The 55906-nt window shown below is 43.8% G+C and overlaps 3 protein-coding genes across 7 annotated transcripts; 1 reads left to right on the forward strand and 2 right to left on the reverse strand.

Moving 5' to 3' along the window:
* The first annotated feature begins 10266 nt into the window (after window positions 1-10266).
* Window positions 10267-13800, forward strand: MYOCOS (myocilin opposite strand). Its single transcript, XM_038758583.1, has 3 exons — window positions 10267-10423; window positions 12842-12975; window positions 13348-13800. Exons 1-3 carry the CDS (start codon window positions 10349-10351, stop codon window positions 13541-13543), a joined length of 405 nt encoding a protein of 134 aa, XP_038614511.1. The 5' UTR covers window positions 10267-10348; the 3' UTR covers window positions 13544-13800.
* Window positions 13801-17149: 3349 nt separating this feature from the next.
* On the reverse strand, window positions 17150-22137 carry MYOC (myocilin). The gene is given in 4 exon segments (XM_038758585.1): window positions 17150-17889; window positions 17892-17933; window positions 18498-18623; window positions 21591-22137. Coding segments are annotated over 4 exon segments (1455 nt in total).
* Window positions 22138-31344: 9207 nt separating this feature from the next.
* Window positions 31345-52079, reverse strand: VAMP4 (vesicle associated membrane protein 4). 5 transcript variants are annotated; one of them, XM_038758165.1, is made up of 8 exons: window positions 52016-52079; window positions 46292-46415; window positions 44100-44146; window positions 42866-42913; window positions 37990-38090; window positions 37061-37140; window positions 33976-34027; window positions 31345-33223 (listed from the first exon to the last, which is right to left on the reverse strand). In XM_038758165.1, the coding sequence occupies exons 2-8, from the start codon at window positions 46355-46357 to the stop codon at window positions 33195-33197; spliced, it is 423 nt and encodes a 140-aa protein (XP_038614093.1). In that variant the 5' UTR covers window positions 46358-46415; window positions 52016-52079; the 3' UTR covers window positions 31345-33194. The 5 variants fall into 5 exon arrangements, with proteins under 5 accessions (XP_038614093.1, XP_038614092.1, XP_038614096.1 ...); XM_038758164.1 differs by having other exon boundaries at window positions 42866-42916; window positions 52016-52074; XM_038758168.1 differs by lacking the exon at window positions 52016-52079 and having other exon boundaries at window positions 37061-37136; window positions 42866-42916.
* Between the last annotated feature and the right edge of the window lie 3827 nt (window positions 52080-55906).

The raw sequence follows: 55906 nt of genomic DNA on the forward strand, positions 1-55906 counted from the left end.
AAACATCTATATAGCTGTAGAATAATAATAATAATAATGATGGCATTTATTAAGCACTTACTATGTGCAAAGCACTGTAGAATGGCCAAGAGGGTGTAGTTCTTATCGTGCGGGTGGTGTTTGAATTTTGTTTTGATTTTTTTGGTTTCATTTTGTTTTTAGGGCTTTTGGTGGCCCAGTTGTCTTCCTAATTGAAGCTAGGGCTAGGATGGCTCTGGGGCAAGGTAGGGGAAGAGTGAGTTGCCTCGAGGTGATGGTTGGTTACAGGGCTAGCGGTTAGTAGGTTGGTAGGGTCCCTCAAGGGTAAAGAACCTGGCACAAGTCGAGTAGTTTGACTCTGGAGCCCTTTGGTTTGAAATTCCTTTACCTAGTTTTAAAAAAAAAAAAAATGAATGGAAATAGCCCTAGTTGGATTGTGAGGGAAATACAAACCGGTCAAGAGTAAACTGAATGATGACACTGGAGTTTACACTAATCCACCCCGGGTGTGTGAGCTCCTTTGAGCTGGGTATGTATAGAATTCACCTTGGAGTCAAGTCTTCTGAAGCCGTCAGCCATCTCTTTGCCAGCCGGAGTTCCTGAAGAGTGATTGTCAGGTATACCACACAATGCAGTTGGTTTACATTCCTGAATTCCAGATATATCTTGCAGTGTCTTTCCACAGACTGCTCCAGAATTAGTCCTTTCCCCTCTCTTGTTCCTGGCAATTCTCCTGCCTTCCCTTGGTTATCCCAGACTCGGTTCCTTCCCTTGTCTTGCTGTGCTGCCAAGACCAAGCCAGCAGAGCATGTCCCTCAGAGCGAGAGGTCCGGAATCACCGGAGTGGGTGGGTTCTCACAGGCCAACAGAGCTTCACCCCAGGGGCGTGTGTTGACATGGTATCCAACCAGTGAACCTCTCCGACCTTTCACAGTGGTAACAAATCTGTCCTTGCTATTCTTTCCTCTCCCATCCTGGCCCTGGGGCCCAGAATGAAGGAAGCTTCCCTTCTCCCAAGCTTGGCCAGAGCAGCTGGTAGCCTTTGGGTCTGAGGAAGAGCTGAGAAGAGATTCGATTCGGGTGCCAGACTTGGGTGGCTTTTATGCTTCTGGGCCTGTTGGTGTGGAACCGCAAGTCAAGGCCGGTATCAAGCCCCGGGGCTGACCACCTTGGAATTGGTCTGGGAACTATCCTGACACTCCCCATAATCCTCCCGTCTGCTCTGGACCCCTTTTCAGAGACTTCACAGTTTTCCCGGATCCCTCCTGTGATTCCCGTTGACGAGTGGTCCCAAGTGCTCAATTGTGCTGCTGCTTCTCCTCCCTTCCTTTCCCCTGAGGCTTGGGGGAATGAGCTCATTTTCCTCTGGGATCCTGAAGATACAATGTGGCCTAGTGGGAAGAGGTTATGCCTGGGAGTCATAAGACTAGGATCCTAATCCAGGATCCTCCATTTACCTCCTGTTAAACTATGGGCAGATTACTTAGTTGTACCTCAGATTCCTCATCTGTAAAATGAGGGTTCAGTACTTGTCCCTCCCCTATAGACCGTGAGCCCTAAGTGGGACAAGGGCTAGGTCCAACCCTGGTACCTTGCAGCTATCCCAGGATGTAGTGTTTAGCCCAAAGTAAGTGCTTAACATTTATTACTTTTAGTCCCAGCCCTGCGACTGGACTGCATGCCCTTGGACAAGTCACTTTAACCCCTCTTTCCTTCAGTTTTCTTATCAATAAAATGGATAAAATGCCTGTTTCCTCTCCCTCTTAGACTGAGCAGCTGGTGGCACAGGCACTGTGATTTGGTAATCGTATCAAATCTCGGTATAGTGTTTGTTCCACATAGTGCTTACTGAATGTCATCATTTATGCTTTTCATCAGCGTAAGAGGATAAGCAAGTGTCTATAAGCCGCCAGAATAGAGACGAATAGTTATGCCTCCAAACTCAGCGTTATGAAGTTGGCCTGGAAATCTGGTTTGTAGTCAGTTTTAAGCCACTGAAGCCTCCAATGTGAAGTCCAGTTTGATGTCCTTGGATAATTTAGCAGTGTTTAAAGCATTGGAGAAGGTGCACCAGCCGAGTGGATTGGTGGAGCAGAAAACAGGAGGCCTATCTTGCAGATAAAGCACTGCCCACTGAAAGGCCAACCCATGTCCGAGCCATAAGCGGGATGTGGCAGTGATCTGGTCCATGCATATTTTGCCCCCGGGATGCCTTGGGTCTGGTCCTCAGCGTGAAGCGACGACAACGGATGTCTGTTCACCCTGAATATTGCTCAGGGCAGAGACAAACAGCTCTCACCCAGGACAAATCATGGCCCTCTCGAGAGGAAAAGGGTGATTGAGATGGTTACCTCCTTTGAGGGCAGGGGTCTTGCCTACCCACTCTGTTGTACTGTACTTTTCCAAGCACTTAGTGCAGTGCTCTTTGCATGGTAAGCACTCAGATATCATTGACTGATTGAATCCCCTGGTTTAGAAAAGTAGAGGAAGAAGGGAAATACTGTAGACAGAAGACCTGGAACTGCACACTATTTTCTGAGAATTTAGTCTTACACTGCTGCAACCTTCTGGAGGCCTAGGACGTGCCCATCTCGTCACTTCATGAGGTTGGTTTAGAGCATAACATCTTCCCCTTACTATTCCCCAATTACCTTAAGCCATCGGTAGCCAGTGGCAGATAGGGAAGCAGTGTGGCTTAGTGGAAAGAGCACGGTCTTGGGAGTCAGAGGACGTGGGTTCTAATTCTGACTCATCCACTTGTCTGCTGTGTGACCTTGGGCCAGTCACTTCTCTGAGCTTGTTACCTCATCTGTAAAATGGGGATCGACTGAGCCTCACATGGGACAACCTGATAACCTTGTGTCTACCCCAGCTCTTAGAACAGTGCCTGGTACATAGTAAGTGCTTAACAAATAACCATCATTATTATTACTATCCTGTTGAAACACCAGACTCTTCTACCCCAATTCTCGAAGTATCAGAGTTTTAGCAAATTGAAGCCCAGAACTGAGGCAGAGAATTTTAAGGGAGAGATCATGGGTGGGGCAGCGAGCTCTAGGCCTCACCCTGCCGCTGATTGAGGCACTTTGGGCAAGTCTCTTGGGCCTCCGTGTTCCCAATCGTAGAATGGGGCTAAGGGGTATTGTGAAGACCAACAAAGTGCTTTAGAGAAATGAGCTTTCAAGTAGTGTAAATAAGAGTAGTTTTGCTTAAACTGGAGTGGGGTGAGCATTATCCCAAGATTTACGAACTTGAGTTGTGTAGCTGAGAAGGGAGGAGCCAAGCTGCTTTGTAGAGGTGTCCCTGACTCTCCACCCCCCCCCAAATCTCAATCAATCAATCGTATTTATTGAGCACTTACTGTGTGCAGAGCACTGTACTAAGCGCTTGGGAAGTACAAGGTGGCAACATATAGAGACAGTCCCTACCCAACAGTGGGCTCACAGTCTAGAAATGGTATCAGACCAGTGCTTAGAACAGTGCTGGGCACATAGTAAGTGCTTAACAAATGCCATTATTATAAGGAGGTTGGAGAAGTGCGTACTTCATCAGGATTTTGGAGGTGAAGAATATATATGTTAGAGGACTTGCTTTCTGAATAACCCTTTCGACTTCACTCCTCTCTGAAGAGTTCACCTGTTTTAGAGATATCTTATAGGTGCTCTGCAAATAAAAGTGTTTATCTCCAGAAGTCCACCACTGTACCATGCGTATACACTGAAGGAAGTTTATCAGATGGGGAGTCTGAGGCAGAGGCACATACGAAGTCACCAGGAGCATTGTGACAAGGGCTTAGTTCAGCAATATAATGATAATGGCATTTATTAAGTGCTTACTATGTGCAAAGCACTGTTCTAAGCACTGGGGAGGTTACAAGGTGATGAGGTTGTCCCACGGGGGGCTCACAGTCTTCATCCCCATTTTACAGATGAGGTAACAGGCACAGAGAAGTTGTGACTTACCCAAAGTCACACAGCTGACAACGGGCAGAGCTGGGATTTGAACCCATGACCTGTGACTCCAAAGCATATGTGTTTCAGGCTGTGTCCCGCTGTGGCCATGTTCATTCTACCTGACATTTTGATGTTGTCCCCTGCACCCCTAACTAGAGTCAGGCTTCCCCCTCATAGTCTGGTCACTCCCACATGCCATGTCTGCTTTGTAGCTTGGGCCAACCTGGGAATCAAGAATTCCTCCTGGACTCAGTAAATGGGAATGCAGACACCATGATGCCTTTAGTTTTGTGTTTTTTTTCCCCACAGAGGGGGGCAATCCAGTGGCTGGGCTGTGGGACTGAACTGTCCTTGTGCATCTTGGGAGGAGCTGATTGATCTGACCGGCCCGGGGGCATCCCCACTAACTCCTCCAACCAACCCCAGTTTTCAGGACCCCTTTGGAAGGGTCTCAGCTCAGCTAAGACCCTTTTTTCCAGGGGACTAGGGGACCGAAGAGGTGACTGCGTGTTGGGGAGAGAGGAAGGAACTGGTTCTCTTCCAGGGGGTGAGGAAGAGGGGGACTGCAGGATACTGGGGAGATGAAGTGGAGGAGAGGTCCAAACGACTACACGGTGGCCCCCGGACCAGGCAGCTTGGACTTTCCTCCCATATCCCCCCTGCACTGCCCCACTGGGGATGCAGTATCAGTGATGTAGAATATGTAGAAAAGAAGGAAATTTGGCCTCTACTCTTGCTTGCTTGCTTGCTATTCTACCTCAAATGGTTTATCTAACCCACAGATTCCCCCCCCACCCCCCAACTTACACCATTCCAGTCAACAGATCCCAGCAGTCAGTGACACTCCCAACTGAAGCCAACCGCCACTGTCTCCTTGTGTTCTGGCCCGACTGGTTCCTCTCCTACTCCCCGCAGCGCCAGAATCCGTCCAGTTCAACAGTCTGGTCGACGAGCCCACAAAACATCCTCTTTGACCAGTGAATCGTGCTTTGGCTTGCCCGTGGGAGCGGCTGAAGATATTTCCTCGACATCTCACTGCCCAGATCTCACTGGGGTCGCCGACATTTGGCCTGAGGTTCGTTCAGGGCTTTCTATGTGCAAGGACTAAGCCTTGGGGTAGGTAGGATATAACTGGACTCTGCCAGGAGTTACTTGCTAGCCGCTTTCTGGGCCTCATTTATAAGTGGAGTTCAGCCCCCTTGCCCACGTGACTCAGATCCTCTTAATGACGAATTTATAATAATAATAATGGCATTTGTTAAGCGCTTACTATGTGCAGAGCACTGTTCTAAGCGCTGGGGGGGATACAAGGTGATCAAGTTGTCCCACGTGGGGCTCACAGTCTTAATCCCCATTTTACAGATGAGGGAACTGAGGCTCAGAGAAGTTAATCAATCAATCAATCAATCAATCGTATTTATTGAGCGCTTACTATGTGCAGAGCACTGTACTAAGCGCTTGGGAAGTACAAATTGGCATCACATAGAGACAGTCCCTACCCAACAGTGGGCTCACAGTCTAAAAGGGGGAGACAGAGAACTGAACCAAACATACCAACAAAATAAAATAAGTAGGATAGAAATGTACAAGTAAAATAAATAAATAAATAAATAAATGGAGTAATAAATATGTACAACCATATATACATATATACAGGTGCTGTGGGGAAGGGAAGGAGGTAAGACGGGGGGATGGAGAGGGGGACGAGGGGGAGAGGAAAGAAGGGGCAAGTTAAGTGACTTGCCCAAGGTCACACAGCAGACATGTGGCGGATTGGGATTCGAACCCATGACCTCTGACTCCAAAGCCCGTGCTCTTTCCAATGAGCCACGCTGCTTCTCATTTATGCCTGTAGTAGAGTCCAGCCTCCCATCCCCTAACTCCTCTCAATTCAGTGGGCATCTGCCATCATTCTTGCTTGCTCAAGGCTGCTGCCATTAAACCTGAGCAAGCCAGACCTCTCTGCCCCACTACAGAGGTACAGAGTTCTGAGTAATGAATTTATTGATTCCCTCAAGGTGAGCTGAAGAACAAGAGAAGTGCGTGAGTTTTGAGATATGTAACATTTACAGGGTAAAGAGGGTAGCCTCGATCGTTCTCCATCTCTCTTTGACGGAGACTGTATTATGTGGTACTTGGAAGGCAAGCTCTGAATAGTATTGAACTCCTCGGGCTGACAGGATTTGACAAGCTCAGATCAGCCTTCAATTACATCACTGTGATGACTGTGAGCCCACTGTTGGGTAGGGACTGTCTCTATATTGCCAACTTGTACTTCCCAAGTGATTAGTACAGTGCTCTGCACACAGTAAGCGCTCAATAAATACTGATTGATTGATTGATGACCTTGCATCTGCATGCTTGTCTGGAGACATCAATTGTATTTAACAGCGCTTAGAACAGTGCTTTGCACATAGTAAGCGCTTAACAAATGCCATCATCATTATTATTATTATGTGCAGAGCACTGTTCTAAGCACTGGGGAGAGTACGATATAACTGAGTTGGTAGACCCATTCCCTGCCCATTACAAGCACAGTCTACAAGCTTATCCATGCTGTTGTGTATTTTCCAAATTTGACCCCTCTTGCCTATCCCTGGAAACTGGGAAAAGGAGATTAGGAATAGTTGAAATCCTCAGCGAAAGACCTCTTCCCTACTAATGGCTTCCAAAATCATATAGCATACCTTGGTTTTTACTTCTCTCTCCTGTGCCTTTGTATCACTGGTCAGGAGTCAACTACAGCCTTCTCTTCTTCTACGGTTCAGCCTGCACACTCTGCTCCCCTGCCACTAACCTCCTCAATGTGCCTCCCTCCACACATCCGCCAAACTAGCTCTCTTCCCCCCTTCAAAGCCTTACTGAGAGCTCACCTCCTCCAGGAGGCCTTCCCACACTGAGCCCCCTCCTTTTCCTCTGCTCCTCCTCCCCTCCCCATTGCCCCCACTCCCTCCCTCTGCCCTATCCCCTTCCCCTCCCCACAGCATTTGTGTATATTTGTACATATTTGTTACTCTTATTAATGATGTGTATATAGCTATAATTCTATTTACTGTGACGGTATTGGTAGATATTTTCCCTGCCCATAAAGAGCTTGCAGACAACCGATGGAGCAAGCAATCATTCTCTCCAGTCTTTATTAGTAAGCGCTTAATAAATGCCATCATTATTATTATATATGTTTGTACAGATTTATCACTCTATTTTACTTGTACACATTTACTATTCCATTTATTTTGTTAATGATGTGCATCTAGCTTTAATTCTATTTGTTCTGACGATTTTGACACCCGTCTACATGTTTTGTCTGTCTCCCCCTTCTAGACTGGAAGCCCGCTGTTGGGCTATGTGTTGCCGACTTGTTCTTCCCAAGCGCTTAGTACAATGCTCTGCACACAGTGAGCACTCAATAAATACAATTGAATGAATGAATATTTGTTTTGTTTTGTTGTCTGTCTCCCCCTTCTAGACTGTGAGCCCATTGTTGGGTAGGGGCCATCTCTATAAGTTGCCGACTTGTACTTTCCAAGCACTTAGCACAGTGCTCTGCACACAGAAAGCACTCAATACAATTGAATGAATAAATGAACTAACCATAGTACTTCTTATTAGGCTCTTCCTCTGAGCCAAGCACTGTGCTAAATGCTGGGGCAGATAAATCAATCAATCAATCGTATTTATTGAGCGCTTACTGTGTGCAGACCACTGTACTAAGTGCTTGGGAAGTACAAGTTGTCAACATTATAGAGACAATCAATCAATCAATCAATCGTATTTATTGAGCACTTACTATGTGCAGAGCACTGTACTAAGCGCTTGGGAAGTACAAATTGGCAACACATAGAGACAGTCCCTACCCAACAGTGGGCTCACAGTCTAAAAGGGGAAGACAGAGAACAGAACCAAACATACCAACAAAATGAAATAGGATAGAAATGTACAAGTAAAATAAATAAATAAATAAATAGAGTAATAAATATGTACAACCATATATACATATATACAGGTGCTATGGGGAAGGGAAGGAGGTAAGATGGGGGGATGGAGAGGGGGACGAGGGGGAGAGGAAGGAAGGGGCTCAGTCTGGGAAGGCCTCCTCGAGGAGGTGAATCAATCAATCGTATTTATTGAGCGCTCCCTACCCAACAGTCCCTACCCAGCAGTGGGCTCACAGTCTAGAAGGGGGGATCAGATAAAATCAATCAATCAATCGTATTTATTGAGGGCTTACTGTGTGCAGAGCACTGTACTAAGCGCTTGGGAAGTACAAGTTGGCAACATATAGAGACGGTCCCTACCCAACAGTGGGCTCACAGTCTAAAAGGGGGAGACAGAGAACAAAACCAAACATACTAACAAAATAAAATAAATAGAATAGATATGTACAAGTAAAATAGAGTAATAAATATGTACAAACATATATACAGGTAAAAGGTTAGATCAGACCCAGCCCCAATCTGAGGAAAGGCAAGCAGGTGTCCTTCCCATTTCACAGGTGAGGGAATGGAGGCCCAGAGCCTTTAAGTGACTTCCCCAAGGTCTTTCACCTGGGACTAGAAGCAGGGCCTCTTAGACTTACAGCTGTAGGCTTTTTGCCCCTTTAGTTCCCTGCTGCATCATCTTGAAGTAAAAGGCACAGGTAGAGTGATCTGCAACATGGCTCATTAATGTCTGAACAACTGTGCTCTATTGGCTTCCAAGCTGTCCATCCCCTCACCCCCTCCTACCTCACCTCCCTTCTCTCCTTGTCCAGCCCAGCCCGCACCCTCCGCTCCTCTGCCGCCACTAACCTCCTCACTGTACCTCTTTCTTGCCTATCCCGCCGTCGACCCCTGGCCCACGTCCTACCCCTGGCCTTTAATGCCCTCCCTCCACACATCCTCCAGGCTTGCTCCCTTCCTTCAAAGCCCTACTGAGAGTTCACCTCCTCCAAGAGGCCTTCCCAGATTGAGCCTCCCCATCACCCCCATTCCCTCCCTCCTTCCCCTCCCCACAGCACTTGTGTATATTTGTACATATTTATTACTCTATTAATCAATCAATCATATTTATTGAGCACTTACTGTGTGCAGAGCACTGTACTAAGCGCTTGGGAAGTACAAATTGGCAACATATAGAGACAGTCCCTACCCAACAGTGGGCTCACAGTCTAAAAGAGTGGGCTCACAGTCTAAAATATATATATCCATAATTCTATTTATTTTGATGGTATTGACACCTGTCTCTTTGTTCTGTTTTGCTGTCTCCCCCTTCTCGACTGTGAGCCCATTGTTGGGTAGGGACTGTATATGTTACTGAATTGTACTTTCCAAGCACTTAGTACAGTGCTCTGCACACAATCAATCAATCGTATTGAGCGCTCACTGTGCGCAGAGCACTGGACTAAGCGCTTGGGAAGTACAAGTTGGCAACATATAGAGACAGTTCCTACCCAACAGTGGGCTCACAGTCTAGAAGGGGGAGACAGAGAACAAAACCAAACATATTAACAAAATAAAATAAATAGAATAGATATGTACGAGTAAAATAGAGTAATAAATATGTACAAACATATATACACAGTAATCATTCAATAAATACACTTGAATGAATGAATGCTAGGAGCCCACATTCTGAGTTCCTGCAGTTTTCAGAACTGTGGAATATTTTCTAAACTGACAGCCATCACTTCAGTAGCTTGCTGGGAATGGATAAGATGGTGGGGCACGGGGGGGAAGAAGCATGGCTCAGTGGAAAGAGCCCGGGCTTTGGAGTCAGAGGTCATGAGTTCGAATCTCAGCTCTGCCAATTGTCAGCTGGGTGACTTTGAGCGAATCACTTAACTTCCCTGGGCCTCAGTCACTTTATCTGTAAAATGGGGATGAAGACTGGGAGCCCCCTGTGAGACAACCTGATCACCTTATAATCTCTCCAGTGCTTAGCACACAGTAAGCGCTAAACAAATGCCATTATTATTATTATTACTGCTACAGAAGGGGAAACTTGGGGGTGGGGAACAAAGCCTGAAACCAACGTTAATTCTGCATGTCTTAACCCAGGTGTGTGACTCTGTGGCCGGGAGGCTGGTGATGTGATCCGTTCCTGAAACTTCCTTAACGGTTGTGAGCAATCCAGCAGCAGGTGAATATATATATATATATATATATATATATATATATATATATGTGTGTGTGTGTGTGTGCGTGTGTGTTTGGAGGGCGGGGTCCTGAAATGGGGAAGAAGGCAGCAGTTGGGGCCTCTCGACCCGGTTTAAATGGTAGAGATGCCCCCCATTCCACTCACCCGAGCCCTCTTCTCACGGCCCCCGTTGGCTATTGATTAGAGCAGCTGACTTGGCTTGTTTCCATGGAAACGAAAACGAGCCCAACGGCCACTTTTCATTAGGGAAAGGAGCTCACCTGGTCTCGGCCTTTGAAATGCGAAGGGGGGAGAAATGCTTTATCTACAGGCAACCGTTGAAGAAGGCAGCGAAGGCTTCTCCCCTCGCTCTGGTGGGTGAAATGGCCAAACCGTTTAATGTTAATCGGTTATTCACCTGCAAACTAAAGTCAGTTGCTTAGCAAACAGGGGTTTTCCGGGCTTGGTTGTTTCAGGTTGGTCTGTAGAGCTTTTTATCTGCCAGGGGAGAGAAGGAGAGGCAGTGGGGGAAGAGGAGGGGTGGGCCGGGTTCGTACTGAGCCTCCTGAGTCTTGCCCCTTGGGGTAGGTAAGTGCCCCCCCTTTCCTCCTTTCACGAGGTCCTGAAAATAGAAGCAGTGTGGTCTAGTGGAAAGAGTAAGGGATGGGGAATCAGAAGACCTGGGTTTTCATCGCGGACTTGCTAACTTCTTGTTGTATGACCTTGAGGAAGTCACTTAACTTTGGCCTTAGCCGCCTCATCTGGAAAATGAGAATTCAATACCTGTTTTTTTAATTTTTTTTTATAATGGCATTTATTAAGCGGTTACTGTGTGCAAAGCACTGGGGAGGTTACAAGTTGATCAGGTTGTTTCACGGGGGACTCACGGTCTTAATCCCCATTTTCCAGATGAGAGAAATGAAGTGACTTGCCCAAAGTCACACACCTGACAATTGGTGGAGTCTGGATTTGAACCCATGACCTCTGACTCCAAAGCCCGTGCTCTTTTCACTGAACCATGCTGCTTCTCTGTTCTCCCTCCTACTTGGAGTCCCACGTGGGTCAGGGACTCCATCCCACCTGATTGAATTGAGAACAGTGCTTGAGGTATGGTAAGCACTTAAATAGCAGGGAAAAAAAAGGAGTTCTGGCCTGGGAATCAGGAGACCCGGATTCTGATCCCAGTTCCACCACTTGCCTTTTGTGGGACCTTGGGCGAGTCCCTTCTCTGGGGCTCAGCAGCTTCAATTGTAAAATGGAGATTCAATAACTGTTCTCCCACCCCTTCTGACTGAATGAGCACAGGACTGACCGTCAGGAGAGCTGGTTTCTGATCCTGGTTTCACCACTTGCTTGTTGGGGTACCTTAGGCCAGTCACTGAACTTCTCTGTGCCTCAGTTTCCTTATCTGCACAATAGGAATTGTTCTCCCTCCCCCTTAGACAGTGAGCTCCATGGGGGACGGGAACTTTGTCTGACCTGGATATCTTGTATCTATCCTAGTGCTTAACATGGTACCTGGCACATAGTAAGTGCTTTATGAGTAACCATAATTATTATTGTAAACAGCGTGGCCTACCCGATAGAGCCCAGGCCTGAGGGGTGACCTTTTCTGGCCCTCAGTTCCCTCATTTGTAAAGTGGAGATTAAGACTGTCAGCCTGATGTGGGACAGGGACTGTGTCCAACCTGATTAACATGTCTACCCCAGGGCTTAGAACATAGTAAGTGCTTAACAAATACCATTATTATGATTAATAGCAATTACAATATTATCATAATAATAGTAATTAATAATGTAATTATAGTGTTGTGATTAATAATTGTTATATTAACAATAATATAATTATGGTATTTGTTAAGTGCTTACTATGCTCTAAGCCCTGGGGTAGATAAATGCTAGTCAGTTTGGACACAGTCCCTGTCCCACATAGTAATCATAATCATAATAATAATCATAATAATGGTATTTAAGTGCTTACTTTGTGCCAAGCACTGTTCTAAATACTTGGGTAAATACAAGGTAATCAGCCTGTCCCATGTGGGGCTCACAGCTTTAATCACCATTTTACAGATGAGGTAACTGAGGCACAGAGAAGTCAATCAATCAATCGTATTTATTGAGCGCTTACTGTGTGCAGAGCACTGTACTAAGTGCTTGGGAAGTACAAGTTGGCAACATATAGAGACAGTCCCTACCCAACAGTGGGCTCACAGTCTAAAAAGGGGAGACAGAAAACAAAACCAAACATACTAACAAAATAAAATAGAATAGATATGTACAAGTAAAATAAATAGAGTAATAAATATGTACAAACATATACATATATACAGGTGCTGTGGGGAAGAGAAGGAGGTAAGATGGGGGGGATGGAGAGGGGGAGAGGAAGGAAGGGGCTTGCCCAGTCAAGTTACTTGCCCAAAGTCACATAGCTGATCAGTGGCAGAGCAGGATTAGAACCCACAACCTCTGACTCCCAAACCTGTGCTCTTTCCACTAAGCCACACTGCTTCAAACTAAACCTCTCTGAGCTAACCCTCCCCATTATGGGCCCTGCCTCTCAGAGGACATGAAGTGATTAATCTCTGTATATCCCAGGACTTGGCATACAATTATTACAGTCACCTTGCTGTCCAATGCCTCATCAGCCTGGCAATGGTTACTCTCCCTGCTTTTTCCCCCCCACCTCTTAGACCGTGGGCATTTTGGGCTGAAAAGTTGGCTGTACGCAATCACCTTAAAGCTTTTAGGGGTATGAGAGGCTCATGTCTTTGTCCCTGCTTGTTTTTCAGAGTTCCTCAACCATGAGCAAGGCCCTGGAGTTAATGACAGTGGCCCCCGAGGCCACAGTGATCAATGGTATTACCCTCCCACCCCAGGACTTCGCCTTGGAGGTGTTCAGGCGCAGATCCATCATGAGCCAGAGGTACTTTAAGGAAAGTTTCCTTGTTTGCCAATGCTTCACATCTGGGGAGAACAAGTGCAAGGCTTCCTCGGGCACTGGTGGCGGGGTGAACTATCCAAGATGGCTTGAATAAGTAGTCCACCTCCTAGAGAGGGCCGCGCAAACTGTCATTTTAGGAAATTATTGTTCTCCTCCTGGTGGGTTAACTGGGTGAAGGTCTCTTGCTGGTTCGGGGTGGTCTTGGGCTGTTGAAGGGAACTTGTGCCACCTGTGATCTCTGACGCTCCCGAGGCAACGAGGAGGCAAAGATTCCACTGGAACATCGTCAGGGTCAGTAGGGGAACCGAGGCAAGTTTCCCCAGTGACCATTGACCTGTTTGCGTTTCCTGGTAGGATACTGAACTGGAATGAGAATGGAGGTGAAGCTGGAAGGACCCCCTGCCACTTGGGGGACACCCCTCTCCGTGGAAAGATCTCCCCGATCTTCACGGTCCCCCCACCCCCTCCCCCATCTCCTTCTGAAGACGCCGCAGGGGCCAATCCTACTGTGTGTGTGAAGGACCAGCAGTCTGAGGGAAAAGGGAACTAGCTAAAGGAAAATACTTTAGTCACTCCCCATGCTTCTCTCATCCTGCTTTTGCTCAGAGAAACACGGGCCGTTTCAGCTTGTCCTTGGCCTCTCATACCCTTCTAATATAGAGTGGCTCCTTGCCCGCCCACCCCCCGCCCCAAAAAGACTGTCACCCGACAGGGAGGTTCTTGTTATTGTTCATGTACATATTTTTCATAAATGACTTTTAATTGATGATATTTTGTACTGTTCTGTGTCTGGAAGCAATAAAGTCTTAAGAGTAGAAGAACTTGAGGCTGTACCTTGCTACTAATCTGAGGGAGGAGAAAGCCATTTGGACTTGGGAGGGAGTTCCAGGTGCCTTGATTAGCAAAACTAACCCCGTGGAAAAGAGTCCAGAGGATTTTTTTTTTTAATGGTACTTGTTAAACTCTATGTGCCAGGCACTGAATTAAGCACTGGGTAATTAATTAATGATGGCATTCATTAAGCGCTTACTATGTGCAAAGTGCTGTTCTAAGTGCTGGGGAGGTTACAAGGTGATCAGTTTGTCCCACGGGGGGCTCACAGTCCCCATTTGACAGATGAGGTAACTGAAGCACAGAGAAGTTGTGACTTGCCCAAAGTCACACAGCTGACAATTGGAAGAGCAGGGATTTGAACCCGTGACCTCTGACTCCAAAGCCCGGGCTGGGTAGGTACAAGAAAATCAGGTTCATTCATTCAATCATATTGAGTGCTTACTGTGTGCAGAGCACCGTACTAAGCGCTTGGGAAGTACAAGTCAGAAACGTAGAGACGGTCCCTACCCAACAATGGGCTTACAGTCTACAAGGGGGAGACAGACAACAAAGCAAGTGGACAGGTGTCAAGGTGTGAGTGCTTAAATGCCATAACAAAAAAAAAATTAAAGTTTTCATTGGGTGATGCCTGAGTGTTAATGACTTACCACTTTGGTGATTGGAATATGTTGATGTGTGTAGAGAGGCCAATAAGAAGGCTTTTACAGGAATCCAGTGGTCAAAGTAGAGACTAGGGCTGTGCCAGAGAATGGAGGGGTAACAAAATAGTCACACTGGCGAATGAATGAATTAGTCATATTTATTGAGCACTTAACTGTGTGCAGGATATTATAATCAATCAATCAATCGTATTTATTGAGTGCTTACTGTGTGCAGAGCGCTGTACTAAGCACTTGGGAAGTAAAAGTCGGCAACACATAGAGACAGTCCCTACCCAACAGCGGGCTCACAGTCTAGAAGGGGGAGACAGAGAACAAAACCAAACATACTAACAAAATATTATAAGCAATACAGTAATGCATGCCCATCTGTAACAGGTATTTACAGCTTAGAAGCTTTCTGGCAAAGAAGGGAATCTGTTCCTTGGCCTGTTCAACTGCAGCAGTCTCTTCTAACACACTCAAATGAGAAGTGGATGGGTCATGAGTTCCTTCATTGGGCTGAATCACCCGCATCTGTGTGTCTTGGTGTCAAAACTAAGTGCGCTACTCCTCCCAAAATGCAAGGAGACCTCCCACCCCCGTCCAGTGATGCAGAGTTCTCCAAGTTAAGCATTTTACTGACCTGAGGTCACTCGCACTCATTTTAATTTCTTTCAAAGAGGTACCGTGTCCCTGAAGACATCCCCCGTGGTTTAGAGGGGGAGAATCTATGTTGAAGTTTTTCCACCTAGGAACAGGGTGGCCAGCCCCTTAATAATAATTGCGGCATTTGAGTTCTAACTTTATGCTAAGCACTGGGGTAGATACAAGGTAATCAGGTCCCACATGAGGCTCAAAGTCTAAGTAAGAGGGAGAACAGGTATTGAATCCCCATCTTGCGCAGAAGGGAACTGTAGCGCAGAGATGTTAAGTGACTTGCCCATGGTCACACAGCAGACAAGTGGCAGAGCCAGGATTAGAACTAGGCCACAGTGCTTCCCATGGTCGCAGCATTGAATTTCACTGGAATGCTTTGTTGTCACAGTTCACTCATCCCAAATGAAAGCGGTGTCACTGCTTCCCTAGCGCTCAATAAATACGATTGATTGATTCCCTCCCACCCTGCCTCCTGTCAGACAATTTACCCAGGCCTGCCTTTCCCAGCACTTCAGATTTGGTCCTGGAAGAGAGAGCCTCTAATTCATTCATTCAGTAGCATTTATTGAGCACTTTATTTGCAGAGCACTGTACTAAGCACTTGGAAAAGTACAATACAATAAATAGACACGTTCCCCGCCCACAACGTTCCCTGTTGTTTGTGGTCTACAGTTCCAATATGAGGCCCAGCAACACTTGGCAATAATAATCTTTAGAGGCCTGTATGGAAGGGTCTGAAATACGGGCTCACAGTGCCAGTCGCTAGGATCCGGGATATTCTTTACCCTTCCTTCGGGTCATGATCGGAGGTAGTAACTTTCAAATTCCTGTCCTGTACTTAAGTCTCTTCTGGCGGGCCAGGCCTTTCATACCTGTCTTGCATGATGAAGTGGCAGACGGATGAGCCAAGAAAACCTGAATCCTGGTTTCAGAAAACCTTGATATCAGCATGCCCACCTAGCACTTTGACTTTCTGTCTTTAAAAAAAAAAAAAAATCCTTCCCCATCTCTTGTCTTCACTAGTTTGTAAGTTCCCTGAGAGCTGGGATCCTGTCTACCAACTATTGTATTGTACTCTTTCAAGCACTTAATACACCTAATACTGTGCTCTGTGCAGTAAGCACTTTGAATGCCACTGATTAATCTTCCCCACTTTGTTACTCCCCTGGATGGCCCCAAGGCAGTGCAGAGGCCAGGCAGGTTAAGTTTAGGGGTAGGAGAGGGATTCAGAGATGTAATTGGAACAGGAGATCTTACAGCAAAAGGCGGTCCCTCAACCACTTCAACCCAGCCAGCCCAAGTGTCAGCAAGCTGAATCGGATATTTCTGGAAGTGTCAACGGCTTGCCCCTCTTCAAGTATAATTCTTGGGTCCTCTTCAACTTAAACCCCAGAACTCCCACCTCTGGTGCCCAATTGCTACAGACAATAAGCCAGCTCTCACAAGTTGAACAGTTTGCAGGGTGTATTTATTTGGGCAAAATGCTATCCAGCTGGTTACTCAGGTAACAGTAGTCAATTGAAGTGAGTCCATCTCTGCCCCCTGCCCAGTGCGGGCTGCAGTAGCTGCTGCTCTTTCCTCGGCATCATAGCTTTGCAGATTCTGAATCAGAATAGCTGTACAGCAGGCAGGCTGGCTTTCCCCCACCTACTTCCATGCCCAGTCCCGAGAGGGTTCCCATCCTTCCTGACACCTCAGGACTTCCAACTCGACCAGGCCCCCAAGACTGTGTCTCCAATTTGTGCCACCGATCGCTATTTAAAGGCGTCTTAGTCTTTGACTTATCTTTACGTGGAGACTCCCATTCTTGTGATGAGTCCAATAATCTCCTCTCCCCTCTTGCCTGGCTATTACTTCAGAGTGAGGCGTGTTATGCGTGTGAATTGCGCAGGTTGGACAAAGCTGGGAAAGCATAGAAAAGCGTGCCTGTGGGACGGCCCGTTCCCGCTGCTTCTTTCTCGGCCCTGGAGTTCCTGGCTAACCCAGATCGTCAAGTCCTTGCACAGGGCCGCCTCAGCGATCCCTCACACTTTGGAGAGCCTGATGTCATATGTGACCATGTGAAAGTTGTCCCAAGCGAAGATCTTCTTTTCAGCGGGATTGTAGTCAACCATACTGCAGTATCTGTACTGGTTCTTGAATGGGATGGCCAGGGCCTTGCTGCTGTTGGTGCCCGTGTCGTAGGCAAAGTTGATGGTGGCATTAAAAGCAGAGTAGCTACTGATGGTGTACAGAGTGCCGCAAATCAGGAAAGAGTTAGCGACAGATTGCTTGCGAATGTTGGTCTCCCAGGTTTGCCCCGTCTCCAGAGTGTCCGGGTCCAGCCTGGACAGGACGATGGCTCCCCTGGCCCGCTCGGTGCTGTAGGTGACCCAGAGCCCGAGTTCGTCCACTGCCAGGTCGATGTCGGTGTAGCCCCCCAAAGAATAAGGGAAGCGCCCGTGGTAGCCCGCGGCGGGAACCTCCCTCTGAACCTTCACAGTTTCCGTCTTCAGTTCGTATCTGGTCAGGGTCCTGGACTTCTGCCTCTGGAAGTAGAGGCCGCCACGGTAGACCACGGCCCCCGTGCTCTCCATGGGCCCGGGCAGGACGTGGACCTTGGAAGGGAGGCCTTTGGAGAACTGGCTGACGGTGGCATACTCGGCCACCCGGCGAACATTCGTCCCGATGGCGTCGACCTTCCAGGTGGTCTTCCTGCTGTGCGGGGGGACGGGCTCGGGGTCTCTCATCCAGACACCATACTTGCCAGCGATGGTCTCCGCCTCTGCAAGGTGACCAGATCGCCGACCCAGACCAGTTGACCGCACCCTGGGAAGAGAGGCGAGATGCTGTGCTGACCTATAGGGGATGGTGGACGCAAAGGTCACCAGTATCTAGGGATGGAGGGGGGGGTCAATCTCTTTCTAGGTTTCATTCAATCATTCATTCAATCATATTGAGTGCTTACTGTGTGCAGAGCACTATACTAAGCGCTGGGAGAGTACAATTTAACAATAAACAGACACATTCCCTGCCCACAACGCACTTAGTTACATGTTGAGGGTTCTCTCGCCCTCCTGTTCACCCTAAAATCAAAAACATTAGACTTTATTCAGCTCATCGGGAGAAAGGTAACTGCTTTGACCCACATTTCTCTTCCCCTTCCCTCCAATGCCTCAAATCATGTTTTGGTCATTTGTCATTAAGGAGAGATGAAAAGCAGCCAGATATGTGATTAGGCTGAGTTAATGGTATTATAAGTGAGGGGTCGTTTGGAAGCAGAGGATGCTATCACAATTGTGGGAAATACAGAGAAGGGAAAAGCCAGTGGCATACAAATCAAATTGAAATAAAGAGAAAGAGGCCAGATGAAGAAAGAAGTATAGTGTACACCAGTGTCTGAGTCTCCTGTGCCAGCTTGGCTGGAAGGACTCTCTTGGGTGAGACTGGGAGCAGCAATCTCTGTTAAGTCAGACTTCAGCTCCTGGAAGGCTGTGTTCTCTAAGCCCCACTTTGAAACTGAAATGAGAGATTGAAACATGTTGTGACCCACGGCCACCCACTAAACCCAATTTCCCTATCACTTTGCTCATTTTGCCTGATTCGAATCTCTTTCATCATGGACCTCTCATTCACCTCCTCCTTGCAAGTCTGGAACTCCTTCCCCTTTTTACATTCAGCAGATCACTGCTCTCCACAACTTCCAAGCCCTTCTGAAATCTCATCTCCTCCAGGTGGTCTTCCCTGATAAACCTCTCATTTCCCCACCCTGTTTTGCCCCTCCTTCATCCCCCCACTGCCGCTTTAGCACTTGGCCACCCAACCACTGTTTTCTTAGCACTTAATACATATCTTTAAATCGTAAACTACAGCAGAAATTCCAAGAACAGCTTCAGATTTTGACACACAGTATTTGTTCCAAGTCACCCACCAAGATCCTAGCACAAGGCTGTTTTTCCTAAAAATTGCAATCAGATCTTAACCAAGGATCTTCAAGGTCTTTTCCTTGGACACAACATGAAAATAAACCTGAATTCCCTCCCAGGGCCAAAGTATCCTGCTGCCTGTTCCTCTGGAACAGGGCTCGATTGGATCAGCACTTGATCAGACCCCTGGGCTTACCTGAGGCTGAGCCTGTCTTTCTTGACAATAGTGGTTCTGAAGCAATCAGTCAATTTATTAAGCGCTTATTGTGTGGAGAGCACTGTACTAAGCACTTAGGAGAGTGCAACAGAGTTGGTAGACATGATTCCTGCCCACAGTGAGTTTATGGTCTAGAGGGGAGAGCAGACTAATCCCTCACAGTGTAGGGAGAGGTTGCCCTGAAGGAAGGCCTTGGTGAGCTGCTGCAGAAATATTGCAGCCAGAAGTACTGAGTAGGTTCACTCTTCATTGCCATTTCTCAGTGTGTTTTTATTTACTTTTTAAATGATATTTGTTAAGCGCTATGTGTCAAACACTGTACTAAGTGCTGGGGTAGGTATAAACTAGTCAGGACCCAGTCCATGTCCACATGGGGCTCACAGTCTTAATCTCCATTTTACAGATGAGGTAACAGTTTCTATTTGCTCACTTGGCAGCCAGTTTTCCTCAAACCTGGGAGTGGAATTAAACAAGAAGCTGGAAAATGGTAGCAATGAGAGACCACCACTCTCTCCACCTTCAAAGCATTGCTAAGGTCACATCTCCAAGAGACCTTCCCCAATTAAGGCCCCTTTTCTCCCCGCTCAATCTCCCTTCTGCATCCTCTATACACCTCAATCCGTGACCTTTGGACACTTGATATTCTCCCCACTCCCAGCCCCACAGCACTTTGGTACGTATCTTTAAATGATATAGTATAAATATGTATTCATATTAATGTCTGTCTCCCCCTCTAGACTGTAATCTCGTTTTGGGCAGGGACTGTGTCTGCTAATTCTGTTGTCTTGTACTCTCCCAACATTTAGTACCATGCTCTGCATATAGTAAATGCTCCATAAATACGATTGGTTGTTTGATTCATAAAGGGCCCCAAGAATGGGGCAGGTTAGGGACCCCCTGGAACAATTTCAGGGGGTTAGAGTAGCCTCAGCCTTCCTTCTCCTGGTCATAGGCATGGGTGGGGTGTGGCGGGGCATCCAAACTAGGTCAGGGTGGCCCTCAGGGAGAGCTTTTGGTGGGCTCCAGGCGGGAAATGAGGAAGGCTATTTATGGTGGGGATGTCTAGGATCTCCTAATTTTAAAAGCTGTGCTGTACCCCTCCTCCATGGGAAGCAAGCAGGTGAGCCTCATCCTTTTTACAAAACTTTATGAAGACTAGCAAATGGTATAACGATAACTTGTGTTCTTTTGCATAACAGGTCTGGGAAGAACGCTTCTTTGCCTAAACAATGAGGTTGTAACAGGGAAAGGAGAGTCAGGAAGTTGTCAAAAGGCTAGAACTAAGAACCTGCCGTGTTGAGCACGGCCATCCAAAATTTATCCTCTCCTTAAAATGGGGGTGGAAGTACAGTTTAGAGGGAGAGGAGGAAGAAAGACCAAAAAGAAGTACAAGTTACTGAAGTTCTCTTAACCACGGACATTGAAGAAAATATAAGGGCATTTTTTATCCTTTTTTTGGAATCCCTAAATCATGCTTACATTAGAAATAGGCATTTTCATTCACAAAGCTGTGCAGAAAGATTGGGTTTGCTTGCCAGAAGGGAGATTAGTTTAAGAGGCAGTGTTGCTGTAGTGGAAAGAGCATGAGCCTGGGAGTGAAGTGACCTGGATTTTAATCTCACCTCTGACTATAAAATGGTAAAGTACTGGTTTTCCCTTTCTTTAGATAGTGGTCCCCAAGTGGGACAGGGGACTGACTCTGATCTGCTCTGTTTCACCTCTTCCCCAGCACCTAAGACAGTGCTTGGTACATAGCAAACACTTAATGAATACCACTTTGTTCATATGTGCTTGCATGGAAATGAGTCTCATGGCCAGTGAAGGATTCTGTCACAGGAAAAGCACTTTGATGGGTACTTGATCTATTTAAACTCAGGCTTCTCTGAGGTTCCTCTCCCCTATACCCTGAGACAGGTACACAGAAAATCCACCCGTTCCCCTACGATGGGAGCCCATACGAGTGGACTGAAGACTAAAGCGTGAGGTGATAGAGTGTGGTAAAAAGTAGATCTGTCAATAACATTTAGTGAGTGCCTACTCTGTGCAGAGCACTTTATGAAGTGCTTCGGAGACCACCATCCCTGCCCTCAAGGAGTTTTCAACCTGGCTGGGGGACACCTGTTGTACTCTCCCAAGCGCTTAATACAGGAAGTGCTCAGTAAATGCGACTGATTGACCAGAAGCATCTCTTACTCACTGAACCTCCGGTGATGGATCCCCTTGGCCGTTTGCCTCTCCGGAAGCACCACGCCTGAGAGGAGGAAGGATAGACTGACCGACCCCTGGCCGAATCATGAGGTAACCTTGTGAGGTGAGTTGGAAAGGAGGGCCGGACGCCCTAACCCTTTTGCCGCTGCAGCCTTACCTTCCTCGGCCCCCCGGCGGGGTCTCTGCCTGGGGTTGCCGTGCCTTGGCCACACCGGCTCTGGCTGCTGCTGCTTTCCAGGTTCTTCCTTAGGTCCGCGTTCTCCCGCTCCAGACGCCGTCTCTCCTCCTCCACAGATGACCTCTCCCCTAGGGGGGTTCTGTAGGCAGCCTCCGGGGTGGCGGCCTGGGCATCTCGCTGAGCCTTCTCCTCTCTCAGGAGCTCCAGTTCCTTCCGAAGTTCCTCGACCCCCTGAGGCTCGAGGCCCGGAGTTGGGCTCCCCCGTGGGCGACCGACGAGGGCCTCGAGAGCACCCAGTCTGTGTTTGGCAGCCTCTAGCTCTGACCTCTGGAGGTCGAGGAAGGCCGCCCTGTCCTGGTCCCCATCCGAACAGCTTGACTGGACGGGGCTGGGCACGCTGAACGAGTAGATGCATCTCCCGTTCTTATCGTTGGCCTTTGTGAGGTTGCCCCTCTTTTCCAGGGCCTCGGCCACCAAACACAGCAGCAGCTGACCGGCTGACATCTTTAGCTCTGGTGCCCCTGCCACTACCACCGCCCCCTCCGAGGCCTGGCCACAGTCCTGTCCGGTAGTGGCCCTCGGAGAGATTCTCCTAGACCTTCCCACCGCCCTGGGAGTTGTATGAATGAGGGATCCAGCTTGCTTTCCAGTCTTGAGCTCCGGGGAGGCTTCCTATTTAAGCTGGGAGCCAAGAAGAGAGGGAGAGGCCGAGTTGGGTGGCATTTCCCTCTGCCAGGAGGATAACTGTGCAGGAATCTCCCAGTCCCAGAGGCTGAATCTCTTAAACCAAGAGTGTTCCATTTCCCCACCCGTTCTTGTTGGGTGCCGGTTACAGCCAGCATGACTGTTTGCTTTCTGCTTTCAGCCAAGGTCCCTCTGCCATTTCTTGCACGAGACACAGGACGAGGAGAGAAAGAGAGAGAAATATCCAGATCAGCGATGAGTCCTTGAGCCAAGCTGTCGAGAAGTCAGATCCTCCAAGATTCCAAAAGCAGCTTTTTGGCTTCCAGAAGTGCTTAATACAGTGTTCTGCACACAGTAAGTGCTCAGTAAACACAATTGAATGATTTATTTAAAGAGTTCCAGAATAGGAGGGGGCGGGGTGTGAACAAGGTGGTAAGAGAGGTGAGAATGAGGCATGATGTACTTCCCAAGCGCTTAGTCCAGTGCTTTGCACACAGTAAGCGCTCAGTAAATACGATCAGTATTACTATTAGTGAATAGTAATAATAGACTGTATGCTCATCCTTCTAGACTGTAATCTGGTGTGGGCAGGGAATGTGTTATACTGTACTCTCCTAACGCTTTGTACAGTGCTCTACACACGGTAAGCGCTCAGTAAATATGATTAGTATTACTACTAGTGAATAGTAATAATAGACTGTATGCTCATCCTTCTAGACTGTAATCTGGTGTGGGCAGGGAATGTGTTATACTGTACTCTCCTAACGCTTTGTACAGTGCTCTGCACACAGTAAGTGCTCAATAAATACAATTGACTAATAGTAATGGCATGTTTACTTTATGGCATTGTGGTCTCAGTACATTCATGAGAGGTGGGGAGAGGCAGGTGGCATTTTCATCACAGATAAAGAAACTGAGACCTGGAGAGGTTAAGTGGCTTGCCTGAGATCACACGGAAGACCAATTCCCTTTCCACTAGACCTAATTGCTTCTGAAGCCAAACTAGCACACACCCCCTGCGTTTTTAAAAAGCTAATTTTTATGAAGCTCCTTGCTTCCATGAACTAACCTTTCACAAGCAGGAAAAAAAGCTGAAACCACAGGAAGGACCGAGAAACCTCTAACACCATTAGCAGCAAAAGCCAGCTGACCGCAAACCCTCCTGTCCCTTTAACCTTCTGGTTCCCTGTCCCCCACCCCACCCCCTTGTAGTGCCTATTTTTGTATGCCAGATCGCTGTCCTGGGGTAAATCAAGAGTTCCAGGTTCAAAAGTGGTTTTCTTAGACTTAGGGACCCCGATTTTCTGTATTGGTCTTCAGAATTTTTATTTTCCTCCAAATGATAGTTGTTTTCATCAGCCTCTAATCCACTGGAATTTCCTCAGGATTTACTGTCCCCCGGACAGTCATCTTTATTTACTTTTATAACTCTTCTCCAGTGTGCTGACTGGAAATACCCTCTATGAATTGCAGCCCCTGCATAGGCTGCCATTGGGTATAAATGAACAAACGAACACTCGATCCTTCCGTAGTCTTTGAGGCGGCACAGGCCCACCAGTGAAGAGCGTGATTGCTTTTCAGATGTTTCCTCCCTTGGCAAGGTTCCATTACTATGGCTAGGCTGAGGAGAAGGAAGTGGACTACTCACTCTTTGAAGGAGAATCGCCTCTTGGAGCTCAGTTAGGCGATAACTATTTCCAAATTAAATGCATCTTTTAAAAATGAACAATTAATCCGATCTCACCCTTGAATAACAGCCTAAACATTTACTGAGCACATACGGTTACACTATATTGGTTATATAGAGAGAGTATACCTAGCAATACATCCATGCTATGTTCTTTCTTTTTCTCTCTCTCCCCCCTTCCCCTCTCTCCCTCCCTTCCTCCCTCTCCCCCCTGCATCCTTCCCTCCCTTCCTATGTGTGTGTATATATAGGGAGGCAGTAAGCCTTAGTGGAAACAGTATGCAACTGGGAATTGGAAAGCCAGGCTTGAAGGCCAGCTCTTCCACTGGTCTTTGGTGTGACCTTAGACTAGTCACTTAATCTCTTTGGGCCTCAGTTTCCTCATCTGTAAGACAGGGATAAACTATCAATTAGGCGATAACTATTTCCAGATTGAATGCATCTTTTAAAAATGAACAATTAATCCGATCTCACCCTTGAATAACAGCCTAAACATTTACTGAGCACATACGGTTACACTATATTGGTTATATATAGAGAGTATACCTAGCAATACATCCATGCAATGTTCTTTCTTTTTCTCTCTCTCCCCCCTTCCCCTTTCTCCCTCCCTTCCTCTCTCTCCCCCCGCATCCCTCCCTCCCTTCCTGTGTGTGTGTATATAGGGAGGCAGTAAGCCTTAGTGGAAAGAGTATGCAACTGGGAATTGGAAAGCCAGGCTTGAAGGCCAGCTCTTCCACTGGTCTTCGGTGTGACCTTAGACTAGTCACTTAACCTCTTTGGGCCTCAGTTTCCTCGTCTGTAAGACAGGGATAAACTAGATAGTGAGCCCCAAACAGGACAGAGACTGTGTCTAATCACATAGCCTTGTATCTACCTCAGCACTTAGCACATAGAAAGTGCTTAATAAATGCTGTAATTATAATGAGAAAAGACACATATTAGAGAGTTAAGAGGATGTGGTTTTAGACGTGCCAGAGAGAATGAAAGGGTCAAACTGGAGAGGTTCAGTCAAGGTTAATCCCCCAAGGGGCCCTGTTGAAAATCAGTTTCAAATGGCATCATTTTTATTCGCACAAAAACGTTACCACATATGCAAGAACTCCAAACAAGATGTCACTACAGCCTATATTAGCTAGCCAGTCAAGTCTGCCTTGTGGTCTCTCGATCTTCCTGAAGTCTCTGCTCGATAATAATTGTAATATTTGTTAAGCGCTTACTATGTGACGACCTCTGAACTAAGCACTGGGGTCGAAAAAAAGATAATCTGGGCAGACACAGTCTCTCTGTCATATGGGGTACAGAGTCATAGAACACGCATTTAATTTGCATTTCACAGATGAGGCAATTGAGGCACAGAGAAGTGATTTGAGTCGCCCCAAGCCACACAGCAGCTGAGTGGTAGAGCCAGGATTAGAACCAACGTGCTCTGGCCCCCAGGCCTGTGCTCTTTCCACTAGCTGTGCTGCCCACCCTGATTTCCCCTACACCAGAGCGGGTGGTCCACTGCCATTGTCTTGTGTATGTAGGCAGATTCTCTTGGCACCATTCCCGGTTTACCGTAAAAGTTGTAGCTGAGATTGCTCACTCCATTAAGACTGGGGAGAAAGCCTCTGAGCTCTTGGAAGGAACCTTTGTTCTCAAGGAACACAACACTGGTATTCACTTTTCAGTAGGGCCGCTGTGCTGCCATATGCTTTTGGAGCCCCTTCATCAATGGTCAATCCACACGTGGCACCTCACATGGCTACAGCATGGCTTAGTGGAAAGAGCACGGGTTTAGAAGTCAGAGGTCGTGGGCAGCTCTGCCACTTGTCAGCTGTGTGACTTTGGGCAAGTCACTGAACTTCTCTGTGCCTCAGTTACCTCATCCGCAAAATGGGGATTAAGACTGTGAGCCCCACGTGACATCTATGAACAATCTATAGAAAAGTATAACGTATGCCCAGGTAACAGCTCTCTGGTAAGACTTAGTCTAGTATTTACCTTAGTCTTCAGTCACAGGGACCATCTTGTGGGTGTGATTGAATAGTAAATAGTATTTATTGAATGTTTATGTGCAGAGCCCTGTACTAAGGACTCAGGAAAGCTCAATGCAACAGAGTTGGTGACATGTTCCCTGCTCACAAGGTGCTTACAGTCTAGAGGAGGAGATGGATACTAAAGTAAGTTACAGATATGTATTTAGGTGTTGTAGGGCTGAGGGTGGGATGAATAGCAGGGAATGTATCTGTTTATTGTTGTACTGTACTCTCCCAAGCGCTCACTACAGTGCTCTGCATACAGTAAGTGCTCAATAAATACTTTTGAATGAATGAATCAAGTAATTAAAAGGTATCAATCCAAGTGCAAAGAAGATGCAAAAGGGAGGGAGTAGGGGACATGAGGGCTTAGTTAGGGGAGGACTCTTGGAGGAGCTGTGACTTTAATAAGGATTTGAAGGTGGGGAGAGTGGTGGTCTGTCATATATGAAGGGGGAGGGAGTTTCAGGCCAGAGGGAGGGTGTGGATGAGGGGTTGACAGTGAGATAGACGAGTTTGAAGTACACTGAATAGGCTGCTATTAGAAGAGTGAAGTGGGTAGGTTGGGTTATAGCAGGAAAATAGGTAAAATGGGATGGGGTGAGCTGATTGAGTGTTTTAAAGCCAATGGTAAGGAGTTTCTGTTTGATATAGAAGTGGGTGGGCAACTACTGGAAGTTCTTGAGGAGTCTCTGCCTGGATTCTTCTATAGAAAGCACAGCCTGACAGGATTTTTTATTTTTAAATTTATTAGATCCATAACCACTGCAACATACTAGAATACTGCTTATGGGGAACATGTAGTCTGGTGAGTTTAGGGTTAAGATTTTTTTTCTCTTCCCTTTACATTCTGCCGCATGACTTCCACTTGGGTGACAGATCTGTTCTTTTCTGTGTCATCCTCCTGAATGATAAGGCGACATTAACTAATACTTCAGTCTTAAACCTATTATGGGGAGGGGATTTTTGTTACTGGAATGTTTTAATCTAGTTATTTCCTCTCAATAGATATATCCCAGAGGGAATAGAGAAACTCCTTCCAGCACAGCCCGTTAAATCCATGTAGACAAGAACATGACTCAAGCCTGTGAAGATTTTAATTAAAAAAGCTTCACTTTAAAAACATCAGAGTGCAATCTCCCGCGAACAAAATGAAGGAGAGACAGACAATTGCTCCTGCAAGGAGCCAAAGGCTTGGCTTTTCTAAAGAACAGCCTGTGCTCAAAAACCAGAGTTGCCGTTCAGCTCAATTCATAGAAAACAATCACTCCCTGAAGAAATAACCACCTTCCTTTTGCTTCCTGATAATTCTAGCATGCGTTTGTGTGTGTTTTCTCTCTGGGAATTATCTCCCCAAGTAATTTAGATGAGGAGAGCTTTCCCTTTCAGCTAAATTCCTCTTGAAAGAGAAATATTTCAGGGAACAGGAGCTAAGGATCTGCAGATGTTTTTACCCATCATTCAAAGGTTTAATACGTTTGTTTTAGGCCGGAAAATCTGCCTTTGTCCATTTCTTTAGGCTTTGGAGAATAATTGAATTTGAAAGAAAAATGATTTGGGCTATTCTTTACTTGGGAAACCCATTTTTAACCAGTGGTTTCACCCGTGTTCCCTTCCAAACCCTTTTCCAGTGCTGCTAACAATAATTTTTTATTCAACTCATTTTAATAAACATCACAATAGCAAGGTTTCCATTTCAAAAAATCTGCTTGTAGATTGCTAAAATGAGCCCATTTTACGAGTTTCGAATCTTACAAATGCAGAGCTTGGATCCCCTGACTTTCATTTAAATGAGCTTACTGTAGGAGGGATTTCATCTCCTTTTATTTCCCTCCTTTACCTTCTGGGGAAAGTCCTAATGAGTAATGAAAACGCCTGAAATGCAGAGAGCCCAGAAGAGGAGGTGACAGGGATAATTCACAAATTGGTTATACTGGTTGGCTATATAGCCCAATTAGCATTTTTAGCCAAGGTCAGGAAGCAGTGGTATGGAGCCTGTCTCTATATGTTGCCAACTTGTACTTCCCAAGCGCTTAGTACAGTGCTCTGCACACAGTAAGCGCTCAATAAATACGATTGATTGATTGATTGATTCTTCCCTCCCCCCGGCATCAGATACTATGACATAATTTCAGTTTCTCTCCCGATCAGCCATCTGATGGGCAGTTGGACTGTCATGATCCCAAACTAGGAAGAGCCGATGGAGAAACCTGCGATCTGGTTCTTCCGGCTTCCAATTCAACCAACCACATGTCTTTCAACCTCAAACTCGTTACCCATTTAGGACTACATAACCCAAACTGGCCCCCGTGGCAGAAATAAGTTCTAGCCTGTAAGATTAACACCTTTCTGTAAGACTAGACTAACATCTCCAGTCTATAAAATCAGAGTGGGCAGGGAATGGGTCGCCCAGCTCTTGATATACTGTATTCTCTCAAGCGATTAGTACAGTGCTTGGCACCCAGTAAGTGCTCAATAAATACGATTGACCGATGTGGGAATAGTAGTCATCTTCTGGACTCGGGCACTGCCGAGAGCCAATCATCAGGTGCGGATATGATTATACAGTGAGCAGTCAGTCCCTTCCCTTCACCACACATGAAAACTGTGTGTGTGTATTAAACCAAGATAAATCCTGCCCTCAAGGAGCTCACTCTCAGAGGAGAAGGAACTCATATAAATCAACATCAGTATGTACTAACTGATGGAAATGATTACAAGCATGAGTTGGAAAAATGGTTAAGTCTTTCGGGCATCACTTAAGCCCCCACCTCCACTTCCAAATTACTTTGATTGGATAATACAGTCTACTAGTCTGGGTCCCTTATGACTTTTCAATCTGTTTCCTGAATTCTTGCAGATGGTGTGCCAAGGCACAGCGGGGAAATCCACTGTAATGGATTGCTATATCTGAACATTTTCAGAGAATTATAACAGAGAAAAAGAGAGAGCCACACGTTCACAGTAGATCCCATCCATGGGGTTAGACAAATGGGGAAACAGGTTAAGCAATTGATTTTACAGGTCATTTTCAAAATAGAATTACTGTTACATTATGTAAATTACCCATCTTTGCTTCATGAGGCATGTGGAAATATACAAAATCCACAGACCCCAATTATTGTTTAAAGAAGTCACTTTCAAAAATCAGTCTAGGTTCACATCTGTTCTCAAAGGTAATGATCAATATTTACCCAAAAACTCTTCCCCATATGTGTTCAGATGTCTACTAATTCTCTTCCTTTATATCTGTATTTTTTTCCAGCAAGGATCAGCTACAATCATTTAATATTTGGATTTTTCTACAAGATCAAGAAGGTCCATTTTCCTGGAGAATTTTCAGAATGGGCTGGTTTAGCTTATCTTCCTGATGGCAGAGTGAAGTATAACTTCAAGGTTCTTGTCAGGTGTCCAAGTCTTTTTATTCATTTACCCTCCATAATGTGAGCAGTAGTACTAATGTGATAAATGAAGAGTTGTGCAGGATCATTAGTTAAATTTTATGACTAAAGGTGTTTTTTTTCTGGAGCAATAACCTATACACTTCCTTCTTAGAAGCTTTTAGTGTTTTGTAGGAAAAAGTGCTTTCTGTTTTGGTATGTCAACATGCCATTTGGGTAAAATTGGGTAAGACATTTTGAACACTTTAATCCCCAATTCTTTAACTTGTATCTCCACTATTTCTTTGAAAAGGTCGTGTTTCTAACTCTAAAGTTAAATGCACATATCCTGGTGTTAATTAGAATCTGGGGAGGTGTGTAAATCAGCAGGAACAAATGATTTTTCTTTACTCCAGGGAATGAACATTTTGGATCTGAGGGGTACTGACCTAAAGACTCTATTAGACTCCCACTCGGAGGCATGAAGTCAGCCTCTGGTGTTACTGACTCAGTGTGGAAAATCAATTTCTAGCGGGTTAAAGGCTGCAGTGACTCAATTTGGGAAAGGGATTCTGCTGGAGCACTTAAAAATGGTTAGTGATGGACTTTTTTAAACCTTGTGTGTTCCCCTCATTTCTATACAAATGTAACCCTGTCCCAACTGTTGCTAATCATTAAACACTTTAGCATTTAATACCCTTGAGAGCAGGATCTATAAAGATATGACTACAAACAGTTGAGTTGTGAGGACAGATATGCAGAAAGTAAACCGGAAACTGGGGTGGGGTTTTGTGGGGTTCCTGGGTTTGAACTGGGAGAGACATTTGATTTTGGCAGAGATTGTTAGTAGTGACTGGATTTGGGATAAATGCAGTGGGGAGGATCTTTGGTCCAGACCCTGGTTACTGGGATGGAGAAAAAGCCACATGCCTTTGGGGTGTTGTGGAGGAAAGAAGTGTTAAGATTGTGTGAAATGGGAAGATCCAAGTTTCAGGTGATAAGTGGTTTCTCTATAAGGGAATAGGAGAGTGTCTGGAGGGGCAGAAACACTCCGCTCAGGTTGAGACAGTGATGTGACAAGTAGCAATGTCGGCCTGACAGCCAAAGAAACAAATCTAGGGAGGAAGAATGAAAAATCAATCAATCAATCGTATTTATTGAGCGCTTACTGTGTGCAGAGCACTGTACTAATTTTGAGTGCACATTGCATAAAAATACAGCCGAAGGAGGCAGGTGGCCATGTATATACAAGCTACAGGGAGGAATGTCAGAATTTGGACTGTAAGAGGGGATAAAATGGGCCTACAAGATTATATATGTTGCTTTTTCCAGACTTTCAGCTGCATCACAAGTTGCAGAAAAATATAGATCATTCCAAAACAACATCCCTCGGTTTGCTGCTCGGCCAGTCTTTCTGGAAAGGACCCACAAGGTAAAGAGGCAGCCTGCAGAGTCACAGAGAACGGCAAGTCTGGCCTAGGGCTAGTGCTCGGAGCATAGTTTTGGTGTTCTTCAGCTAGCTCTCACCTGTCAGGTATTTATAGCTCAGTGAGCCAGGCCCGGCCCTCTTCTCTCAATGGTATTTATTTAGTGCTTATGGACTGTACCTTAAAGTGCTGTGGGGTGAATATCAAGTACTGGAAGCCTATAGATCCAGGCAACACAGAAGGGAGAGGGAGTAAGGGAAATGGAGAGAATTACTGGAGGGGAGGGATAACGATAGCAAATTTGCCCTAGTGTGTCCTAATGAGGGATATTGCCCTTTAGGTCATGATCGTAACCACAGCCATCACCCTAGACCTTGCCAGCCACTTTGCTTTACATGAAATCGAGTCAACCACTCCAGTGTTAAACGACCTCAGCATCGGTATTGCTGAGATGGGGATGATTGGCCGCCAACACTTTCACATACAAAGGATGCCGGAGATACAAACATAAATCATATAAACATTTCCTTTATTTCATTCAGTAACATTTATTTTAAAAAGTAATAACACTTTCCCCATGAATGTAACACTATAGCAAACAATCCAATAGGGAATCTTCACTTTCACTAATGAGTGTCCTGGATGGCCCCGATTGCTCTAGGATCCGGTGAAAAATTCACTACTGGCCCCTGGCTCAATCCATGGGATGCTTCCAGAGGACAGCTCCACAACGTGAACTTGTACAGAAGGGAAACCCAAATGAGTACACATCCATCCACTCTAGCTGATGCACAGGGCTGACCCAATTAGCCACTGAAATATGGAAAATGAACTACTGTCTGCATCTGATCATTTCAGTCACGTGTTTACACAGCTTGAGGACTGCTCATCCAAAGCTTCCACAATACTGCTCAAACCTGGAAAAGACCTCAGTTGCTTTTAGCCACAGCAAACATAGCTAATGTACTTATGATTTGCAGTTGCTTTTAATGACCTAAAATTGATTCTACTTCAGATTTCTCTCATTCTAACTGCTCAGCCCCTAAGACTGGGCCTATACAATACAGATTCTGTAGTCCATAATTTAATTGCCACTCAATACCTTTTAAATGAATAATTTACACACTTGTTTCCATCCTATATCCTAGTTTAGCTTTACAATCTGAGATCATTGCACTCTCCCGTGGGTTAAGTACAGTGCTCTGCCCCAGTAGGCACTCAATAAATACTACTAAATAATCTGTCCCTAGTGTTTGTCAACATACTCAGCGCATTTTGCTTGATGTAGAGTGGAAACATTTGAACGAGAGCTTGATAAAGAATAGCAGCCGTTTATAACCTGTCTTTTTTCATATTAAACACAGCATGAGGACTATTGAACCCCTAAGAGGGCTGCCAGTTCTTATTATTAAGGGATTTTCCAGGTCCTGCCTTTTGGTCAGTTCACTGGACATTAGCACTTCTACCACAGGATGATCAAGAAAAGACAAGTTGCAAATCTTAAATTTATGGAGTTGAGACTGGTGCCTAGCACTGAGATTTTTTGGGGGGTGGGGGAGTGGGGGCCATCTGAATTTACTCCTGCTCTCTTCTTCACTAGGGTAAAAAGTTAGGAGTTGAGCAGAGTGGGCAGCAAACTTTGCAGGCCTTCCCTGGTCAAACACTCCTTAGGACCTTCTCCACTAGTCCATCCACTGGCATGATGGATCCACATCACTCACACCCTGTCCAACTATTCTTCCTCATTAACCCTCCTACTCAAAAATGTGCCATGAATGCCCGGCATCCTATTAAAAATAGGTTACTGGAATGTCTTGTCATAAATGTAAGAAGCAATAGTGAAAACATTTAACTCCACATACCCTCAATTTATTGGCAAAACCTAACTTTAAACATGAAATGACACGCCCGCAATTATTTACTAAATGGTCAATGTCCTCTTTAACGTACTGATTCAGCTATTTCCAGCGGCTGCTTCTCTCCCACTCCCACCTTAATGAAACAATTTAATTTGCTTCCTTTACACAAGTAGGAAACTTGTTACAATATAAATAACATTAATGCTTAAACTATATATACAGATAAATGAATTAGCAAGTATCTAGCTGCAAACAATCTTAGGAGAATGGCACAGTGGTAAAGGAATTCTGTTTTCATGACTGATAGCATATTTTGTTGGGTTAGGAACAGTAGGTAATCTGGGAGGTTGCAATGTTCTGCTTTGGCCCAGATCCTTGCCTCTTTTACCCTTCTTGAAAAATGATCTCTGAAAGTTATATACAGAGGTTTCATTTACATTATGCAGCAATTTTTGTGTGTGTATTGTCCTGGGATTGCTTTAATGGAGGTCTCTGGTCACAAATCAAGTACGATATTTCAGGACTAGGGGAACTGTAAAAAAAAAAGGAAAAAGAAAGGAAGTTAGAATTGAATCTCCTAGCAGTGGCATGAGGCTGCCACCTCTGGGAAACTAGGGAGGAAGAAACCAAGGCAGCGGCTTCTCCGACCTTAACCGCTGTTGGTGAAGCTCCCTTTTCTAAGGAAATGGACTATGGCAAAAGTTTTCGTTCACTGGGACACGATCACTTTGCCACTACTCGGAGCTGCCGTGGAGAAAAAGGGTACATTTTCCCATTTCAACCCACTTGAAGATTCTTTACGTCACTGGCTAGGGACTCCAAACAAGTGATTCATATAAGAGTACTTCTAACTAAAACTCTTCAGTACCCTTTCTAATTCATCTTCTGAGCAACTTGAAAAACTGATGTGGATTCTGGGAAAGCAAAGTCACTTTAGGTGACTACATATACTTACAGATTAACAATTAAAAATAACAAATCAGCACCAAGATGGCAATAAGAACCTGATAAGATTGCTGATCCACGCTCTCATTATGAGTGATCCCTATCACGAACATTTTATTAAACCCTCAGCTGCTAATGGGACATCCTTCATTTGAAATAGATTATAAAGGACAAGCAGGAGATGGTAATTGATCAATTCTTCCATCCCAACTGTGCTTCTGAGTCACTGTGGACCAATCATGATTTTTCAATGAACAGTAAACTTAACTGCAAAACTGCTATGACTCTGGAAAAAGAGAAATCTCCCTCTCCCCCTAGAATAGCGCAGTCAATACTCACTGATGATCACTAGCAAAAGGATAATCACAACCAATGCCATGATAGCCTTCATCTGAAACACACATAAAGAAACAGCCATTGATATTTGATTTTGATAGATGAGGTTGGGTTAAATGGAAATCTTCTGACATTGCTTCCCCACAAGTAAATTTGGAAGTTATACAAATATTTCTCCTAACAGTCATGAGGGAGTAGGAACACATGTGACCTGGGAATTCAAACTTGCAAATAGAACATTCTAAAGGAATATTGCTTCAATAATTAATCATTATCAACTTATTTACTGATTCCTTCCTATGTGTGAAGCACCGTACTACACACTTGGGAGAGTATAAAACAAAAGAGTTGGTAGACAATTTCCCTGTCCATGAGAATACAGTCTAGGGGGGAGACATTTAATATAAATAATTTATAATATGTATATGTACCTTACAGATGTATTTGTAAATGCTGTGGGGCTAAGGGTGTGAAGAATACCAAGGGCCAGAGGCCAATAGCATATTTTTAAGGGGCTTTTTACAATTTTAATAATTTCACAAATCTCTTCAGGTGCTTTGACTCCCTGCCATGCACCCCTCCCGCACTTTAGGAGAGGTTCTAAACGGATCCTTGACAAAGAATCAAAATTTGGCAATGGTCAAGTAATTTGTCTTAGGGATGGTGAGGGTGACATTTGCGAGATTTGGGGTAGGAATTGTTTCTGATCCAAATATCATGCAACTACCCTAGGGTTCAGCAAAATGCTGGGCATATTGTACGCACTTGAATACCATAATCATCATTCTTATTCTAGGTCATGAGTGAGGCTAAACAGATCTTGACACCACCTAAATTAGTCAGAATCATGGGCTGCAGTCAGGCAGACCTCTTTCTCGGTACGATCCCCGTTTTAGCCTTTGTTTCTTGATTTAGCCCTTAAAACTAGTTATATGCTAAATGAAGGGTCTGAAGATGCACCAAGTACTTCACCAAATCGAGGAACTCTCTCCAGTTTTTCCCGGGAAATCTTTTTCATCAACCTTCAAATTAAGAAGTTCCTTTTGACAAAGTTTGCTGCAAGATATTGAATACAGGGAATCCAGCCTGCCCAAAATAGTCAGAGCTCAAACAGATTATTCAGATTGGTGACTTGTGAGAATAGCCCTTTCTTTAAAAAGGCTAGTGAAGTTTTTCTGACTTGATGCTCACATTAAGTGGAATTTACAATAACCAAAAAAAAAAAAATGGATTGGAGTATGTACTGAACTTTAGGACTTAGGCCACAGTGCCTACTACGATGGATGATCACAACATCAGAAAGGCTAAAATGCTCTGTGACAGCCTGACCAAAAAGCAACAACTGCCCAAAATACTCATCTAACAAACTGATGGGCTTGGAATTTTGTTATCCTCCTGAAAACTTTTTTTTCCCCAAATTGCTTGGGAAAGTTATTTAACTAGTAGTTTTACAACCTCACCAAAAAGGAACACAAGGTCTTTGGTCAATTAGCATTAAACTCGACATTTAGAGGACAGGAAAGGAAATGCTTACATAACTCTTAAGTGTTTCAATGAAAAACATTTCCTGCTGCCAGGGGATGCTTAAGTCCAATAACTGTTATATTATACTACTGTGTGAGAAACAGTGCAAGTGGCCAATTTACACGATCAGAGCTGAGGGGTGGGAAGGTATAGAACTAATTTTTTATCACAAATTGAGGCTTTGTAAAATGGCTTTAGTTCGAGGCAGTTAGCCCTTTTGGAGAGAAAGGGTTGCTTTTATTTTATGGCATTAAGAGTTTACTATACCAAGCACTATACTAAGCACTGGGTTAGACACATGTTAATCAGGTTGGACACAGTCCATGTCCCCACCTGGGGCTCATAATCTTAATCCCCATTTTCCATGTGAGGGAACTGAGGCTCAGAGAAGTGAAGTGACTTGTTCAAGGTCACACAGCAGACAAGTAGCACAGTCAGAATTAGAACCCAGGCCCTTCTGACTCCCACATTCATGATCTACTTACTAGGCCATGCTGCTTCTTGGAAAGGCCGTCACCAGTTCAGTGTACTATTTAATTTAGCTGGCAAACTATGATGCAGATCTCACCAAATGCTTCTCCTTATTCTGGAATTCTGGGACCTGGGTACATGTATGTTCAGGGAACTTCTGTTTTCATTTAGCCATCTTTAAAGCATTTAAACTCAGAAGTAGTGGAGGTTACCAAAAAGGCACTGGAAAAACCTCTCTCCCTTTGACGGGAAGTACCGAATCTGTTTATAACTAGATCTAGAATGAGTTCGGTAAGCCAGCCCCCTACTCTGAACACTTAGCTTGCAGATAGAGCAGATGGATGAGAAAGTAAACCAAAGATACAGTCCCTCTTGGACTGGCCTAGCCCAATCATTCAAAATCTTTTAAAAAGGGAAGATCTCAGCCAAGAAAATATTCCTCCAGGATGGGTGCAAAAGGATATTGAACTGGAAAAAAATTCTAGGCAAAGCCAAGAATGGCAAGCAGTTGAAAGGAAAGAGATTTGCTAAATATTTCCTCTCTAACCACCAGTTAGTTGAAAGAGTAAAAATGGTTCAAATGAAATTTCATAGAGGGATTTCTTGGACTACCTATATCCTAATTTCCAGATTCTATTTTCCCCTCAAATATTTTTACTCCAAGTTTGAAGTTGCTGAGATTCAAGCAGAACTTAAACTGGCATTACTGTGAACAAAGAAACAGCATCATTTATAGATCTCCTCACCAGAGAGTTCTTTAACAAATGAGCCATTGTTTCCTGAATGACATTCACTTCTTTTCAATCCTATTGATCCTGAAGTCCTTCAGTAGTCCAGAAATTCACTGGGGCATCCTTCAGGGAGACAGACACTAGGGAGAGAGTGAGGCATCTGCAGGACATGGATTTGGTTTTTTTTGTTTTTTTTTTTTTGAGAGCAACAGGTTGAGAATTTCTTCCCATTTTACAACTATTTTCTTCCCATGAAAGAAGCCCCCATTTCAATATGAATTGGTGCATGTTTTTTATGTTACTTGAGTGTCAGAATATAGCCAGCCTGTTCCCTACCTTGTCTTGCCTTCCCTTTTACTTACTTTGCAGCCACGCCACCACATTTGTCTTCGAAGCTGTTTGGCTCTACTGCTAAAAGCTGACGCGTTATCCGACAAACTATCTACATTACACAGAGAATAGAGAGAAAAATTAAAAGATACATCAGCTTCCTTACATCTAATTGCATAAAATCTACTGAACAATAATCTGTACATTCTCTGTGTTTTGCTTCATCTCTAAAAAGGCCTGGTACAACCAAATAGTGTTTAGGGTTATTTTCCCCAAAAATTTCAAGAAAAAAAAATCCTTCAGATAAGTACAGGTCAACTAATTCTATCTATGCAGACTAGATAAAAGAAAATCATTTCCACTTATTGATTTTAAATGAAGATATTGAATTTGGTAATGAAACATTTTATAAAATTGGGGCTACCACAGCATGATGAGTGGTGGCCAAGCTAAGGAAGTATAAGGAAATTCTTGAGTTGAAACTCTTAATTTTTAGCTTTCATTAAGAATCTCATTTAAAGCACTAAAGTCCATATTAGGTGGCAAATTTGGGAGTAATTCAGTTACAAAACCTGGAGTTCTGAAATACACCTGAACAAAGACTAAAAAAATATATCAAGAGAGGTTTACAAGAGCTATTAGGCTATGGAATAATCTTTAAAGCTTTCTGAAGACTGAACAAAAAATCCCAACAAATGTATCCACAAAGACTATTTTTCCACTTATTTTCTTCGAGATCATTCACTAAGTTAAAGAAATAAATCTTATACTAAGCAGTTATAATTATTCTGAAAAATAAAACAATGATTCCTTAACATTAGGATTTTGTTGGTAAGTGTGGGTATAAATATATTATACTGCCTCAAATCTGTATAAAACAGGGAAGAAGTTGGGGGGAGAAATGTGTAACATATCAAAAACAAGATAATAGTACTAAGAATACAAAAAGAAATGTTTTCACCTGACTTGTCTTGTAGCTCATCCAATCTCTCTCCTCTTTCAATCACCTTGGTAATGTTTTCTTGCATGACGTCAATGACTTCATCCACTTGGTTCTGGACACTAAGAAATTAAATAACATTATCAGCCTAAGGATATAAAATAGGTGTAACAAATCTTCAGTGTTAATTTAAAATTAAATTTTAAGGCTTTGCTATAATGGAAAGGTTTGGCGTGCACTTTTGCCTAATAACCACAATTATGTAATTATGGGATTTGTTAAGCACTTTTAATCCATAGTGTGTGGGCAATTCGGTGAATCTCTCTGTGCCTCAGATTCTCCATGAAGTGCACATCATGCCCATGTGTGAATTTTCTGGTGTATCAGAAATTTGGAAAAACATCCTAAAGGAAATGAAGAGACTTGGCTTCACATGAGTCTGCTGACAGGCAGCACCAATTCACATTTCCCTTGGCTATTTAGCTATTCATCTACCCTCCTGAATGATGGAGAGCTTTTTCTGTTGTAAAGTAGGAGAACTGATGAAACACTGAACCAAAATTCAGGTCCACACCAAAGACAGCACACTGAGGAATTTTTTTTTAGTCTCTTCACATTATAAAAAAAAATCACTAACAATCTTTTGACTTCCTCTTTTGACTTACGGACTCTTCCTAGAAGAGCTTCAGACCCCTCAATGCACAAAGATTTAATCTAAAAATACCAATTCAATTCCATGCTTCAGCTACTTAATCTCTCAGGAATATTTCCCTAGTACAAAATGATGGAAGTGCCACAATACATTAGAAAATACTTAACGTTTTCCTCCCTTTTGGAAATCAAACTGAGAATTGAATTTTGAAAAATTCTTACAAAAACAGCTATCAGATTCAGATGATGACCCTACAGTGCTGGAAATTATATAAGGAAGGGCTCATTTAGGGCTTACTTAATCACCCAGGTGCTGTGAGTGAAGTTTAACAGTGGCTAAATCTTCTGGGTGATGTTTTGGATGGATGGCTCAGGATCAGGCTCAGTATTAATGCTGTTCAGTGCATGGCTATGAATATAATGCAAGGTCCTCTATGTAAAACACCCACAGCTATCAATCTTTGAAGCTGATTATTAAATATTATATTAAGATGAGGTCATCTTTGACCAAGAAATCTTACGATATGTAATAGTATATTTTTGACTTTACTAAAATATTGGAAATAAAATCTCTGAAGTTAATGCAGCCCTTGAAAACTGATCAGGCAATGATTAAGTGTTACTGCTGTTGTACAAACAAAATATACCAGCTTAAGAAAAACCGTATTTAGACTGACCACTGCTTCAAAAAGTGCTAATGTTAGCTTCCAGATAAACAAGTTGTGATTATTATATTTGGTTTGTGGGTTCTCTTGTTGGGTTTTTTTTTTTGGGGGGGGGGGGGGCGGGCTGGTGAGGACGGCAGTATAAAGGGGAGAGACTTGGCCTGGCAGAAGCTGGTTATAGGTGCGATGTAAGGAATTTTCCCTTCATAGAGAAAAAGTCTTAAGCCTCTTAGTATGATTGCCCAATTCATTAGCAGAGTATCTGTAATTTTACCATTGCAAAGGAAAATTCCCCAACGGATCTTACACTCTGTAGGCAAACCCTCTAGACTGTAAGCTTATTATGGGCAGGGAGCATGTTTACCATCTCCCAAACACACTCTGTACAGTGCTTTGCACACAGTAAGTGGTCAGATACGATTGATTGATTGCAGGGATGTGAGTAGTAAAGAGACCTCAGATGTAAAGAAGTCTCTCGTTCCCATACTCAGCAGGATCTAGCATTATTTAGATAGGAGCTTTTCAAATTATCATTACTGAATCATCAACTGATCAGACAAGTTAACCAGTAAAATACGCCATTAAACATGAAATAGTGCTTTTGTTTTACTAAGATCTTAAATTTAAGAAAATGGAAAAGGATTTCATATGTCTTCTGATTGTAGCTGAGTGCAAGCTGCCTCACTCCTTTTAAACCATAGCCTGTCCAACAAACGATTCCTGTAATTTCCTTCCTTTAAAGCTTAGACACTGTTACTTTTGTGGGATCTCTGCCAGAAGAAATGATGGGTGAATGTCACATTACAATCTTGACACTATGGTGTTATGTGTGTTCTTTCTCTTTCAACTTTTGAGCAAATAAGTAATTCTTGCTAGTTTGTACAGCAATATGTACATACCACATAGGAAACAGGGCAGTCCTAGGGTTAAGTTTACCTTTTCTACCCTACAAGAGAGACTTCCCCTCTTCAACAAAATCAAATACAAAAATGTTAAATATACTTTGATGTTTCTAATGAAATTTTAAATCTTCCTAGTAGTAGAAAATTAGATCACTAATTTTATTCACCCACTTGTTTTTGAATTTTTTTAAAAATTTCTTTTGCCTTGCTCCTCAAAAGGAGGTGCTTCCAAAAATTCACTTTCAAATCACCCATGCTGCCACAGGGAGTATTTTAATAATCAACGCTTTGGTTTTTCAGACGATGATTTACTGAAAATTAACTTGGTAAAGAGACTGAAATAAGGACATCAGAAGTACATTCTTTGGTTTCCTCGAATAGCAATTTTCCCCCAGGGTATCAGTCAGAGAAGCGGCTTTAGCTGAGCTAATGCATGCTTGCAAGTTTGCCTAACACTGCTGATAAAGCAGATCTATTGTGAATGTTCAGAAGGAGAATTTCAAATGTACTGTTGGGATTCTGAGGGTATTTCAGGATCATAAATCTCAGAGCACAGCAATCATTTATCTGAAACAAAGGGAAAAATATGAGGGCTGTTTGCTTGGCATACAAGAAGAAGAAAATGATTTTCCTTTAGAAGCTAGACCTGCTTGATCACAAGCTTCTGACTTGGTTCAGTAGATGATGCCAGGGCTGTTAGTTTATTCATGAAACCACTGAAGAATAAAGGGTAAGCCAAACTATACCAGAAGTCCACCATATGGTAGACATATATAACATGGAAAAATTGAGAAGCAGCATGGCTTAGTGGAAAGAGCATCATTCTGGGAGTCAGCGGACCTGGGTTCTAATTCTGGTCCCACCATTTGTCTGCTGTGTGACTTTAGTAGGGTTGCTTCATTTCTCTGTTCCTCATTTACTTCATCTGTAAAATGGGGGTTAAGATTGTGAGCCCCATGTGGGTTAGAGAGTGAAGCCAATTATCTTTTACCTACTGCAGTGTTTAGTGGTGCCGGACGCATAGTATTAATTCAGTCAATCAAATTTACTGAGCACTTACTGTGTGTATAGCACTGTACTAAGGACTTGAGAGAGTACAATATAACAATAAACACAACAAGCTTACAGTCTAGAGGGGGGAGATAGATATTAATATAAATAAATATATTACAGATAGGTACATAAGTGCTGTGAGGCTGGGAGGAGGAAATGAATGAAGTGAGCAAGTCAGGGCGATGCAGAAGGAAGAGGGAGAAGAGGGAAGTAGGGCTTAGGGGAAGGTCTTCTAGAGGAGAATCTCCTTCGATTAGGTAAGCACTTAAGACATACCATTAAAAAAAAAATCCCATCACTGACATATCTAGGGTCGGATTACAAACACTGCAGGCTAATGATAACTTTGTTTCTAGGTGCGATACTTGAAGCAGTGGTGGGGCAGTTCAATATATGATGAGGATGATACCTGAAGAGAAACCAAGATGAGATTGTCTCAACAAGTAGCCTTCGGATGGAAGTTAATCCAGGCCCCAAAGTATTGGGTCGCCGCTCTCAGGCCACAACACCCACCCAAGGCTCAACCTGCAAGCGGCTGCAACCAGGCAGCGGTCCTGAGATCATCTAAGGTAGTGTCTGCACGTCATCGAACGACAGTCTCGCTTTCCACTCTCACATTTAATTTTCTGCCCAATCCAGCTGGTTCTTCTTTCACATCTCCCAGATCCACCCCTTTCTCTCTAGTCGAAAAGCTGTGGCTCTGGTCATAGCAAATAGACTATCGCTTCACTTGGTTCCCACCTCCTTCTTATTTAACCCAAAATCATAGTATATGAATGGCTTAAATTTCAATATTTTAAGTTCTTCCTACTGCCACTTTCTAATATGAATGAGAAGCTGGGGCATACCCAGTAAAGTAAACCTGTTTAATTTATAGGCCTTCCTATTTTTAACTAGTGTAAATTGAGAGGCAGGACAGGCATGGAAATACACTGAAAGCTGGTAAAAACTTTAGTGCAGTATCCAGAAAAACTTGCACTGATTTTTAAGAACTTACTTAGGAAACATTAAATAGCTGATGGTTTTGAACAATGTTATCCCCCAGAATCACTTTTTTTTGCCAGACTGTACTTTTAATTAAATTCTTAAGCTGTAGCCTACAAATATCCCATTATAAAATATTCCTTTCATTAACCTTTTTTATGGTAGTTGCTAACTGCTTACTAGGTGCAGGCACTGTACTAAAAGCTGGGGTAGATACAAGCTAATCAAGCTGGACACAGTCCATGTCCCAAATGAGGTTCACAGCATTAATCCCCATTTTACAGACGAGGGAACAGAGGCACAAAGAAGTTAAGTGACCTGTTAAAGGTCACACAGTAAACAGGTGGCAGAGCCAGAATTAGAACCCAGGACCTTCTGACTCCTAGGCCCAAGCTCTATCCACTAGGCCACACTGCTTCTCAGCCCTTTCTGAATGAATCACTTTTCAGTCCAATAATTACAAGAGAATAGGATTGGCTTGCTAGATGCCTGTGTACAGGATTATTCAGTTTTCTCAAAGGTGGATTTGGGAAGAGAAAGCTGGAGAAGCTGAATCGGGCTGAGATCCCATGCTCTCAAAATTGGAAATCTGGTTTAATCCTGAATTAAGAGCATTTAAAATGACATGCCTGTTTAACTTACTGCCTGATTTTATCATTCCTAGGTCCAAATCTTGGTCCTGTCGGGCCCCTTCTGAAAGCAAAATAGACCCAAAGTTAGAAACCACTGTAAAGAGCATTCACAAAGCAGTAAGAATTGTGTTAGTTCATGTAAGGAAGTTACCTAGACCAACTTGAGTTGCTCAGTCTTTGTTCACCTTTAATAATAATTACAGAATTCTCAATCACTGCCAAACCCATCCCATCCAATTTGTATCATTGCTAGGGAGTCAAATTCTTAGTCATTCACTTGTGCAATTAAATGAATTATGAAAGATCACAAGCAACACAACTCAAGGCCCAGAACATTATCAACTTGAAATGAGAGATGTGAAAATGCTAAAGAGTCCAGCCAATCCAAGCTACATCTAAAGAAATAAATCTTCACCATGCACTTCATCCATCATAAAATGTTGGATGGCAGGGTGGACTCCCAGAGAAAATTTCTTTTTAGGAAATATGCTTAAGTGTGAAATCTCTTTACCCATTATCAAAAACTTATCAAGCCAATGTCTGAAGCATTCAGGGGTGAAAGCAGAACCATTTTTCAAACTAACAATCCAACAGTTGTAACTACTATTCTCCAACTCTCCTTCTGGTTTCTATAAATAGTTGGAACAAGCATTCTACTGCAGATAAATGGAATGAGGGATGTTTCTGTTTGGAATGAAAGGAAGTGTGAGACATTGATAGAGCCAGACTTACAAAAATATGATGGTACTGAATTACAAAATGAAATATTCAGATTTTGGAGTAACCAAATATGGATCACTATGGATCAATTGAGCTTCAAGATTTTTTTAAGCATAACCAACCATCTCTATTTCCTTCCAAGCTACATTTAAAATCATTCCACAACTGGCTCATAGCTTTTTAAAGCTCTTCTTGAGCCCTCCCTATTGAACAGCTCAGAGTAGTGTGTGTAGGTGTGGTCCAGACTCTCCCTCGCTCATAAATCCGTTCCGCTACAACTACATCCACAAGCAAATTTCCCCTCAGCGGTGTCATGTTTGAATGTGAACAACCACCACTAAGCTGAGGAAGAACTGCACCACTGAAAGTTATAGCAGAAAAATGAGCTTTACAGATGAGAGTAACCAAAAGACAATATTGAAAAAGAGAAGTGTTAGAAAATATCATCAATTTCCTATTTACCCCAGAAACTAGGTAGGAACGATTATTCATTTCTTCTGCCTTGAACAATTCCAAATACTTACAAGAAAAAGTCCTCCTCTTCATCTGAATCTTCTTCCAAGAGGTTTCTCTGTGAAATAAAGCATATTTTCACCTCAGAGTTGGCATAAAAGCTTCTCATTAGAAGACCACTACTTCCTACCACAATGTGGCTTCACCCAAGGGCTTGTTTCACTTTGACTTGAGGATCTAAACTGAAGCAAGAGAGGTGTCTTCCACACAGCAGTTTAAAGTCTTAAATCCAGCCCTCAGTTAGGAAAAGTACCTGGACTTGCTAAAAGCCATAAATGCCAACTTTTCACTCTGAACTCAGGGGTGGAAAGGGGCACAGAATTTATGAGGGATAAAGACTGGGAGGGGATAGGCTGCGAAGAGCTAAAAGGCCAGAAAGCTGCCATTTTAGATCTTTTCAGCCCTGACTGGAAGCTCTCAGGGATAAGGGAGGCTAGGAGGCCAGTTCAGACAGTCATGGGGGCTGCTGTCCCTGAGGGATGGGCATCTAGGTTAACCACTGCTTCATCTGCACAATATTACCATCTCTTATATTAGCATAGTGTCTGAAAACTTCAAAGAACCATTATTTCTCTAATGACTTTCTTTGATTTGATTAACCGGGAATGGTCCAGCAAACACATTATATTTGGAAAAGTAATGACGAGACAGTGGGCAAGAAACAAAGACTAAAATGTTTCTCCCTGTTACCTTATAGATTGGAATCCTTCTAAATTCAAAGGACAGGGATTACTGAAGCTATTCCTCTCATAGGAACTTGCTGAGGGCAAATAACATGTCTTCCAATTCTGTTGTACTGTACTCTCCCAAGCACTTGGTACAGTGCTGTACAGTAAGCGCTCAATAAATGCCATTAATGATGATGAATAAGTATCACTGATTGAAAGAAGATCCTTGCTTCTTTGTACAGTGGCCAGGAGCACAAGAGTCTAGATCTGGTTCTTCCTCCAGCCCACTGTAAAATTAATCGTGGGCAAGGCCTCTCTGCGATTCGGCTTCTCCACTGGTGAAAGGAGATTCTTCTACTAGCCAACTACTATTGGCATAGAGTTTTGTGAGGATTAATGTTGGACAATTGCTTGGGCTTTTCAAGAGGCAGGTATTCCATAAAAACAAGGAACTATAATTTATTATGAGAGCTGTATAATTGCTGAAGTGGGAAAAGGGAATAACAAATTTGCCTCTGACCTGCCCTGTCCCGGATGAGGACATTTTTCCTGGAATTTTCAATCCTCTCCCTTTAAAGAAGTAATTCCCCTTTTATTCTTGGAACAGTTCAATGACTACTTAAAACAGTGACCTCATTATGCACTAGAGTGGTTCTCTCAACTTGCTTTCAGACACTTTTAAAACCGTTTCAGGCAGCTCAGTTCAGTTATATTCAATCTTAGCCCTGAATTATCTACAAATAAAACCATCAGATCATAGGAGGAGTAATCCCTAGAGGAATAAACCACCTCTAACATACCCCGTTCTGCAACATCATGGTAAATATCAGCATGGCAGTCAAATAATTTTCTGATCTGGCCTTTCTTACTTAGAGCTAGGAATTAAACTCAGCACATTCCTGGATCTGAGGTGGGGAGGGGAGACTGCAGGCTGTCCAGTATAGGCAGAGGTAGGGAGAAGGGCAGGGAAGAGAAATCAGAAAGAAGCAGCAGTGATGATGGGAAGAAATACAAGGGAAAACATCATAGGAGGACAAAGGTGTAAAGTCAAAGTAGAAGGCTTTGCTTCTGTAGGCAACCAGGATGGAGAAAATACAAGACTACATTACCCATATGGTTGTGGGACAGCATGGTCCAAGGGTAGCTAATGTTTTGAACTGTGTGTATGTGTGTGTGTGTTTGGTGGGTAGCCTTGTAAAGAGCAAATGTGCAGGAGAGGTGCAGCACGGAGCTCAGGAAGCCTGCACAAAGGGAGGCTTCAAATGAGCCTGCTGTCTCCTCTTGACCTTGTCTTTGTTGTTCCCCTCAAAAACGGCATGGACAGGGAGTGTGCTATGGGAACACGAGGGAGCTCTTGCCCCTATTTTAGGGGACACAGTTTTGCTCGCACAATATCTCAGTCAGGCCCCTATTTTAGGGGACACAGTTCTGCTCTCACAATATCTCAGTCAGCCACAAATCCCATACACAGGGGAAGTGAACTCAACATTTCAAAAAGCATTTATAAAATCTCACACGCGCACACACACACTTACCCTTTCACTTTTTACAGAACCAGTGACATCATCATCATTTAGGTGACGCTTAAATTTGGGAGGCATCGTCACTACTCACAAGAGACTTTTCCTCTTCCTAATTTCCGCAAACGAAACACGACTCCTTCAAGAGAAAGCAAGAGACTTGGTTAATTTTATTTAAAATGTTAATTACATCATGAATTTAATGAATCTAACAGGGGATGGAATAATCTGTCCCAAGGATCTGTCAACGCTCACCTCATTTTCTCCTTGCAAACTGAATTTGTGTGGATTGAGTAAGCTTTGAAAATTCTTCCTCCCACTCGCATGTCAACGTCTCCCATTCTCCTCATCCCCAGTAGCTCCTACAGTTCTTTATATCACAAAACTAAGAGGGCTGACTACTTCAAACGACCCGGCAAGAACAAATTCCCAGAGAAGCTAAACAAGGAGAGAGAAGGGAAGGATTGTACAGTAGTACTGCACTTCTTTTGGACCCACTGCCTGATTCCTTTTGTTCCATGCCTAATCTTCACTGGGCGCACTCTTGGTTTCTTTTAAGCCCTAAGCCTAAGGACCAATGCTTATCTGAAAAACACACACCACTGCCCACACCAATGAGGGAAGGCAGAATCTATCTTGTGATTTATCTGACTCAGTGCTGCCACTAAAAACTTCTACCACTTTTTGGATATTTTTAACTGCTCCAGAATCGCAAGCTACCCAAAATGTTTAGACTTGTTCTTTGAAAGGATCCTTCTAACGAGGTCCGGAGGTGTTCAGTAACCAAACTGAATTATGAAACCATGTTTTTTCTTCTCTGTAACTTCTGGGCATTGTGTAGAACTCTTTTCTGAACCGATTTTTTAAAATGGTATTTAAGTGCCTACAAAGTGTCACTCACTGTTCTAGGCACTGGGATAGATACAAGTTAATCGGGTGGGTACCTGTCCCACATAGAAGGGAGAACAGGTACTGAATCCCCACCTTGCAGTTGAGGAAACTGAGGCAGAGGGGAGTTAAATGACTTGCCCAAGGACACATAAGACAACTGGTGGAGCCGGAATTAGAACTCAGGTCCTCTGGCTCCCAGGCCTGTGCTCTATCCATTATGTCACATTGTCTCTTATTAGGCTATGCTGCCTCTTTCAAAAGGGTTCATTCTCAAAGAAAATACTATACTGAGATTTCGGTTTCTAAATGTTATGTGGGATCTTTTAGACTGTGAGCCCACCTTTTAGACTGTGAGCCCACTGTTGGGTAGGGACTGTCTCTATATGTTGCCAACTTGTACTTCCCAAGCGCTTAGTACAGTCCTCTGCACACAGTAAGTGCTCAATAAATACGATTGATTGATTGATTGATCCCTTTAATACCTTAGTCCTTAATTAATCATTCCATCTTTCCGATCAACTCACTGGCCTCCTCAACATATTTATCTGTTTGTTATTGACCTCATAGTCCCTCACTCTTACCTACATCATATTTGTCAATTTGTTAGTCTCCTCTACCATATACTATAGTCTATATACAGGCAGCTTGGACTACTTGGAAAGAGAAAGTATCTGGGAGTCAGTCAATGGTATTTATTGAGTCAGGAGACCTGGGTTCTAATCTCGGGTCCGCCACTCACCAGCTTGTTCGCTGTGCCTCAATCTCGTCTATCTCACTAACGACCCCTTTCCCACAACTCCCTCTGATCTAGAACCTCCCCTGACATATGACAGACTACCGCTCTCCCCACCTTCAAAGCCTTACTAAAATCACATCTCCTCCAAGAAGCCTTCCCCGATTAAGCTCTTTCACCTACTCTCTCTCCCTTCTGCATTGCCTGTGCATTAGGATCTAAATCCTTTAAACACTTGATGGTCACCCAACCCTTAGTCTGAAAGCACTTATGTGCATATCCATGATTTATTTATATTAATATGTATCACCCCCTCTAAACCGTAAATTCCTTGTGGGCAGAGAGAGTCTACCACCTCAGTTGCACTGTACTCTCCCAGGTGCTTAGTGCAGTGCTCTGCAGAATAAGTGCCCAATGAATACCATTAATTATGTCACAACTTCCCTGTCCCTCGGTTTCCTCATCTGTAAAACAGGGATCAAATACTTGTTGTTCTCCCACTTACTCTGTGAGTTCTATGTGGGACAGAGACTTTGACTGATTGGCTTATATCTATCCCAACACTTCGTACAGTGCTTGGTGCACAGTAAGTGCTCAACAATAAAAATATTACTATTATATTTAAGGGCAGGAATGTCTCATTTCTTTTGTAAAATCCCCATGTAAGTCTCTCTGCACATAAGGCATTCAATAAATACTGCTGACAGGTCAATGACACAAACCCTACTTGTTATACTTTACAATAAGGAATTGAAAGTGGGAAGAAGTTAGTTTACAGTTAATCAAAACTTGAAGATTCACTTTAAAACCTTACACTTGTTATAGACTGTTGGTCAAACAAATGACTATGTGGTACTAAAAGTGACCACTTCTCTCTTGTTTATGCCAAGAGCTAAGAGTTGGCAAATTGTTTCCATAATCACATTTTGTGAGAGGCCAAATTCTTGATCCTTTTTATCCCCTGCAAAATTCTCAAGCAAAGGAACATATGAATAGCTCTGAGTCAGATTTCCAGACTTCAGACCCAGGGTTAGTCCTTGCCACTTTACCTAAGATTTTATTTCATAATTCCCTCTTTTAAAATTAAGTATCTGAATTGTGGGGGGGAGCACTTTCTCCTCCAGAAACAATGTTAAATTTAAGCTGTCATCTCTACTGCAGAGTGGTTCTCATTCATTTACTTCTTGAACGAGCTCCCAACCATTATTCAGAATAAAAACCAGAAATAGCTGTTCAAAAAAGACTATTTTGTTTGAAAATGTTTTCTCTCTGCCCGTCAAAGGGCACTTTATTGGACAAGTGCACTATGAGTGGCCTAAATGGCCTAGTATAGTCAGAAAACCACCAAGGGTCTATGATTATACCCTTTGGAGATTTAGAAAGAGGGGTTTGTTTTGCTCTTTTTAATAATGCAAAAGCTTGGAACACTCACTATCCCCGCTGAGTCCCAGAAGCTAGTTCTTTCAAGACTCAAATGCCTCCCAATATCATCTGCCAAACAATCAGTGTTTCAGGAAAACACTGAACATACCAACACTTTGAGGGCTCTGACATGACCCCCACATCTTTCTGGAAAGTCTGCTTCGATGCCTCCCTCCTGGCCTGCAAAATCCAGTTCAGAGATTCTAGGCTATATCCAGCTTCCCATTATCCACAAGTCCCTAAAAGTCAGCCCAGCTTCATGTTTTCTTCTGTTTGAAATGTTTCCTTTTCACCGGTCAATTTGGGAAGTCCCTTGAAAACTGATCAAGGAGGGACACTTGTATTCTACAGAATTCCCCGTGTTCACTATAGGAAGAAAATATCTGAGGCCTGCCATGACCCACACAAAACCAAGTCCAAAACCCTAGGGATCTGGACAAGGAGGAGGATTAGTAGTCTACCCCATATCTTAAAATGAACCCTAAACTGCCTTTGGGGTTTCAAAAAAGTAATTAATCTATATATGTAACATAGCATAATTTCAGGTCCCAGCCTTCCTAGATTCATGCGCTCCTGACCCAGTTTATTTACTTGTGGTAATAAGTCGTCATAGTGCTCATTGAACACCTATTGAGTGCAATGCACATTACTGAGCACTTGGGAAGGTATAGCAGAAGCACATAAAATATATTCCCTGCCCAATAGGAGTTCACGTTCTATCGGTATAGACAAGACATAAAAATATTTAGTTTAATCCCTCAAATTTAAATTTTGTATGAAGGGGGACAGCAGAGTGAGAAGGGGAAGAATAGAGAAGTGGAGGACAGAGAGAACAGAAAAAAAAAATCCAGAAGGAAGTGGGAGAGAGAAAACCAGAAAATAGGAGAATTAAAAATCAGGGAAATAAATAATAAAGATGAGCTTACCCTCTGTCCAAACTGCTTCAAGTTTTGAAGGAAAATTAGAAGCAGAGAAGATGCTCACACAAATAAGCCACAGGGGACAAGAAGGCAAAGGTGAAGGTGGACACTGCAGAAATAGGAAAAACAGGGAGCTAAAATTAAAGAGAAATGGGGAAAATAGATGGAGGTTGGGGGGAAATCAAAATGAAATGCTTGTAAAAGAATCTATTTTAAAAGTCAGCATGGAAAAAGTGAAAAAAATCCAAAATAGAAGAGCGAAGCCACTACAGAAGAGAAAGGGAGAGAGGAAGGGAGGCAGAACAGACTAGAGAAAAGAGATCATCACCAACATAATCTAGGCATGAAGAAAGAGTATTTCTCCTAGTGGAAAATAATATGAGATTGCCCTACTACCGTACATTAGCCACTTTTCTGATTCTAATCACAATTTACATCTAACTGCATAATTTAGTTTCCAACTACTAGAGAGATATTTTGATCCCTCAAAACTTCCATTTCCTTTAGCTGAATTTCCAGGGATGTAATTTTTAGTGGTCCGGCTCTCTCCCCGCCCCCAAAATAGTGCTGTTTCTCTCATGTGTCTTGCAGCTGATTCAACCCTACAGTTCCATGGCTTCCTCTCTGTGGTCCTGGCTGTTCTTCCTTCTCTAACTGGTCTATCACATGATAATCTTAGTCTTCTAGTCCCTTTACTCACTGGATTTAGTTAATTGGCCTGATTTTTTTCTTTCCAGCTATTTATAGCTTTTTCTCCCAAGGCTTGCATGAGTAACTTTCCTTTGTTATGTTTCATCCCATATGCTCCTCTTTGTGATTTTTCCGATGACCTTCACTTAGATATTTCTTTCAACTGCTTAATTTATCTGTTGACTTGTCAAACACTACGGGTCTTTTTTTACCTTCAGAGTTCTTTGTTAGTTCCTACCCCCACTCCCCTACTGCCTTTTATACTATTTCACCATTTGATTCTGGTGCACACTTGCTTTAAACAGAGAAAAAGGGGATAAAAGCATCTACAGAACAAAAGAACAGTAAGTACTGGACTGGGAATCCTGTCCCCAACAATGGATCCCAAGATTACCTGGAAAACTAGTGTGGTAGTTACTCTCTTGGACACCCTTATTCCCTCCAGTAGACCACTAAGAAACTTTCATCAAAATCCTTCAAGATTTAACTGATATTTTTAACTTGTGCAACTTTTTGTGATTAAAGTCCACCTAACCTCCCCCAGTTAATAATAATAATAATAATAATAGTATTTGTTAAGTGCTTTCTATGTGCCAAGCACTGTTCTAAGCACTGGGGTAGATGCAAGGTAATCAGGTTGTCCCACATGGGGCTCACAGTCTTAATCCCCACAGGGGCACAAAGAAGTTAAGCAACTTAACCCATGAACTTTTTCCACTAAGCCAGGCTGCTTTTCTTTGTTTTATTTGCTTCAGTGGATGGCCCTGAGTCCTAGATTTGGTGGAAAACAATTCTCTTGATCCTTAGAATCCTTTCCAGATCTACGAGAACCAACCAATCAATTACTAGACTGGAAGCTCATTGTGGGCAGGGAATGTGTCTGTTATAATGTTGAATTGAATTAATAATAATAGTTATGGTATTTGTTAAGCGCTTACTATGTACCAAGCACTCCCAAGTGCTTAGTACAGTGCTCTGCACACAGCGTTCAAATAAATATCACAGACTGCTCACAGGATGCTCAAAGGAGCCAGGCGATGGCTGCGCTACTAGACATCTCTAACTTTCCTCCTAATAACTCACCTCCTGGCAGACTGTTCATCCAAGGGAGTAACTACCACAGTAGTCTTCCAGAGAATCTTGGGATCCACTGGTGTCTTTTTAAAAAATCTACCTTCATCCATGAATGCATTCCAAACTCCTGCTGAACCTAATACTTTCGTTCTTCACACCTCCCTGGGGTGACAAATTCTCATACTTCCCACCCACTTTACAAAGATGTGTCCTCTTATGTTTGTTCTGAAGTCACCACCCTTCAACTGAGTCTGAGGAACATGGGCTCCCCTCAGAAGAGAAATACTGGGACAGACTCAGCCCGAGTTAAACTTTGGCCTTTTCCTGGATTAGCCACAATAATTTAAAAAAACAAAACAAAACAAAAAACCAAGTTGAGAGTATGATCCATGGGCAACAACTAATTTTGGAACCTCATTCCTGAGCCAGACTCTTATCGCCTCTCTTCATTTTCAAATGATTATGAGTTTGTCTCATGTTAGCTTGTTATGGGCACTAAACGTGTCTGCTCATTCTCTTGCATTGTAATCTCCCAAGTAATAATAATAATGATGGTATTTGTTAAGCACTTACTAGGCGCCAAGCCCTGTTCTAAGCACTGGACTCAGTACAGTGCACTGCACACAGTAAGCGCTTAACAAATACCGTTATTAGTATAATTGTGTGCAGAGTGCTGGACTAAGTGCTTGGGAGCTTAGTCACACTCGATGAATACCATTGATTACCTCCTGGTCATGGTACCTTTCCTTTCTAGAGATTCAAAGATGGAGAATAAAACCTGGAATCACAAGCCCCTTTCTCAAGGCAGAGTGAAATTGTAAAGTTGGACATACGACTAATGTCCGGCCACCTATCCTAAATCAATTTAAATAAGGCAAAGGTCAACAAGCTTTGGCTGTGGCTTTAAGCTCATACTGTAATGTAATGAATTTAAGCAGTGTGAGACCAAGGCGTACTACAGGATACCTAGCGCTCTCCTCTCTTCCTCGACCACAATCCAGAAAAAATGACAACTTGAACGGACATGAGCCCGGAGAGGCCAAGGGTTATCCATAGGAAATTCCAATGGTGGAATCTCCAATGGTGGAGTGATTTGGTGTGCATTGGCTCCCACCCGGGCTGGGAGAGACCAGAAGGGCTGATGCTGTCAGATAAAGCCAGCTAGGACCCAGACCTCACTAATGTGCAGCGGCAGCCGCCTCGGGGTTGATAATAATAATAATCATAGTAATAATGATGATGATGGTATTTGTTAAGCGCTTACTACGTGCCAGGCACTGTATTAAGTGCTTGGGGTGGAGACAAGCAAATCGAGTTGGACCCAATCCCTGTCCCACGGGGGGCTCACGGTCTCAATCCCCATGTTACAGATGAGGGAACTGAGGCACAGAGAAGTGATGTGACTTGCCTAAGATCACACAGCTTTTAGTGCTTTTAGACTGTGAGCCCACTGTTGGGTAGGGACTGTCTCTATATGTTGCCAACTTGTACTTCCCAAGCGCTTAGTACAGTGCTCTGCACACAGTAAGTGCTCAATAAATACGATTGATGATGATGAAGTGGCAGGGTTGGGATTAGAACCTATGACCTTCTGATTCCTAGACCCAGGCTCTATCCACTTCGCCATGCTGCTAGCTCATCGTGGGCAGGGATTGTCACTCTTTATTGCTGTACTGTACTCTCCCAAGCGCTTAGTCCAGCACTCTGCACACAATTATACTAATAACGGTATTTAAGCACTTACTATATGCCAGGCACTGTGCTAAGCACTGGGATGGATCCGAGCAAATGGGGTTGAACAGTCCCTGTCCCATGTGGGTCTCAGTGTCAACCCCCACTTTCCAGATGAGGTCACCGAGGCCCAGAGAAGTGAAGTGACCTGCCTAAGGTGACAGGGTGCTTGGCTCTGTGGAAAGAGCCCGGGCTTTGGAGTCAGAGGTCATGGGTTCAAATCCCTGCTCCGCCACTTGTCAGCTGTGTGACTTTGGGCAAGTCACTTCACTTCTCTGGGCCTCAGTGACCTCGGCTGTAAAAATGGGGATTATGACTGTGAGCCCCCCTGTGGGACAACCTGATCACACTGTAACCCCCTGCGCATAGAACGGTGCTTTGCATATTGTAAGCGCTTAATAAATGCCATCACTATTATTAAGTGGAGGTGTTGGGGTTAGAACCCACGACCTTCTGGCTCCCGGGCCCGGGCTCTACCCACTAGGCCACTGTGCCAGCTCTGGATTGCTGCACTGTACTTTCCCGAGCGCCTGGTCCCTCGCCATTCCCCTCCCGCCTTACCCCCTTCCCCTCCCCACAGCACCTGTATATATGTATATATGTCTGTACGTATTTATTACTCTATTTTATTTGTACATATTTATTCTATTTACTTTATTTTGTTAATATGTTTTGTTTTGTTGTCTGTCTCCCCCTTCTAGACTGTGAGCCCGCTGTTCGGTAGGGACTGTCTATATGTCACCAACTTGTACTTCTCAGGCACTTAGTCCAGTGCTCTGCACACAGTAAGCGCTCAACAAATACGATTGAATGAATGAATATGTTCTGACGACTTGACACCTGTCTCCATGTTTTGTTTTGTTGTCTGTCTCCCCCTTCTAGACTGTGAGCCCGCTGTTGGGTAGGGACCGTCTCTAGATGGTGCCAAACGCTTAGTCCAGTGCTCTGCACGCAGTGCTCAACAAATACGACTGAATGAATGAATTTGTTCTGACGACTTGACACCTGTCTCCATGTTTTGTTGTCTGTCTCCCCCTTCTAGACTGTGAGCCCGCTGTTGGGTAGGGACCGTCTCTAGATGCCGCCAAGCGCTTAGTCCAGTGCTCTGCACACAGTAAGTGCTCAATCAACACGATTGAATGCATGAATACTCTGCACCTAGGAAGGGCTTGATAAATCAATCAATCAATCAATCGTATTTATTATGCGATAAATGCGAACGAACGAACACCTGGGAGTCCGTTGTTGGGGAGGGGCCGTGTCTGTTGCCGGTTTCCCAAGCATTTACTGAGCACTGAGCAGCGTGGCTCAGTGGAAAAGAGCCCGGGCTTTGGTGTCCAGAGGCCGTGGGTTCAAATCCCCGCTCTGCCAATTGTCAGCTGTGTGACTTTGAGTAAATCACTTAACTTCTCTGTGCCTCAGTTACCTCATCTGTAAAATGGGGATTAAGACTGTGAGCCCCCCATGGGACAACCTGATCACCTTGTAACCTCCCCAGCGCTTAGAACAGTGCTTTGCACATAGTAAGCGCTTAATAAATGCCATTATTATTGAGAGAAACAGAGTGGCTCAGTGGAAAGAGCACAGGCTTTGGAGTCAGAGGTCATGGGTTCAAATCCCAGCTCAACCTCTTGTCAGCTGTGTGACTGTGGGCAAGTTACTTAACTTCTCTGAATGCCCTCCCTCTGCCCATCCGCCAAGCTAGCTCTCTTCCTCCCTTCAAGGCCCTACTGAGAGCTCACCTCCTCCAGGAGGCATTCCCACACTCAGCCCCTTCCTTCCTCTCCCCCTCGTCCCCCTCTCCATCCCCCCATCTTACCTCCTTCCCTTCCCCACAGCACCTGTATATATGTATATACGTTTGTACATATTTATTACTCTATTTATTTCACTTGTACATATCTATTTTATTTATTTCATTTTGTTAGTATGTTTGGTTTTGTTCTCTGTCTCCCCCTTTTAGACTGTGAGCCCGCTGTTGGGTAGGGACTGTCTCTATATGTTGTCAACTTGTACTTCCCAAGCGCTTAGTATAGTGCTCTGCACACAGTAAGCGCTCAATAAATACGATTGATTGATTGGTTGATTTACTGAGCACTGAGCACAGTGGCTCAGTGGAAAAGAGCCCGGGCTTTGGTGTCAGGGGTCGTGGGTTCAAATCCCTGCTCT

This window comes from Tachyglossus aculeatus, chromosome 16 (genome assembly GCF_015852505.1).
Source record: "Tachyglossus aculeatus isolate mTacAcu1 chromosome 16, mTacAcu1.pri, whole genome shotgun sequence".
In the NCBI taxonomy this organism is placed as follows: domain Eukaryota; kingdom Metazoa; phylum Chordata; class Mammalia; order Monotremata; family Tachyglossidae; genus Tachyglossus; species Tachyglossus aculeatus.

Coding starts and splice junctions, on each gene's coding strand:
- MYOCOS (XM_038758583.1), top strand. CDS start 10,349: ATGCGAAGGGGGGAGAAATGCTTTATCTACAGGCAACCGTTGAAGAAG. Junction 10,424..12,841: donor AGGCTTCTCCCCTCGCTCTG/GTGGGTGAAATG, acceptor CTTGTTTTTCAG/AGTTCCTCAACCATGAGCAA. Junction 12,976..13,347: donor AGATCCATCATGAGCCAGAG/GTACTTTAAGGA, acceptor GTTTCCTGGTAG/GATACTGAACTGGAATGAGA.
- VAMP4 (XM_038758164.1), bottom strand. CDS start 46,357: ATGCCTCCCAAATTTAAGCGTCACCTAAATGATGATGATGTCACTGGT. Junction 42,917..44,099: donor GAAGAGGAGGACTTTTTCTT/GTAAGTATTTGG, acceptor TTTTGCTTTCAG/AAGGGGCCCGACAGGACCAA. Junction 38,091..42,865: donor AGGAATGATAAAATCAGGCA/GTAAGTTAAACA, acceptor TTAATTTCTTAG/TGTCCAGAACCAAGTGGATG.